Below are 68,802 nucleotides of genomic sequence, written 5' to 3'. Positions count from 1 at the left end.
TGAAAATTGGCTGCGCTGGCTGAGGCTGATGGGAGTCCAGCAGCATAAAAAAGGCACCACTTTGGCTAAGTTGCCTTAGGGGCAAAGAGAAACCAGTTGGAAAGCAGGATTCCACTAGGGCAATATTGGCAAGTTGTCTGAAACTGCTGTTGTTCAGATTGTGATACAGACATTTTAAGCTGACAATGCATTGCATCAGCTCAAATTGCCTGCAGACAGCAAATGCACAAGCAGACGAAGCCTGAAAAAGTTCTGGGTGACCACGCTCTAAGGCTCCGTGTCTGGCTGCACCTTTGAGTAAGTCCCCTGGTTTGCGAGAGCTGCAGCAGTATGTGGGCTTGCTCAGCTGAGGCGTTGGAGGATTCACATCCCCGAGCTGAGCAGTTTAAGGAAATTGTGATGCACCTCTGGCTCGCATGAGCCAGAGAGGTATAGGGGCCTGGACTGGGCGATGTATCTCAGCAATGTTGAAAACCAGGCATCATCCCAGACTAGATTCCAGCCACCACGGCCCACCAAAATGAAACATAAGCCAATCACAATACATGAAGGAACAAGGGCATACAGCAGCACTGTAATTTGATATTCATTTAACATTAACAATTTCAATTACAGTAAGTCAAGTCTTTCTGGCAGACTCATACCCACCAACTGTGTTGTTATTTAGAAGAGAAACACAGGCATGGCAGGACTAGTCTTCCTTTCTACATGATAGGCTGTTGTTAGTAAAACAGCAATACCTGCAGCTTCCATGCCATAGCAGCACACAGCTGGCTAAGCCTATTTCTTAGTGCTAAAATAATCAGGAGCACTTCAACAGCTCTCTTTTGCTACCTCTAAGGAAAAGTTTAATGGTTCAGAAGGAACTCTCAAACTGTTATTCTAATACAGAACACAAAGGATCATGATCTCAACATCATATTTGTAGGTACCACAATCTGCTGCAACCAAGTATCTCTTAGGTGTATGTGCTGGTCTTACCTGCTGCCATAATAGTCTCTAGATCCACCATAGCCACCGCTTCTGTTATCATAACGGCCACCTCCATATCCTCCACCTCCTGCAGCAAAGACACGAATGTTTATCAAGCCTATTTGCTCCCACACCACTAAGCAGTTAGCACGGAAGGGCACATGCCACAGGAAAGCTCACCTCTGGAGAATCCACGTCCACGCCCTCTGCCTCCAGAAGAGCCACGGGAGGATTTTCCAGCCTGGTCCACTCTGATCTGACGCCCATCCACAGACTTGGGGAGAAGCAAGAGAACAAATCAGAGCCAGAGCTTTTAACAAGATGATGCTAATCTTCCAACCTGCTACCAAGGACGCAGGAGTCCAATATAATCAAAGCTTGGATTAAAAATATTTTTTAAAGCTGAATTCAGGAACACCAGTTTTGTGTATCTCACTGGTGCACCCCAACCAAACAGGACTGAACTTTCCACACAACTGACATCACTTATGACATCAGTTGAGAGTAACTTGGGAGTGAAATGGCCTCATGAGCCAAATGTGGATTCTGGGTTGACAAGCCAGAGGTTCCCCACCCCAGTTTAGAAGAGCATCATAATGTCGCTTTTAAAAAGGTGAATTAAGCAACCCTGGAGCTGTAATTCAGGACTAAAAATTATTACTGCTCACTGTGCAGCACACCCACCAAGATAATAGTAGGTAGTTACAACATTTTGCAATACAAGCATAACAGAAGATCACATCTAATAGCCCTCCATATTCTAGGAAGTTACAAAGAAAGTGGATGCAATAGAGAATAAGAAATGGCAAACAATCTCTGCGGGCGACACTTACCTCTCCATTCATGGCCCTCATGGCATCCTTGGCATCTTCAGGACGGCAATAGGTAATAAAACCAAAACCCCTGGACCGCTGAGTCTCCCTGTCTTTCACCACAACCACTGGAGAGAGAAAAAATTGTAACAGATTATTTTCCTGGCTCTTTTTCTACATGTAGATGACAGCCAGTGTCCCTTGCCAGGTCCCTTCTTTAGCCCCACTTCAGACTCAAATACTGCTTAGAAGGACATTATAACCACACAGGGACATCCGGGAAATAAGTTCCAAGAACTGGATGCTGAAGAATAAGAAAAACCCTGCTGTCTAGCTTACTGGGGAAACAAGATGCTGTTATTCATGAGCTCAGTTAATTTATTAACCAATCTCTCAATCACAAGAGCTTGCTTCCAGGAAACCTCAGACCAATACATCAAGGGTCTGTAGTATCAAAGCACAATCCCTCCCAACTAGACGTATTGATACCTTTGTATTTTTGAATACAATTAATCACTTTGAAAAGAAAGAAGATGCAGCCATATATCATTGGCATTCTTCATATGTAACTTATACATGCCCCTCATCCCATTTTGACAGCTATAAATAATAAGGACAACTTTGGATCAAGGTTTTATAAAATTCAGGCTATATTGAAACATTTTGCTAAAACAGGCTACCTCAACCTCGGTCCTCCAGATGTTTTCAGCCTACAACTGCCATGATCCCTAGCTAGCAGAACCAGTAGTCTGGGATGATGGGAAGTGTAGTCTCAAAACATCTGGAGGGGCGAGGTTGAGGAAGCACGTGGTAAAACATAGTAAAGGATGCTTTTATAACCTGCGGGGTAGGGGAAGGAAACAGGCTGACTTCATGGTTTTCTCACACATGTGCAAGAGTGTGCATAGAGTTGAGAAGAAGGGGTGAGGAAACTGAACAGGGCTGGGAAACCATTGTGAATATTTACAGAACTGTTTTAGAGAGGAATGGGGGAAAGGTTGGATGTGTTTGGTAATGACTAAAGCAAGCCATGGGACTGAATGGCAAGCCTGCAATTTCAGTTTAATTAGATTAATGTTGAAACAGATCAAATGAGCAAGCCATAGTATTGATTAATTACAACACAATTTGGAGAAAGCAAGATGCACATCATTATTAACACTATATATTACCAGGAGTATCACTTCAGACTGCAGATATTTATCAAGTGCTCTCTCATGTTAACAAAACCCCATTTATTCAATATGAACATGGTTGGACAGTCTTCATTTTGTACATTCAGAAAAAAGGATTTTACATGAATGAGCAGGCAAACCGCAGCTGTGATCTGAAGCGATACAGCACAGGAATTGCTAAATCAGGGGTAGGCAACCTAAGGCCCGTGGGCCGGATGTGGCCCAATCGCCTTCTAAATCTGGCCCACAGATGGTCCATGAATCAGTCTTTTTACATGAGTAGAATATGTCCTTTTATTTAAAATGCATCTCTGGGTTATTTGTGGGGCATAGGAATTCGTTCATCCCCCCCACCCCCATAATACAGTCTGGTCCACCACACGGTCTGAGGGACGGTGGACCAGCCCACGGCTGAAGGTTGCTCACCCCTGTGCTAAATCATTCTAGGTTGCTGACATTAACACAGGGGTGAGGAACCTATGATCTGCAGGCCAAATGTGGGCATTGAAGGCTCTCTATCAGGCCCCAGGGACTTTTCCAGGCCACACCCCTCATCAGCCCCACTCAACAAACTCTAAGCAGCTTTGTTTTCTGGAATGCATCCTTGAATTACAATGGTGGCTCTTGCTTGCCTCAACAAAGAATGGCGATTTTCTGCCTCAGCCAAAGAGTTATCATGCCTTGAATGAAAGATGTGACAAGTCTTTAACTTATCATAGTATAGTTGCTAGCATTGTGTGAGTGCATGCACTTGCAAACCCCAAAGCCCTACCAATTGGTTTCCTGGTGTGGAAACATTTAACAGATTCAGAACTTCTGTAATTACAGAATAAAATCAGGTGTGACACCCTTCCTCACCTTCTGCAATGTCTCCATAGGGTGAGAACAACTGCTCCAGATTCTGCTCATTGGTGTCAAAACTGAGCCCTCCAATGAAGAGTTTTCCTTCATCCGATGCCATTGTTTAAGTGATCTGTAGGGAAGAAATGTGTTTAGAGTTGGCAAACATAGGTGGGAATAAGGACAAAAGATAACAGGCTACACTAGCAATTTACAAGTAGCTGCTCACTGACAACTAACAGCCCGTTTTTATTTTCCAGGAAAAGATTATCATTATTCTTCATCTGTCAGCAAAACATCCAAGGTTTGTTGCTACTTCTGCTGGACGGGGGCAAATTAATATTCATTAAACCAATGAATAATCTGGTACAAAGCCAGGGTTCTTGTTAATCTGCTGTATGGTCATCACTCATGTATAGGTTGCCCATATTGACCAAGGTCACATCTTCCTTTTGTAGCTTATCTTCATTAGTTGCTTGACTTCCAGTAGCAGTCTCACTTCCAGGCCAGGAGCCTCTTAACTTTGTTTTACTATCTGTTTCCCACTGAACTGAGACCCATAATTATCTATTCCAACTGAGCATTGTAAACTTAACATGTTTACTTTCCCCTGCATGCCCTGAGGCAGAGACATTGAGAACCTGAAAAATTATTCTGTTTTTATTTGCAGCTATTTATCTGGAAGCAACAAACTGAAAAATCAATGTTGCTTATTTCCAGGCAACTATGCATGCTTACTCAGAAGTATTATTTCCAGTAGGTCTTACTCCCAAACAATTGTGCACAGAACTGCAGTCTTAACTGTAATCCTGTGCAAACTTATCTGGGAATAAGCATCACTAAAAACAATGTGACTTACTCTCAAATAAGCATGCAATAAAGCAATTTACAAGTAGGACTGCTAATGTTTTTTTGATGCTTCCTATCTTAATACCAGACAAAGTGTTCTTGTGCCATTACTTTTAATGTTACAAGTTTTTATATCTTGAGCCTTCTTCAGTAAAGGACAGTCTTAAGAGTGCATAAAAGTACATTTTACTGGACACAGAATGAGCGTAGCTGATACAGTTCTTCATTATTCTAGAGGCAATTAGATACAGGTGACTGGGCTTAGGTATAAGCAGGGAGGAGTTAACTAGCTACAAATGAGCAGTTAACTTGTTTTCCCAGTAATATAACTGTGTTAATCCCCAAACAAAGATGGAAGATGCTTATTTCCCCTACTCAAAGTGCCTATCTGAATTGCTCTCTCCAGAGCATCTGATAAACTATCAGTCATTGAGGTTTGGACATACTAAGGCAAAATGCTAATAAACACTTCTCAATTTTCATCAATGCCTGCTTCAGAAAAATGGAAGGTTAATTGAAGGAAGCATGCAGGCTATCTTTCTCAGATGTGAAAAGGAGGTGGCAGTGTTAAGCCACTTCCCTACTAGGGAGCCACCTTTCATACTATTTATGATTAACGTGATTAGGGTGAACACACACTTTGAAATAAGTTGGGGGTTTTTTTGGTATTTTTAATATTTTGTTGCAAGCCACCCAGAGTGGCTGGGGAAACCCAGCCAGATGAGCGGGATATAAATAAAATATTATATTATGGCAACCTCATTGTAACTAGTATTTTATGAGGGCTAATAGTTCAGCACGTTTTCTATTTTACAGGAAAATGAGTGTTTATCTGCTTGGATTAAGTCCTTAGCCGTACAGGTGGATCTTACTTTCAAGCTAAAAATATTTTAAGATCAGGCGTTCTCGAACCATCTTATGAAGCCTGGTATTGGCTCCACCCTGTGCAGCAACTACTAGAATTTTGTGGTCAATAATTTTGGTAACATGAGGCTGACGACCTGAGGCAGATTTCATCCATCAGGTGCGTATGGCAAGATCCTGCAATCTACTCAGCGCATCAATGGCTGGAACAAGTAATCGAAGGAAGGAAGGCAGGCAGGAACTAGTGAATGAGCGTTGCAGCGGCTCCCGACGGCTTATCAAGGCAGACGTGCAGAGAGAATGGGCTCCCATTCTTTGCCCCAACCAATCCACCCCTCCCCCCTGGTAAAATGGCCGCGAACACGTGGTCTGAGCAGAATGCGGGAAGGCGAGATCAGCGCGTCTCACGTTCTACGGACTGAGACCCCAGCAGGCATGCGCAAAGACTACCCCGCTGCTGTCCCGCGCTCCGCGAACAGCCTTCGCGCAGGCGCAGTAAGCCAAGGGCTCCTCCTCTCCCGCCCCCGCGTTAAACCTGCTGCTACAGCGGACTTGACCACGTCTAAGGCTCTCCATCCCCCTGGAACAATTTCGTCCCTTCCTGGTGGTCTTCAGCAACGCACCGCTCCTCACGAAGGAGACTGAGAGAGCGGCGTTTCAAACACAGGAGTGTGCGCAGAGGGGCCCTCTCGTTCTTTATGGGCACCCGCCGCCATTTTGTGGAGCGTCTCTCCCTTCAGCCTCCCCCGCCTCACACGGCGAAGAGGAGCCTTTCTTCCCCGTTACCCTCCCGGCTCCCCTCCCAATGCTCGATGCAGCGCCCCTCCTACGGCTTTCCTGCAGCGGCCTGGGCGCTTCCCCGGCGTCAAAGCACTCACCGAAGCCGGTCTCCGAGCAGGATGCGAAGAGAGCCGTTAGCCACTGAGGCAAGAGGGTATCGCGATGGCGCCGAGAGAGAGAGAGAGAGAGAGAGACGCAAGCGAGGAGAATGAAAGCGAGGCTGCGGTTAGGCCACGCCCGACACGCGGCTCCCGAGCCGGGATTGGCTGGGCGTGCGGAGGGCGGGGCCAAACCACAATGGCGACCACGCCACTCCCCCTCCTTCCCGCTCCCCCCAATTCATCTCCGAGGCCTCGTCGCCTCACGTGCGCCTGCGCGCCTGCCCCTCCCCTCCCCCACCTCCTCCCCTCTTTCAAAAGATAACCGACAAAAGCCGCGGCCTACTCGAGCTCGCCTCGCTTTATCCTGAGGAAGCGCGCCTAAGCAGGCCCGCCTTCGCCAGCAGCTCTTCATTCGGAAGGCGAGAAAAGGCCGCGGCCCAAACGGTGCGGGAAGGATGCCGAACTCTGGCCCTTGGCCCATTAGCTCCACGCTGCCTACCCGGGCCTGGCAGCGGCTCTCCAGGGTTTCAGGCAGGGAGTGTCGGATGAAGGGAGTGATGCTAATACAGCCAAGGTTTCACCCGCCGGACGTGTATGATGGCAGGTGTCTGCCTCGTGAGGCTCTTTCTCGAGGGTTTCGGGCCGCGTTGCTGTCCCAAGCCCACGTGGAGATGCTGCTTGGGGATGGAGGCTGGAGCCTTATCTAGCAAGGCAGACGCGGCGCCACCGAGCCAGGCCCTTCCCATAATGTGAGAGCGCCAAGAAAACAAAGGAAAAATCCGTGTTCCTCTGGTTGCTAGTTGATGGTGGCCAAGGTATAAATTAAGCCATCGCCCAGATTCCTCTCAAGTTTCCTACATTTTGACTTTTCAATAAAGGGTAGTTTGCTTAAGTTATGATTTTATAGGAATCTTGATCACTTAGAAGTAGAAAAATGTCTGTTCCCCTGAAAGGTGGCCCCTACTAAGACTTTCATTGCTCACATACAAGCTCTTTTAAGGAGCAATACGTGGTTTTGCTTTTTTAAGCGTGTAATCTTTGCGAAAACCAGTGTAAAAAAACAAAGGCTCTTAAAAATAACTTGCAAGTTTATGTACAGATATGGAAACAACCCAGATCCCTATTTTATGCGTACCCTTCTTTGTTATGGATACATGCTTGGAAACTAGGCATGTTACAGCACTCTTCAAATGGAATCCAAGACACTAAATCTTCCATGGAAGCATATTACTACACAATATGGAGAACAGGAGTGCATCTATCACAATAGGCAAGAACATGAGTGACATTTTGCTAGTTGTCCTAACTTTGCCATGGGTGGTTTATCAGATGAAGCAACATCCAGCACTCCCAGTGTTAAAAGATATATAAACTGGGTGCCAAATGGCTCCTTCTACCAAGGTTGCAGTTGCCAAAATGAAATGTCCAGTTGGCATTTTTGGACGAGATGTGAGCTAAGTTGAGCTATGAGAACAGGCACTATCCAGGGACAATCCACATACATATTGGCCTTAATGGTGACTGCTCTGGCTTAAAATGCACAGAAAAAGCATTATGGTTCCCAAAATTCATTCCGATTGTGCAAAACAAATGTAACTGAGAATTCCACACGAATAGCCTATTAGTGTGTGAAAACAGTCCACATCCAAGGATTCCCAGACATGCCCCTCCAGATGGTGAAAACATCAGGTACCATCCTTGCGCCCGGACATCTTCACTTGGTCTCAAGTGGTCAAGAGAGGTGCAAAATGCACCTGGTGCCTAGCTGATTTTGCACCCAGAGTGATTTAGACTTGTATTTTTTCCCATTCAACAATTACCTTCCCATGTCAGATTTCACGTGTTGCAATAGGACTCTATAGAGATAAAGCAAATCTGAAGGCAGAACTTGTGCAATGCGGCAAAACAATTTACATTCTGGTGCAAGGTAAACAAGTTCCTAATGGAAGGCAAACATTGCTTCTACTTGCATTATGAAACCTCACACACAGGGATTGCCCATTTCAGACCTTTTATTCCCTTCAAAATGAACCACCTATGCTTGCCCCTTTACAAACCTGCTACAGCACTCTCTGCAGGTTACTAGGACCAGTAATAGATAGAACCTAGCTACCACCCAAAGCGTAAGTACATAGAAATTATAACTCACTAGAAAAGCAGAGGCAACTGTCTTGTATTATCTGAAGCAAAAAACTTGGGAACAGCTACCCCTTTTGATTTGAATTTCTAATGGACAAGAAAGTCTGGAAATAGGATGTTCTAGCCTTAGTAGCTATATGTAGTTTTATGAGGGGAGGTGCTTATTTGCCCAAGTGTACTTTGGTTGACAAGTCCCTCAACATTCCATTTACCTGTGGATCTTAATTTAGGAGTGACTGATGTTATGTATTCTGATCACTAAATAAATTCAGAAATAGAAATCATGCACAAAGCTAGTTAATCCAAGTCATATGAGGGTTCCTGTCTTTTCCACTGAGGCATGTTCTGCATTTCTTATAAAACATTTTTTTGAGGTATGGTAAAATACCTATCAAATATACTCATTAAGTCCACACACTTGTAATCCTTTGCCTACTTGTCTGATGTGCAAGGAGTTGAAAGTCAATGCACCCTTCTTTAATGTTAACCAGCTGCTTACCCTGTAAGGTTCTATACGTGTTAAGATGGTGATGTGCTGAAGAATGCAAGCTGAACACTTAAGTCAGTTACTGTTTCATTTTTATTAGAAGCCATGGTTTAACATATTTGGAATTCAAAGCACATGAATAGTTGTTTTAAGTAGTATTTAAATTTTACATCACTTGGTGTTAAGGTTTCAGACACTCTTCCACTTATATGTCTCATTAAAAGATTTTAGCTCAAGCGCTGCACAAGCCTACCTCAAAACACACTATATATAGCTAGCATTCATATTTTACAAATTAAATTAAACATTTCAGAAAGTGCTGTAATACATGATTGAGCACCCACAATTCTTTAAATTCAGTTCACTTTTGAGCACTTTCCACTTCTTAGCCAGCCGGCCTCCTCATAAACACTCATATTCCAACAGTATTGAATGCACGGCCCGTAGTAATCTACTTGCTCCACTGCTGCCAGCTGATAGGTTCATTCCAGTAATGACACTTAACCTAATACGGAATGCAAGAAGACAAATTAGCACACAGAACTCACCGATTTAATGTGCTAAGTCAGTTAATACTCTTACAGGAGTTTGTGCCAAGGCCTTTTAACATAAATCCCACCTAAACTCAAACCAATTGAGCTTATTGCTCCTGCTCCCTTCAGATAAATCTAATTTAATGGGTTTTTAAAAATAAACAAACAAACCTGTCTGAACGGCTGAACAAGTCTCTGCAAGAGGCATCTTCCTCTTGTCCACTTAATACCCAGTAACTATAGGGACCCTGCAAGAAAAGAATTGGTCAGTCATTATAGAAGGGCACCTAGATATGAAACAGCCATATATGAGCATTGAGGCATGAAGTTCCTGGTTTTGAAGAAAGAAACTAACTGCTTATTAAAGTTAGAAAATTTAAATGGTTACTTCTGTGGCATCCAAATCAGTAAGTTTGTCACAAGTTTATCATGCACAAGGTATGGGCCACGCTACTTTCATCAAGTGCTGCAAGAAAAAAGTGACCATAGCTATTCGCTGCCATCACTTCTTGCACAAGCAGAACACTAAGCAATATAGTTGTACTGTGTGTGACTAATTGTACTGTGTGTGACTAATGAAGTACCAATTCACTAGTAACATGCTTCTGACCCTCTCCAATGGAAGTTTGATCTCCTATTTACTTTTGCATAGCCAAAATCAATTTGTACCATAGCCACAGTTTAATGGCACAGCAACACATAGCCATGCTTAAACTACTGAATATGAAAGCAAAGGTTTTCCTCTAAGAAAAATATATATATTTACTTTGATGTGCGAGAAACTGTTTACTTCGTAGTTCAAGTTCAGGATCCAAAGAGTAGTCCCTGTTCCATTCCATCACTTCTTTCAAGATCGTGTGGCCAACACTTTTTCAGGATAGAATAGCCACCATCATCTCTTCTAACCTGTCAAAAACAAGGCAGTGTCACTCAAAACAAGTTCATTCAAATTCTCATTGTATTCAGATTATACATGTCTAACAGGATATTCCAAGCCTAGGTGATGCTGTTCACCTAGCCCTTGGGAGATTCCCCCAAGTTATTAAGTTCAGATTTTTCTCCCACTTTTAGTTTCTTGTCCAAAAGCCGCCATATGCACTAAGAATTGGAAATGTTTTAAGTGGAAATAGAAGCCTCCCACACCCAAACAATGTTGCAATCGGAAGTCTTCCCAATTAACGAGTCCAAGGTCAGCACAAGGCACAATTACAAGATATTGGACAAAACAGCAAATGCAGCTGGATGAACCCAAGTACTGTTTGGCCAACTACCTTCCCTCTAAGTTTTTGAAAGCAAATCTCAAGTCGCAACAGCCAGATAGGCCCTCCCACCCCAGATAAAAAAAGGAGCAGATTCAGTCCAAGTTCTTGTGGGGTCTGAGGAGACCCCAAACTTGCCCAGTACGTTTGTCAAAGAAATAAGAATCATTGGTTTGCTGTAGCCACAAGAATGGAGCTCTGTGGGAGGGAAGATGCAGACATGAGCAAAAAAGTTACCTCGAAATACAGGACTATTTCCACAAATGAACTAGCCAAGAGCAGCTTTCGTCTCACATGGATCGCACTGAAGGAGGCACAACACACTTCGGGGTCTCCAAGGACACTGGCTTCCACACGCTAGCAGAGAATTCTCACAGTGTAAGAACAGGACAGAGCTAACTACAGGTAGGCCCATCTAGGCCCAATATCAGTTCAGCCTTAACCCTGAACAAAGCCTCAAGGCCCCCCAGTTTCAAAAACTTCCTTCTCCACCAGCTCATCTGACAGCTGAAATTTTCCAGTTGTAGTAGGACACATTATCCTACTTTAGCATTTGTGTAAGGAGGCAGGTCCTTCCCAAGTCTTCCTCTCTAGCAACAGCAATACTGTGTACTACTATTGTAGCAAGGAGAACCAACCCATTCTAAGTTATAACACTGAACTTAAATGTTTAAACATAGGGCACATGTTTCATCACACGTGTTTTGGCTTGGCACCCTGTATTTTGGTCCCTCTGTAGTAGTGACTCCCAAACCAAAAATAATGATTTGCCTTCACTAAAGGCTCAGCTAAATAATTCACTGTTTGAAGACTAAGAAAGAAAGCCCAAGATTTGCAGGTAACACTGTACTGAACTCCACTGGGATCCTTGTTTGAAACACAAGACTCCACAGGTATTTTACCGCCACCAGCCACTACCCAGATTCATTTCCCCAGGATAGCACTGGCACAGTTATAAACATTCTAGGGAATCATGTGTTGGTTTATGCAATTAGGGTAATATATATCATTTAGATACAAAGTTATTCAGATACAACATGACTAACAAGATGCTACAGTTAAAGCTTAAAGTCATGCTAAAATATCCTATAGCCAGTTTAAGAAGCAGACAGATGTTTCCACTTCCCCATGTTGAAGATTTCCTGTTTCCACCATTTCACACCAACCGCTTAAGTATTAGTGTATATCAAATTTATTACTTGGGTACCAACCCCGGGATTTACCTAGGTGAGGCCCAACATGCTTTTGCTTCCTTGTCACTAAGCTATCAAAGTTGTGCGGTGCAATGTGATGTCAAACGTCAAGAGCAGAGAATTGTTTCAGATGGGATTTTAATGGGCTTCGTAAAGCCAAAAACTCAGTACAGGAACTTCCTTATCCACTTCAAATACAATGTCAATTGAATTATGCACGTTTCTTCCAGTAAAAAAAGGACAATATAAACAAACATTTTCAAGAACCTCTCAAAGCGTTCAGTTTTGATTTCTGGATTTACTTTTTACAGTAAAATAGCTTTTTACTAAACCAGCGTGAATCATTTAATTCTTTTACTAATACCAAGGTGGTTTGCATTTGTTGCCCTCCCTTACTATGCTAAGAGTTGAACTCAAGTGCATTGCACTATTTCAAAAAAAAAAAAGGTTTGCTCAGTTTCCAGCTGTTTAAAGTTGTAGGGCCCCATGTGTCACGTTAAAAGAAACCTTGGATTGAGAAAGCAAGACAAATAAAACCGATTTCAAAATTGCTTAAAAACCACTCTTGAAAAAACCAACTCTTGAGCAAAGTCTAAACAGGCCATCTTGTAGAGGAAGCTTTCGGGCTGCATGTGACAAAAGCTATATGGGGGAAGATACAAGTAGGTAACTAAACAAGATTCAGCGAAGCTCCAAAAATCTTTATAAATACGGCCATTGGAAGGACGATCTTGATTCAGGAAGGATTTTTACTCGGTGTGAGCTGAGGACAAGAAGCAGGTACAATCATAAAGGCACAAGCATATGGACATGTTGCAGCAATTCACCACTCCTAGACTTTTTTAGATTAGTGATGCTAGGAATCTCAGGCCCTCCCCCAGTTAGCACTCTGACAACTTTGCAATTTGAATTTAAGAGTTCTTTAAGGTCCAACATGCACTTAAAAGTTATTTACCAGTAATGTGAACTGAAGGCTGCAATGTTTTAGATCTGAGCAAATGGCAGATAAACAAAAAAGAAAAGAAACATCTTTGATACTGACAACTCAGTAGGGAGCTGTAGTTACTGCTGTTACTCAGTGTGAAGTCGGAACACTGATAGTTCACAAGCGTTTTGGCAAGACAGCATTTTCACTCCCTTCCCAAAATGCACTTACCTCAGTTGTCATAGTTGTCTCTGTAAGAGCCTCCTGAAGAGTAGCGATCGTTATAACCTCCCTGACTTCTGAAAACAAAGCATTTGTGTTTTATATCTGCTCACCTAAAACTGAACATTAATGATGCTCTTGCACATCAGCACAATTACCTGCCGTAGTCCCGGGAACCGCTGTAGCCTCCACTTCTGTTGTCGTATCGCCCACCATAGCTTCTGTCTCCACCACCTCCAAGGAAGAAAAAAAAAAATTCAGTGACAGCTAAGCCACCAGCAACCCCACCCACTTCATTACCCCAATGCATGCAAATGTTTGTTTCAATCTCCTTATACTCACCTCTGGAATAACCACGGCCTCGCCCCCTGCCTCCAAAGTAGCCACCTCTAGATCCACGGGAAGACTTCCCTGCGTGATCAACTCTTATCTGGCGCCCATCTACAGACTGATAATGAACAAGTACTTTAATTATGACCATTGCTTGTTTAACTAGCTGATCAAATGAAGCAACTGTTTACATGAATTTTCATATGCACATAACCAATTGTTAATAAAACATGACTCTTCACCAAGTACTATTGCTCTTATTAAGATACTGTAGAGTTCAGTAGATTTATTTCTAAATTGAGTTCTGAAGTTCTCCACCTGTGTAGGTTTGGGTATCTGCCACTTGCATTACAAAAGATCTACAAGCAAAAGCAGCTATTCTGGAACTTGCACTTCACACACACCAAATTGAACCACTTAAAAAATAACTTCCCAAAGATAAGCCAATATTCTGAAAAACCTCTGGTAGCCTTAAGAAATGGAATCACAGAAAGCAGTCCTGCTGAGATTCCTGTTGGGTGCAAACCCTGTAAAGGTGGGTGGTAATCTAATCAAGAGTGGCTGGGGAACCTTAGCCAGATGGCCTGGGTTTAAATAATAAACATTACTACTACTACTACTACTACTACTAGTATCTGAAAGTAAGAAGGGTAGTGGAAATGTGAACTAGCAATGCCACTCAATGAGCTTTCAATACATCTGGAAGAATGCAGGATCCAGCTTCCCAAGAAGAGCCGGATCCCAGGCAGTATGGCCAATAGTCAAATGTTGATAGAAGCAAAATCCAGCAATATCTGGAGGACCACAGGTTCATTGTCTGTGCCTGTTACCAATGTAGCTGTCTCTCACCAGTTTATGACATTAAAAACTGCTCACACTGACACTAAATCAGAAGCATCATCACCACATGTGCTTTTAGGTAACGCGCATACACTGCAACAGCTCCCTACTATTGGGTTGACACTTGCAAGCAAGAAAAGGCCATTTTCTAATATAGTTTAATTAAGGGCATTTCACAAAAATTTAAATCAAAGCAGTATGGTTTCTAGGAAACTTTTTTTGTTTCATTGTATTTTAAACCGTATTTTAAATTGGTTTCCCCATTACATTTTTATTGTAATTTTACTGGTGTTAATTGCCCTGAGCCTGGCTCTGGCTGGGGAATAAAAGCTATTATTATTATTGTTGTTGTTATTATTATTTAATTAAAGCAGCCAGGACACAGTAGAACAGACAACAGATCACACCACAAAGAAGTACTCACCTCTCCATTCATGGCTCTCATGGCATCTGATGCATGTTCAGGATTGGCAAAGGTGATAAAGCCAAAGCCCCTTGATCTCTGGGTCTCTTTATCCTTGATCACAACAACTAGGAACAGAAAACAAAAGTAGCTAAAGTTATCCAATTTTATGTTGATCCCAGGGGAAAACTCCACCCCCAACACCACACTTGCTTACCTTCAGAAATGGGTCCAAAAGAGCTGAAATGCTGCTCCAGGCCTTGCTCATCTGTGTCAAAATTCAGACCCCCAACAAACAGCTTTCCTTCTTCAGAAGACATAATGGTGGTAGGGAGGAGTCTGAAGAAGAGAAACGTGCACAACTGTGGATCAGAGGTCTAATACTGGAATAATTCCATTACGATAATTTGAAGAACCACCAATGCTTATTGCAGAGCAAGTTAGCAAAATCCAGCTGCAAACAACCTGTCGCAGTCCGTGAGGGAGAAGTTAAAACCCCCAACCCTCCAGAAACACTAGACACCGTTAAGCACCAGTCCCAATATTTTCGGTACTCTTGCTCTGTTCACTCAATTCATCCAAGTGTGGCTTAATCCCCCCCCTTAGAAGTCACCCTGCATGTGGTGCCACAACACTAAGAAAACCTGTTGCAGGTTTTATAACGCATGCTGTCCCCATCTCTTCCACCCACCCCAATCCTCGCCTAGCCAAGCTCCATGTGGTTGCGCATTACTTCCAATTAGAAAAGGAAAGCTTCTCAGGGCCGTGCTAATACGTCCCCGCCCTTCGCGTCACAGCAGCAGTTGCTAAATCTGACCCACTTCCAGCGCCTACAAGCTTCGAGTTCAGGGCTGCTGTTCGGCTTTTGTTTTTTGTTTTTTTAATAAATAAATAAATAAATAAATAAAGAGGAGCACGCCTTAAGCCACACCCCCGCCTCAGTTTCTATTTCAACTGCATGTTCCTCCTCAGCGGAAGGCGAGAGGTGGGGGGTGGCGCGAAGGCGAAGGAAACGGCGCTTCCCCCTCCCCGCCTCGAGGCCGCCCTCCATTTCCCCGCCTCGAGCGCCATCTTGTTCACCCCCAGCTTAAAGAGGGGCAATCCGGACGACCAAAGATGGCGGCAGGCGACGAAGGCCGCTGCATGGCCTCGCCAGTGCGCCCCGCGCGCCCGCCGGGACCCCCTCCGCCATTTCCTTGCTCTGCTTCTTCTCATGCCCGCTCCGCCCCCCCCCCCGGTTCCAAAACCAAAGCGCGCACGCGCGCCACGCCAGACCGCTGTTTTCTCTCTTTCGCGGCGCGAGGGGAACCGGGCTCCTCCGCCGCATGCGCACATCATCAGCATTCGGAACGCGGCTTCGAACGCGCGTGCGCTTTGGCGCCGCGGCCCCCACTGCCACCCCCTCACGTCGTCGCTACCGAGGAAGGGCCACCGTTACCTCGCTACTGATGTACTTTTTTGAACGGAAGCGTCGGAAACAACCCGCCCCCGCACCGCGCATTTCACCGACAACAAAGGGAGCCCGAAAGACCGCCCCCCCCCCGACTTACCGAAGAGAAGCTTCCTGGGCTCAAGCAGCTGAAAATGCGGCCGAGGCACCGCCCGCGCTTCGCTTATATAGCGTCCCGCCCACCGCGACCAATCACGTGACGGACGCCGCGCCTTCCTAGGGTTAAGTGCGCAAACTACGCATGCGCTTACTACGCACGACCGTTACGCCTGTGGTACGAGAGAGGTCGCTCCGACATCCGGGGATCCGTTCAACTTTTTCCCTCCAAAAAGAGATGTGCTACAGCATCCGGGGCCTTTGTTCACTAGCGCGAGGCTTCCGCCTCCCTCTCCATTCCACATAATAGAGACCTGCACTTCCGGTTCTGACTGGATTGTAGGGCGGGGGAGCGACTGCTTAATTGAGGCCGTGCTTTGCGAAATAGTCATTCTTGTTCCCTCCATTTCTGAAGGAAGGCTTTTTTTACGGGCAGGGCGGGAGAAGGGCCAGAAGGAAGACGAAGAGCGCCGACCGTTAAGGGCGGGACGTTTGACTCGCCCGGTTTTTTTGAAGCAAGGCGGGTTTTGTGGTGCCTTGAAAGACAAACTGAGGAAATAATGTGGGACCCTAAACAGGTTTCTTGCGGCCCAGGCCTCCGTGGACAATATTACTGTTATCGGGAAATGTTTAATGTTTGACGTTTTACGATGTTTTTATGTCCTGGAAGCCTCCAGAGTGGCTGGGGAAACCCAGCCAGATGAGCGGGGAATAAATGATTAAAAAAATATTATTATTATTATTATTATTATTATTATTATTATTATTCCCAAGTTTGCGGGGGCTGCTTCGCAGGGCTGAGGGGACGCGAAGGGCGAGGCGCACGTTCCGACGTTAGTGAAGCCGAATGACGCGCGTCACGCGCTGGTAGCCCGCCTTCCACCTTCGCAACCCCTTTGCTCCGAGGAGGCTTGAGACGCTTCCCCCGCGGGCTTCTGAATACCTCCGTTCCCAAGGCCAGCAGCACCCTTCTGCATATGTGGACGTAGGCCAGACGGTACCGTCTGTACTTAAAATTAAAAAGCCATGGATAAAGAACGCGATTCCAGAAATTGCAATACTCGGGAGCACCGAATCACCCGCCGTCAACAGCTTGTTCTCTATTCCGTGGACATGTTAGCTGTTCGTTATAAAGATAATTTCTTAACTATTGCTTTCGGGAGCAAATTCCTACATATTTCTAGCTTTTCCCCACGACATTAAATTAAATGGACCACTTACAAATGGGACCCACATAGCTCATAACTACTGAGATTCATAACCTCGTGCATCATAACCTCAAGAAAGCATTACCAACATTTTCATTACTAACGCACGAAACCTGATACTATGTGATTTATGACATTGCCTTTTAAAAGAGGCTGTTGCCATGGTAGTCTTGCAGGGTTCCCGCCACTGCTCCATTTTCTGTCAGTTTGCTTGGAGGACTTTGCATTAGACTGCAGTTTGCTCCCTTGTGCTCAGACCAGTCCTAACCCCGAAACAAGTTCCACTGAATTCAATGTTGCTGTTCCTTTAAAAACTTGCACAAGGAACATACGACTTGCACAACTGAACATAGGACTTGTTCCTGAGTAAATTTGCATGAGAAGACTGTTGCAACAGGCACAGCTAGCTTTCTGGAATTTGTAATAAAATAACTGCCCTGCAACATGTCACAAAATGACAATAAGGATGCTTTTGTGTGCTGTAAATGTATTATGCTTGAGCATCTTGGCCCACACGGTTACACATTACTAGAGGGTCTTCTCAAGCTGTAGCAAATTATATTTATGTGGCAGTAGCCTTTCTTTGCCAACCTAGCAGTTCAAAAGCACGTCAAAGTGCAAGTAGATAAATAGATACCGCTCTGGCGGGAAGGTAAACGGCGTTTCCGTGCGCTGCTCTGGTTCGCCAGAACCAGCTTAGTCATGCTGGCCACATAACCTGGAAGCTGTACGCTGGCTCCCTCAGCCAATAAAGCGAGATGAGCGCCGCAACCCCGAGTCGGTCACAACTGGACCTATTGGTCAGGGGTCCCTTTACCTAGCCTTTTTTGCATCAATTTGGAAAACGTTTCCCTTTTAGAAAAAACACAGTTGCCTGATTATAGCATCTGATTATCAACAGTGGAAAATAAATCTCAATCAACTAAAGTATATGAAGTGGCAGTTTGTACACTCGTGGATCCACTTGGTTTCCAGAGAGCTCTGGGGAGTTTTGTAGTTGGTGTGGCTGGCTTATATTTTGAAGTCCTAATAAAGCTGTGGAATACAGAGATGGTCTGGGCAATTGGCAGGATTTTTACAACACTACGAACGAGACCAATAGTGAATCCGATGGTGAAGAAGGCAGTTTCTGCACATGCTGTAGAGAGAAGTGAGGGGCAAATGGGGCTCATCAACTTGGGATGGTAGTTCATCGGGGGGGGGGGGGGGAGAAAACACTGATTCTAACCCTCCACTGCCTTGCAGGCTATCTTCAGGAAAAGAAGGCTAAAGAGTAAACCCTACACAAATCTGGAGTAGAGTCCCTAAGGTGGTTGGATGGCGCCTTGTGCACCTCCTTCCTGCAACTCCTGTAGCCAAGCTGGTGCCAGACATATTGCTCTGCTTCTGGACCACATCAGCGAGGCTGAGGGAGGGGTCCTGTCGTCTGGGCAGCCCAAGATCTCCATGAACGCTGCCCAGGCTTGTGCCCTGGGGAGGTCACTTTGGTGCTGCAAATGCAGCAGTTTGACTTCACCCCCACAAGCACACTCCATTGTCTCTTGAGACAGACAAATACCAACAACATGGTAACCTTAAGATTGGATTATTGTAATGAACTTTATGTGAGGATGCCTTTGAATATAGTGCAGAAGCTTCAATTAGTGTAGAACATGGCTGCCTAACTTCTCATAGGTTTGAAGCAAGCATACCAGTACTGTTCCTATTACACTGGCTGCATATATATTTGCTTGCAAGCCCAATGCAAAGTACTGTTTTTTACTTTTAAATCTCTTTACGGCTTTTTATGCCTCTCACAGTATAAACCTAGACTGTTATATCTTCACTTGAGGCCCATCTTCTGGTCTCCTCTGAGGGAAACTTGAAGGGTGATGACAAAGGAGAGGGCCTTTTCAGCTTTGGCTTCCCAACAGTGGAATGCTTTCTCCAGAGGTCTGGCTGGTGCTCACTGACATATTTTCAGCACCAGGTAAAAATGTACCTACCCCCCCCCCGACTTTTGATGGTCTGTTATGATGATGATGATGATGATGATGAAAAAGTTTTCTATTGCAGCCGGGAAGGATTGTTTCAAATTATTGTAAAAATTTTAAAAGTTTTGTAATAATAAAATGACTATTTATCTTTTATGGAATAATGTGCTCTTGTTTATGCTTTTAAATATAAGTCTCTTGGAGGCCTTAGATAACAAGGGACAAGTCAAAATAGTAATAATAATAATAATAATAATTTCTTCATGTGTTCCATGTGCAGTTGTTTACATGCATATGCATTTGAGACCAGGTGAGCACATTCCAGCAGTCACTTTGTAAAAGTTACTGGTAGTCCTTATTGTTCTTGTATCATTCTCTTGAAAGCTACCATCCTTGTTATGTCTTTGGGGAACACCTTTGCAAGATTGTATTAATTTACACACACATGCACTAGAATTCTTCACGGTTCAGCTCCTCTAGATTAATTAAAGCTCCCAATAGGTGGGTAGATGCATCTCGACATGCATCTATTTAAGGCACAAGCATGCAAATTATACAGACATAAAATCCCTTGGTGCACCTTTCCTTCCATCTTTTCCCTCCCCAAACAATACTGATAATATAGATGTCACTGTGAATTTTTTCCCCCTGTTTGAGTTGAAACTGTCCTGCAACAAAAACCAGCAGATCCATTTTAGCATTTAGCATTTTATTAAACAAAGTCTTTTGTAAAAAAACAAAACTGAAAACTCTGAAGTTTACTAATATATCCTGCTTCACTCTTTTAGAGGCCAGTGCTAGACTAGACAGGCTATTTCAGAGCAAATGAATGAAATCTGGAGTAGTAGGCCAAAAAGAGCTTTCAGCAGTACATAATGTGTGGTGGCAGAGGAGGGACAAAATCATTCTGAGGCAATGATTTGTCGTGTGCCACTTGAGGCACGTCACACATACACAAGAGCACCGCAATTTTCATCTCTGAAATGTGGGAGGGTGTGAAGGTACATTGAAATACATCCACCACCATCCTTCTCAGATCCTTCAAGGTCTAAAAGCTAAATACAGTGTACCTTGAGTTAAGAACTTAATTCGTTCTGGAGGTCCGTTCTTAACCTGAAACTGTTCTTAACATGAAGCACCACTTTAGCTAATGGGGCCTCCTGCTGCTGCTGCGCCGCCGGAGCACAATTTTTGTTCTCATCCTGAAGCAAAGTTCTTAACCCGAGGTATTATTTCTGGGTTAGTGGAGTCTGTAACCTGAAGCGGATGTACCACTGTACACAAACACTTTGCAAGGGTGTAACCTGGGTGGATTTGATTTAAATCACGATTTAAATCATGAGTCAGTAAGACTTGATTTAAATCATTTTTTTAAAGAAAGACTCATTCTTGTTGGTATAATCTTAATATTTACAACCAGATGAAGGTTTCATTTTTTGAATAATAAATTTTCAGAGTAGTTTTTACAGTTATATCAAAAATTACTGATTTGGTTATACTATTAGAAATACATTGACAGATAATTATGACATTATTGTGAGGCTTAAGAAGTTAACTGTTCATATTTGGACAACTTTTCTGCTGTACTTTATTGGAAGGAGAAAAATGATCATTACCTTAACAATTTAAACAATTTATTTAACTAAAACAATAACATCATAGCATATGTATCCGTGTTTGTTAACAGATGTGGTCAAATGATTTTTTTAAAAAACACACACCTTAGATTGAGATTTAGTACACATGAAAAACTGAAAACAAATCCTTATTTCCTGATGAATAGTCTTTAGACTACAATGTAACTTAAATAGAAAACTATCTTTGGAAAGATTTTCCCTCCAAAAGCATTTTATTTTAAAAATCTGATTTAAATAAAAAAAATCTGATTTAAATAAAAAAACCCAGATTTTTAATTTTTTTAAAAATAATAATTGCTTTTTATTCACCCTGGGTGTAATGAAAGAGAGGCTGAAGCAGAAAAATAGCAGGCCTATTAACTTAAACTGTTTTAAAAGGCATAACAGGTATATGAAAATATACAGGCCTTTTGTGTGAGAGCCGAGGTGGACTATCTAAGCTTTATCTGGCAGCTGCTCTGTTGTAAGATCTTCTGATGTGTGAGCTGAAATTTTCAGATGGGATTAATTGTGGCAGTGGTGTGTTAAAATTTTATGTATCTTTTTAAAATGTGTTTTTTTTCTGGTTTGAATAGCATCCCTGAAATTACACAAAAACAGACAATGGTGCAAATATTTGATGAACTTGTGAGGAATATAGTGGACCATATCTGTCCTCCAAGAGCATAAAGCCATGGTTTTCAGACTGCATTTTTGGGAACAGGGATTTGCAAGATCTCTAACACTCACCAGTTTCCTATTGTCATTCATTTTGTTATTTAAGATCTCATTCATTTTTGATTTTTGTCTGTCTCTTCATCTGTTGCAGTTACATTTGTTTAGGTATTCACACTTGTCTTCATAGTTCTGCTGTCTGAACTGATTCTGGAGTCTGTTCCCGGTGCTATATTAATACAAGTTCATATCTATCCATTTATTTCAGAACAAATTAAAATAGAACAGTTCAATTTTTCTTTCTGCTCAAATATGCATGTCTCTCTCTAATGGAAACCTCCAGTGTTCTTCAGCAGTTTATCAGGACTTTCTCAAAGGTAGTTTGCTCACCATTACTGATCTTCCCCTGCAGCTAGGGTAGCCACATGTCCTTTGAAAAGGACAGTCCTTTAATTGAAGCTGTTTGAGGGTTGTCCTATTCAAATCCAGTTTAAAAATAAGGAGCCACAAGGAGAGCTGGAGGGCCCATCAACATTTAGTAGCACCTGCTGCCTGGCATCTTCTCAACTATGGTGAGTTGTTTTATAATTTTATTTAAATTATAGTAATTATTTCTAGATTTGTGTCTATACATATAAATTAGCATATGCAAATTTTATGCAAACTGGTGCCCTATTTTTTGGTGCTGCAAATCCTCTTTTTTGGCAATGCGTAACGGGTCACCCTACTTTCAAATTGCAGATACTGAGAAGTTTGGGGTTCTAGGTTGCTCCCTAAGTTGTTCATGTGAATGTTTGGCCCAACTGGCCTGGGCAGCACCTTACATGGACCAAGTCCTCTCTCTCCATTCCAGAAGACCTTGAGAAGCACAGGGGTTTTGTAGCAAAGGGGCAGGGGGTCTTCAGCAGATACGTTGACGTAGCTTAAACAGGGTGTTACACTAAGCGAGTTCTTCAGATACCATGCATATCACTGTTTGGCAGTGGTGTGTGTGTGGTTGTTTATCACTGGAACAGTCAAGCTCATGCAGCACAATTGCTTAATGGAAGCCACTACCAGCAGAATAAACAAGACAACGGTTCACATCTTTGGGTATCTTAATGATAATTTCCCCTGCCCTGTGTTCCTGCACCTTGTCAATCTGCTGCAGAGAAGGAGCTCTTAGTTCCAGTGGGTGCTGGGGTCGAGACTCAGAGAGAGCACAGGAGGTGGCGGAGCAGCTGTGGAGCGCAGAGGGCTGTACCAGTCTTCGTGAGCATGGGAGGGTTGAGGGTGGTGGGGGGCAGGACAGGAAAACTGGGCAGAAGTAGCAGGGGGAGGTGGGGGTGGCAGAGTGTAGGTGGAGGGAAAGCGAGGCAGGTGATGATGTGACCCAAGAGTGGGGGGATATTGGTACTGTCGAGGTAGGGGTGTAGGCAGGGGACAGAGGACACCAGAAGTGCCTGGTTTGGGTAGTGCTCGTTCCTGCTTTCGCTGCTTGGCTCGTCGGTTCTGGAACCAAACCTGTCAGCACAAGGAGAGAGAAAATGCATATTGTGAATCGTATTCCCTGGGCAAGGCATCTCGGCAATGATGTTTAGAATAGAATTATTCCTGAAAATCCACAACTTGTCAGTGACAGCCTTTTAAGAAAACCAAGAATGTTCTGGGACATCGGCAGAAGGTAAACATCTGCCAGAAGCAGGAAATTATGAGATAAGCTTGTGTGTTTGGGATGAACTAATTATACTTACAAAACAATAGGCAAAAGGGGAATGATGCACATTTATACATAGGTATGTGTAGGTAGACAGATTGGAATTGTGGGCCCAAGCAGAGATTCTTAGCAGCTTTCTGGACTTTGCACACTCAGCTGGTTCTCTGGTTAATATTTTTGTTTGTTAAAATAAAAAAGTAGTAGGTTTCGGGAGGGGGATGCCTCAGTTTCTCATATAGAATCTATGTTACAACAACGTGTAACCAGTAACATTGGTCTGGCCCTGCGCCTTCTGTTTCAACTTTTAAACGCCTGCTGAAAACTTTTCCATTCCTTCAGGCAATTAAGAATGCACCTTTCCACAATAGTTACCTGGTTTCTGATTTTAACTATTTTCTATGGGTTTTGTTGTACTGTATGTATATTTATGTACAATTGTCGTGAAGCACTCTGATTTTTTTATATTAATTAGTGATCCATAAATATTTTAATAACGAAATACATGTAACACAACTGTTTAAGTTTACATAAACGGAGAGCTTCAAGTCCAAACACCCATTAATGCAGTTAGTAAAATACTGCCTCACTATTAGGAAATCATAGAATGAAAAACACCAAAGGGGAAAATTAATTCTAAATGTGACTTTAAAAAGGACACTTTCTTTGTCCCATAGTTGTAGAAAGGCACAACATGTGAGTGCCTTGGAGACCCAGTTTCCAAAAGGCCCCTTGCAGGCTGCTTTTAACACGTCCAATATGGCAGTGTCCATATGTTCTTGGGGCCATTAAGTACTGAGCAGGTACCTGGATGCGAGCCTCATTGAGTTTGATAGCCCTGGCCAGCTCCTCTCGGCAGTAAATATCAGGGTAATGGTTTTTTGCAAATGTTGCCTCCAGGTGATCTAGCTGGTCCTGGCTGAAGGTAGTCCGGTGACGTCTCCTGGTAGGGGCGGCAGCTGTGTGAAGGGAGGAAGGTGCAGCCGGAGACACCCCAGCCGGTTCTGGTACATTGGGGAACTTCTTACAGAGGGGAACTTCCACATCTGGAAGGCAAGAAGAGGATCCACTGGCATTTCTCTGTCTTGACCTACAAGTCACCTTTATCCAAACCTTTGCCAGTGCCCCTCAGGACTGAGCACTTTCCAACCCCTACTCCTTTAACCCACCCTCACCCCCACTTTCCCCTCTGCATACATCTTGAAGCACTCCTCGTAATGTGACATTGCTACAAGAACTCTGCAGCTGTGAGGTCTGTTTGGTCTTGCTTCTTTGCTCTAGATCATTCCCTCCCAAAGCTGCTTTTCCATTTGGGAAGGCTGTTGGGAGTTCCATTTATGCATGTTTGCCAGCCCCGTGTACCGTATTTTTCGCCCTATAGGACACACTTTTTACCCTCCAAAAATGAAGGGGAAATGTGTGTGCGTCCTATGGGGCGAATGCAGGCTTTCGCTGAAGCCTGGAGAGTGAGTGGCGTCGGTGCGCACCGACCCCTCTCGCTCTCCAGGCTTCAGGAAGCTATCCTCAAGTCTTGCGTGCCCAGCAGGAGGTTCCGCTGGGCGCGCAAAGCTTGGGGCGGTAGCCTGCAGCCAGAAGCACGGGGCATGCTATGGAGCATGCCCCGTGCTTGGGGCAGATGTCCGCAAGCCTCGCGTGCCCAGCGGGAGGTCTCACCAGGCTCGCAATGCTTGCAGGCAGCAGCCTGTTCTGGGGGCTGGGGTCGGGGGAAGCTTGGGCTTCCCCCGCGCCAGCCCCCTGCCTGGGGGGGGGGAATATTTTTTTTCTTTATTCCGCCGCCCCCCCCCAAATCTAGGTGCATCCTATGGGGCGGTGCGTCCTATGGGGCGAAAAATATGGTAGTTTGGACCTTACATACTCCTGCCCAGCTGGTTAGAGTGTGGTGATGATAACATCAAGGTCACTGGTTTGATCCCCATACAGGCCACCTGCATATTCCTGTATTGCAAGGCATTGGACTAGATTACCCTCAGAATCCCTTCCAACTCTACAATTCTATGATTCTATGAAAGGAGCTGGAAATGGAATGACCTTTGAAAGAGAGCCCTCTTCCCCCTGCATATTGCTCCCCACACTTCCCACCCTGTAGAATGATTTTTTTTGGAAATTGGTTTTTTTTTGGCTCAGGACAGCAGAATAGTGTAGCTTGAGCCAACCCTGGTATGTGATCCTGGTGGGTGCCAGCAAGCAGACCTTCTGTTTCTTAGAACCACTTGGATATTGCTTCAGCTAGCTGCAAAAAGCTGTGTTGCAACTGTCTTTTCTTCATAAAGGGTCTCCTGCTTTGTAAGTTCTTTGAGCGTTTCAAATAATTTTTCAGAAGCCGCACCTGGCAGCATCAGGTGTTGTGAACCTTTACCTCTTGTACTGATAATGAAGTGCCGGAACGGTAACAATATTTCCCCGCACCCTTTCCCCAATTCCTTCCTGCAATCCCTAGGATTAACTGTGGGGAACATGATTCTCCAGCCCCCACTCCCTGGGAGAACCTGAGATCGTGAGAGTGAGGGGAGCACAATAGGCTCACCTGAAAAGCTAATTAATTTGGGACCCCAGCATAGAGGAACTTGAGCCCCCAGGGATCTGAGCCCAAACAGCTTTCTCATTAATGTCTTTCCATCCGAGTGTTTCGGGAGAGGCTGCCCCCAAGGGATTACAAGACCCCCCCCCCAGCCTTTTTCAGTCTCCTGCCACTCAGCAATCTCCTCCAGCTCCTTAGAGGCTGTCATGTGGAAAATGAGTTTGCTCTTTCCTTGGGACAAGTTTCCTGCTTTTGTGGAGACTGTGGCAACTCTTCCCCTCCTAAAAGACCTCCTGGCTAAAATCACACTGAACAAGATCTGGAACTAGGACAGATGGTTCCTTGACTATGCATGGAAGGGTTGCCCCTTCCAGGAAACCAAGGGACCGAAACTGCACATGCACCATACATTTAAAGCACATGACTTTCCTCAAAACATCTTGAGAACTGTAGCTTACCTCTCACCGAACTATGATTCCCAGCACCCTTAACAAACTACAGTTCCCAGGATTCCTTTTAAAGGAGTCATGTGCTTTGAAATGTATGGTGTGCATGCAACCACAGTTACATTGCTTTCCGCTTCCATCACAAATTTGGGATTGATTTGGGGTTGCAAAGAGGCCAGGAGGCACCATCTGCTGGTGGTTTCATGGAATTTGGTCTCGGATCAGAATTAAGTTTGTGATTAGTGTTGTGATGAGCACAGAAGATGGTTCTGAAAGCCACAGACAGTATTCAAATAAGCTCTCCTGATATTCTCTCCTACCAAACCCCAACCTCAAAGTGTCTCCAGACTGTCAGTATTCTGTGGAAGGGGTTCAAGTGTATACTGGGAAATTTAGGTTTACAATTAAAAGTGATTAAAGTGCTCCATTCTAGCACAACAACCACTTTAATAAAGCCAATGTAGTGTACCTGTTGGACTAGGACCCAGAATACCAGGGTTCATATCCCTCCTCAGCCACAAACTCACTGGCTGTTCTCAGGCCAGTCACTGTCCCTCAGCCTAACCTACTTTACAGGATTGTTGTGAAGAGAAAACTGGGAATAGGAGAACTCTAAAAACCACACTGAGCTCCTTGGAGGAATAGGGGGCATATAAATATAATAAAGAAAGAGGTGGACTTTCTGTGATTAGGAAAGAGACAGGGAGATTCACTGAGAAGTGTGGAATGTACAAATGATGAATGGGAAGATATATAAAAACTTTGCAAGCAAATCAGGATGAATGCTCATTGCTGTGTAACCTGCTTACAAATAATGAATTCTCAATAGAGACCAGATATAATCTAACACATAAGCTTGGTGCTAGCAAATAAGGATAGATGCTCAATAAATAGGTCATCAGGAGAAGAGCTAGAGACACACCGTCCTGGAATATTCCCATCTCACTGTCCGTCTCTCCTCCAAAGCTCAACAATGGTGTAAGAAGAAGAAATACCACAAAAATATCATTTCCCATTTAATACAGAAACAACGTACAGAAACAAAGATCACCCCAGACCTGCTTGACCCTGGTTTTTGGTTCTAATAAAAAGCTCTAAAAAGGAAGCCTTGCAAATGTTTCCTGAAGGCTTTTGTAGACTTCTTCCCACACAGTTTTCAAGTCCTGCTCAGAGCTGGAAGCGCATCACTGATGTGCTGGCTCCCAAGTCCCCCTCTGCACAACCCCTGGTGTGGTAGTGACACATTCTCACATGCAGCTTTTCCACCGCCCAAATGTTCAGTAGCATCTGGACCCTCTTTGGTCTAGATGGCCTCCCTGTGCCTCATCTCATGTCTGTAGACAGAAGCTTCCCCAAACTCACCAGCTGTGGAGCTGACAGTCTCAGGGTATACGTCAGTGAACCCTTCGCTCTTCCTTTTCCCTGTTCGTCCACCCTCCATCTCCTTTGATCCTTGCTGTGTCCCCCCCCAACCAAACTTTTAAGCCAGTTCTGACGTCACCCCCTCCCTGGTTGTCTGTCTTACGTGTGGAGGGTGTGGCTTTGCTGTGTCACCTCCCACCCCTTGGCCTGTAGCACCCCCTCCCAGTATGGAGATGGCCAGGAGCAGGAGGGGGTGGGGTGGGGAAGGGAAGGGATGTTCACATCAAGGGAACAGGGCCAGGCAAGGCATGTGGAGTGGAAGGATACTGGAACTCTGGGTATATGTGCATTTGTGCAGCGGAGTTACTTTAAAAGTTATTTATGCAGGTTATAGATGTGCTTAGATGCTCTGTGAAAATGCTGCTGAATGGATGCATATGTCTGCATGTGGAGAGTTGTTGCATTGCTTTGTTACAGTTCCCTGTGATGCACTTGTAAGTATGTGTGCATTTTTGTTTATGAGAGTTTTGTAGCTCTCTTGGAGCGGCGTGCACACCTTGACTTCCCGAGGTATGCCAATTGCTCTGTGAGTGTGTTGAATTGATGCCTTCCTTGACAGCACTCCGGAGGCCCTCTGTGGGTGGCAGCCCACCCTGAACCCATCTCCTGGGATAAGGTTCCAGCAATCATGACTTTCTATTGTCAAGGCAAATCCCTTGGAACAGCAGGAGCCAGCCAGTCCACAGACAGGCCCTTGAAAAGCTCTCTGCTTGCCACATCCCCCTTGGAATTGACTTGCAGTGTCTGCAGCCCTTCCAGCCACTGCAAAAGCATCTCCACACTCGGATCCACCGCCGTCCTCCTTGCTGTCCTCACAGGGGTGAGGTGGGGGTCATATCAGGCCACTGCTTATCATTTTGGGTTTTCGTTGCTGAAGCTTTTGTCTTCGTGACACAATTGTGGAGCTTAAAAGCAATTCCAGAGGGACAAAGGTGCCAACTGGTCTGGCAGGTAAGGGGAACCTGCAGCTAGTCCAGCATTCCAGCTCACCATTGCTTGCAGGGTAGTAGTAAAGGACCCAAGTGGTGAATAGTGTGGCTGGGCTCTGCTTGAGGCCACGTCCCACCCCAACACTGGGGAGCCAATCTCTCCCTTTTAAAAACAGACACGGTGTAATGAAAGATAACAGCAATGGCACCAGTGGCTGCTTTGTGGGGTGGTGGCTGGACAGGAAGTCCAGCAGGTCATCAAAGAGTTCTAACCTTCACTGTCTCTAACCTAGGAATCCTGCAGGGATCCAAGAATCCTGCACCTGCTTGGTTGCTATTGCAAAGGAAGAGAGGGACATTTTGCTGCTTTTGTCTGGGAATCACCCAATGAAACTGATGGCTGAGAGGTTCTTCAAGACTGAGAATAATGAAATAAACCTCCACACAATGTGCAGTTCACTTAAGGGCTAGAATAGATAACATGTACAGAGGATAGACTGATCATTAGATATGATAGAACAGAAGCTTTCCACGTTCAGAAACCCTACCGCTGAGAACAGGGGAGTAACAGCAGGGTGTGGCCATTGCACATGTGCCTTAGAAAAATAGAATTAGAGCTGGAAGGGACCCTGAGGGTCATCTAATCCAACCCCAGAAACATCTGGGTGGCCTTTTTGGAAATGTGACGGTGGGCTAGAAGATGGTCTCATCCAGCAATACGATGCTTTGTGCTCTTGTGTATTGTTTCTTTATACCACCTGTGTGGCTCCCCGCAACCCCCCAAAGCTTCTGGGAAGTTAGTAGAAGGATGAGCCCTGAAATTGTGCATCGACTGTTGCTGTTGTGCTGATTGCCCTTCGATTGCGGTTTAATGTGATTAGGCCCTTGTGATTGCTAAGCCTTCCTCTGGGTCCCAGTGGGCAGCCTTCCTCATTATTACTAATTGGCAATCGTATGTGGAGAGGAGAGGCTGTGCCCTCAGGACATGGCACAAGGTATGGGGGGTGGCAGATGGCAGGAAATAATAATCTCCAGCCCTCCCATAGCGCTATATGTCAATAAGCTTTTACAAATCATAGTTAAGTCTTGACCACAGTGTTGATTCTTTGAATCCAATGAATGAGTCTAATTGATGGGCTCCAGCCCACTTCTGCAGCTAGGAGGAGTACTGATTGCACATTTTCTTCTCCTTCACTAGTCAAACTAGTAAGGGTGCAGCTGGGGTGACATTTCAGTTTTCAGTAGGGGGAGATTTTAGTCTGGGTAGTCCTACAGAGGCATTCATTAGAGGTACAATGAACTAGAGGTATGGTAAAAGCTGCAGTAGCATTGTGGTGGCAGTTTCTGCCCCAGAAGGGTGCATGTTCAAGGGAATGCCTCCAGGGAACCTGCACAGGGATGAAGACAATTTTGCCCCATCCTCAAGTGTGTTCACTGTTCCCTAAATATGGCTACATTGTGGTGGGAGGATTCCCAAAATGGAAATCCTAAACTCCCACTCTGGGATATATTCACGATTAAAAGCAGTGTATCTTTAAGAGCACTTGTTATATTTTCATATTTCATAAATAAATGTTATTCATGCAGGTCACACATAAGGTGAGGCAAAGGAGAAGATGGTTATCTCTGGCATTTGAATCTGACTTCAAGCCAACATTAGTGATGGAACAACATCCTCCACCACATCAGACGGCCGCAAACCAGCACAGGGGCTGCAGCAGCTCTCCACCACTCAATGCCTTGCTGCCAAAGGCGGATGCCTCACTCTGCCTAGTGGTAGGCTGGCCTTGCACATAAGAAGAACCCTGCTAGATCAGACCAAGGGACCATGTAGCCCAGCATCCTGTTCTCAGCAGTGACCAACCAGATGCATCTGGGAAGCCTGCAAGCAGGAACTGAACGCAACAGTATTGTCTCCACCAGTGGTTCTGCCTTCAACAGCAAAGATAGAACCTAGCCATCATGAACTCAGCATGAAGAACCAATGAGTTGGCTAGAAATGTAGGTGTTCCTAAGGAACACTCACACAGAGGTCTTCCTTGTATCTCCCTAAAATGTCCATGTTTGCTGCCTCTGTAAGGCAGAAAAGCATCAAATTGCTATTTTCTCCACATGCTTCCCTTGAGCATGCAAAAAATGGGTTAAGAATGCAGAACGCTGCATTATTGCCCCAGTTTGATGCCTTTTCCTAACCAAACTTTTTATTGTTGCTATTATCTCCTTAGGAATTTTATTTCATTTATAGTTCTAGCACAGGGATGGGAGTCCATGCATGCTGTGTGTGCCTTTAAGTGTTAGATGGTCCAGAAAGGATTTAGCAAGCCAGTAGCCCCTGCTACTTCAAAGTGTCCTTTGAATTGTGTGGTTGGGAGTGCAGAAAGTGTGTATTCTCCCCCTTAGATTTACATGCAGACTGAAAACATGAAGGGTGAATAGGATTGTGCCTCGTGGCTGCGTTCTTGACCTCTGCACTTCCACTGGCCTGACTTAGTACATTCACCAGAAGATGAGAACAAGTTCTACATGTGTACAACTGCCCATGCCTACAGCCCATTCCTCACTTCTCCTGCAGGGTTGGAGGTTGGGAGTGAGGCCAGCAGATGCACAGAGGTTAGGGGCAGAGCAAGTGGGTCACAATTCCCCTCCATGCTTTTGCTCTACATCAGGTTTTCACCTTTAGCCTTCCAGAAATTGCTGAACTACAACTCCCATCATCACTGGCCATTGGCCATGTTTTCTGGTGCTGGTAGGTAATTGTACTTCAGGACCTATAGACTGCAGCACCAGTCCTATCATGCAACAAGGCGAAGCAGATGGTGGCATTTAGAAGAATGCAGATGAAAGCAGAAAATAGTCTCTGAATGATGTAGCAAGATCCCAGGGTGGAGTGGAGGCATCATTTGGTGCTCTGCTTTAGGCAGCAAAAACCATCTTAGGCCAGAATCGAGAGACTGGGCCTGACTCTTCAAGGGCAGTGGTAACAGGCTGTGACATCACAGGGCGACCTCAGAGCTGAGGTTCTAGAAGCCAGATGAACTGCCAACACTGGGTGGGGTGCATTGCCTGCTGCAACTTGCTGGGCTGTTTAAGAACTTTGTGGTGGCCCTGGAGAGGTTCAGGCAGGCATTTGGGCAAAGGTAGGCTCCTCATTCTGCTAGTTAGCACTGTATGGCTTCTGGAGCTATAGACTCAGCATCTTGAAGACGAAAAACTGAGGCCTATATCTTGCCTACGTTAGAAGTCCCACTACGCTAATTTGAAATGGATTTGAACTCCACCCTCATCGGGCAAACCATGCTAGGTTAGTAGGGTCAGTCACTCCCAGTCTTTGTGTTGAGATACACCATGTGTATCTTTGTGTTGTGATACACAATTTGCCATGAATAATATGCTGTTAAAATAATTATAGTTTCCCAGGAAGTCTCATTCAACTCACCATCCTTTGAGAGGACAATAAATGCTACACACACACACACACACACACACACACACACACAGTCTCTCTACATCTGGAGCAATGGAATGATCCAAATACACCTGAATTAGAGACCATTAAGTGCCAGAGTACAAGACATACAACCTGCCCATCTCCTTCTGGTCCTTTTGGGTTTGAGAGGGACACATGCTTCCAGTTTTCATTTGGAAATATTGTGTGCCTCAGGTGTCAGAAATATGGGGAAGACTGGGTTAGGCAGACACACTGGGTAAGGCAATATTCAAGAGGGCATGCTGCACAGTTCACACTCTTATGTATGTTTCCTGCTTTCATTCCCCTGGGAGAATAATTGGCATGAGGATAATAAGTTAGGTGAGGATGTTGCCAAGAGGAAAGCTTTTAATTCCTCTGTTAGCCACACCCTTTACCAAAAGCCTGGACCATTTGCCAGGAGGTCTCAAGGCACCTAAATCAATCAAGGCTGGATTCTGAATGGAGCTCCCCAACAATAAGAGTGAATCACCAGCCTCTCAGAACCAGAAGAGACTGCTCAGATCTTTTTGAATTGAAATTATAGCAACCAGTCCCCCAAGGCAGTTTGTTCCCTAAAGGATCCCCAGGGGGAAAGCAGGGGCTGTGCTCTGAGGCAATGTAGTAGCCGAAACACAGTGTGAGGCATCAAGACAGAGCATTGCTCTTAATTTGAGAGGCAGGGCTTCTGCCTCCATGAAGCCCTGTGGGTAATAAAACACTTAGTCAACCAGGTGTTATGTTGTGTGCATATGGATGCAATCTGTGCACATGTATAGGTGGTGCATGTGTACAGGTGGTACATGTGTTTATACCCAAGATGTACATGCAAATAAATCAAGATTGTTTATTTATTTGTAAATTTGTAAATTGCTATATTTTGGTGCCTGCACTAAGCCACCCCAATCTTTCCCATGCATTTACTTTTGCCAAGCAACAGCCTTCAGTGACTGCCAGTGCTGGGTCATGGGACAAGTACTGAGGAGAAAGGGGGCAATAGATTCAAGGAGAAATCCGCAAGTCAGGAGGAAAGACTAACCACAGATGCAGGAACACACCAGAGCTCAGGAATCCCTTGATGCTCAAGCAAGATGTCCGATCTCAGCTAGCGGTCCCAACCAGGGGGAAATAGGGGCATGTACTAAGCACAGATTCAAGGGACTCAAGGTTGCAAAGTCCAAGCTCAGGATCCAGTAAGCAGATCCAGCTCATGCACAGGTCAAGCACCAGTAGGGCAGAAGCAGAGCCAGAGGATGGGTCCAGATAAGTGAAATTAGGCAAAGTAGAGGCCAAGGTAGGTAGCACCCTGGACAGCTCCAGTTGGAAACTAGGCTAGAAGCCGGAGGACACAGACTTTGGTGTTGCTGCAACAGCCAGCAAGCCCAAACTGAGCCTTAAGTGGGGCTACAGGTTCTGCTAGACAGCTAGCCTCAGCCCTCATGAGTGGCACTTCTACTCTTAAAAGGGGCCCGTCTTGCTTTATAAGCTCCTAACTCTAGTAGCACAAGGGTGGCTGGGTCCCACTATGGTCCCACTATGGCAGGGCTGGGGAAACCAGGGTGCTGCAGATGCTGCTGGAATATAATTTCCATCATCCCTAACCATTAGCCCTACTGGCTGGAACTGATGGGAACTGAAGTCCAACAGTAACTGGAGGTCCGCAGGTTTCCAAGTTCTGCACTTCAGCCTCTACGCTTGAGTCCTTGGACGGTAATGTAGCTTTTTCAGGTGCCTGGTGCTGGAATTTCTAAGCAGATGGAAACACTGGAGGCAAGTTCCAAGGGTAAAATTACCTCCCAGTCCATTATGCTCCCATGTATCCATGGTCTCTTCTCCTAAGAGGAGACCAGGCCCTAGATCATGAACCATGATGAAAGGCTCAGCTGGGACAGGAAGACCTCTATATTCCTACCTGCCCAGGAAGATCCAATGGGTGGGTGAGGTCACTCTAGTTTTAGAAGGTTCTTCACTGAGAAGTCCGGCCACCTGCAATTCAGTGGCTCCCATGGGGCAGCTGCACGTCAGTTCCAGCTGCTCCTGGTAGAGATGCCCACACCGCACATCTTGTCTCCTTGCTACATCATGATAACTCTCCACAATAGTAATGCATCCTTCTCCTCCCTGGATGATCTCCAAGTCACTCTCTCTTTTTGTAGATCTGGTCAGCCTGAAAAAGTCCCCTCTTCCTCCTGCTTAGCAACAGGGACAGCAGGACCAGGCCGCTGGGAAGAGATGAAGGTTCTTTTGCTGCTGCCCCTTATGGCCTGCCTTGCGGTGAAAGTCCGTAGCAAGATCTACAGTCGCTGTGAGCTGGCACAGATACTGAAACGCTGGGGAATGGATGGGCATGAGGGCTACAGCTTAGCTAACTGTGAGTAGCCAATGAGCGGTTGTCAGTCTGCTTACTGTGTTTTGTGGGAGGGTGTGAAGACGCGGTGCATCACCAAAACTGGCAGGATCAGCTTGTATGTGGGCAAGGAGAAGTTTGCAGAAAGTCATTGGGCGTGTGGGCAGAAATTAAAGTGGCCCCAAGCAACCAGTTTCCCACCTCGCTCTGGCTGCCATATGCTCGGATTTTCCTGGACATTGCTGGGATTTCAAAGGCGGAATTGACATCCGGGGTGAATTTAGGGTTTCCCTTAAAAAAGCTCAACAATTTTGGTGGTTTCCTGGTTTTTACCATATTTTTTGCTCTATAAGATGCACCAGACCACAAGCCACATCTAGTTTTTGGAGGAGGAAAACAAGAAAAAAATATTCTGAATCTCAGAAGCCAGAACAGCAAGAGGGATCGCTGTGCAGTGAAAGCAGCAATTCCTCTTGCTGTTCTGGCTTCTGGGATTGCTGCGCAGCCTGCATTCGCTCCATAAGACACACACATTTTCCCTTACTTTTTAGGAGGGAAAAAGAGTCTTATAGAGCAGAAAATACAGTACTTTTTGAAGTATGGCAGCTCTAGCCTCCAGTCTCAATATTTTGCAGCTGGGTTTCAAGTGCATGCTGGAATTACAGGTTTCTGCATTAAAAGTAGATTAAAGCACTCTGTTGCTCTAGTACAACAAATCCACTTTGAAGAAAACAGCAATGGGCATTATGCTTTGGAAAGCATTTTCTCAGACTTTCTACCCTAAGGGCCCACTTGAAATGATTGAAAATTACTGAGGCCCACCAGTCACAAAAAGGTGGCACTGGGGTGGAGCCAGACACAAAGTGGTAGAAGATGGAGGCAGAGTTTGCATAATCAACTGGTAACTGAATATTCTATCTTTGGAAATTGCTGAATTGTTTGCCACAGAATTTTTATTGTGGCAAGAAGTTTCACAGCTGTGTTGTTTTCGCCAGCCTGAATACAGACATTTGCTCTGCACATCTTATGAACCAGCCTCCTCATTTTCTGCAGAATTTGCTGGTTCATGGCTTCTGTAGAGGATCCCTTTTCTTTTATATCCCCCACCACCATGCCTCAAATTGTATTTTTACCCATCTCCTGTAGTTTCTTCTCCTTTTCTCCTTTCACATCCAACCTGTACCTTTTCTCTCACACCTTTCATCCCTCCTCTCCTCTTTTTACATTCACTTCCTCCTCCTCTAACAGCATCCTTCCTTTCTAGTCCTAGTTTATTTATATGTTAACAAAATAATAAATATTAACCTTTTATCTCCCTTTCTAATTTTCTTTAACACCTCCTTGCACCCCCCACCCCACCCGAGGAGCAAGGGGAATTCCCTTCTCTCTTCCCCAATTTAATTTTCTGTCTCCTGGGCACTTTTAAAGAGTATGCAATAAGTTGCTGGTGCTGGTAATAGTCCAACCAAAAGGCTATGCCACAAGTGATGGGCACAGCATTAGGGATTTCACAGCATTACATAAATGGTGATGATTATTTTTAATGATGCTATGTTATTATTGTCCATTGCAGAAACGATTCAAATTAGAAGGGATTCCTTCAGTGTCTCCCATGCCAGTAGTATGCCCCATTAGATGTTTCACTACAGTGAAATGTACTAAGCTACTGCAAAATGCAGAACGAGGTTAACTTTAAGCTGTGAGAATGCCAGTGCACTCTGGTAGCACACACTGCAGAATTGGGTTGCAGGTTGTGGGATGGGTGGCGGCTAGCAGAAATTCAAAGTGCCTTGCATCTTCTGGTAATGCCTAGAAGGCAATGGGGAGCTGAGAAGAGCTTTTGTTGGGTACAGGGTAGTAATCTAATGCCCTTTCTTGTTTCCTGTCTCTATAGTAAAGGCTACTATTTTCTATCCATCCACTTAACCGTACTATCTATCCCAATCATCCACAAAGAAATTGGGAGATAACTATTTTTTTATTATTGATTATATTTTTCTCTGCGCTCATGAGGGCTGGAAGCCTAGTATCAGATTCAAGATCATATCAATGTCAAATCCTTTGCCATGAGTGAGATTCCAAGCTTGCATGTTGACACTGTTAGTGTGCAGAACGCATCCCACTAATCCCAAGATCCTTTTCAAAACGCATCTCTTCCGCTAGCATGTTTGCATGCAGAACAGCAAGGGATGAGTGATTCTGTCAATTTCAGTTTCACTCAGCTTTCCACATTTCTGCACCAAAATCTTCATAAAGTTTCATCCCTATTTTAGCTTGAATTTCTCCTAATATACACATTTTTGTATGCAGCTTTGACTAATATGCACATTTTAAAAGCAATTCTCCTCAACATAATGTATTTTATATATCATTTTCACCAATGTATATATTTTTATAGATCCTTTCCCTTAATAAATGCATTTTTTTTAAGACTGGTTGGTTGGTAAACTGCATCTCAAAATTTTGAGGTGTGACTTTTGAAGGATAATTGTCATATAATTATATCCAGTGCTATTTTCCTAGAAAAAGAGGTCCCTCGTTCACTTATAATGACAATGGCGCCCACCTGAGAGGAGCCAGAACTGAGTTCCAGTGAGGGAAAGCCCACTCACATTTTCCTTGAGACAAATTTCATCTCTGATAAAATCTGCTTTCCTAACAACTTCTTCCTGGGGGGAAAAGTGGTTAACCTGTCCACCTATTCATCTTAGGGATCTGTTTGGCGTACTTTGCAAGTGGCTTCAACACGGAAACTGTGATGCATAACTCAGATGGCAGCTCCGAATATGGCATCTTCCAGATCAACAGCCGCTCCTGGTGTGCTGACCGACACACTCTATCAAAGAACCTGTGCAGTTTATCTTGCTTTGGTGAGTGTCATTGCAAGAAGGCAAGGGCGAGTGCCTGGGTTATGGTGCAACCTCCATGCTGGCCACAGCAAGCCCATAGTCTGGCCCGGCAAATCTATTTAACAGAATTTGTATGCCTCTTAATTGTAAATGAAACCTCCAAATTATTTAAAACCAGTGATCCGGCTCAGGGATGCCTTTGTAGAGAACGCTCCTAACTAGCTCTGCTGCAGTCTTCCAATCCCCAGCAGACGTTGTCTCTTGGTCTTCTGAGAAGTTGCTAGAATCCACATAGCCACAGCTGCAACACCAGCCATTGAAAATCAGGGTGATGTAGAGGCTGTCACTCAATTAAGAGACTGCATGGATTTTTAGGGTGGGATTATAGTACAGTGCTGGAGTGACATAGACATTACATGTTGATGGGCCTGTGTAAAGATCCCTGGCATATTAAGTAAGGCTCAGGCTGTAATAGCAGGGTCAAATTTATCAAAAAAGGGGCAAATCCTCATTCATTGCACATGGCTTCCCCCAAAGGATCCTGGGAATATTATTATTATTATTATTATTATTATTATTATTATTATTATACCTCACCCTTCTGACTGGGTTTCCCCAGCCACTATGGGCGGCTTCCAGCATATAGAAAAACATAGTAAAACATTAATCCTTCTAAAGTTTCCCTTTACAGGGCTGCCTTCAGATGTTTCCTAAATATTATACAATTACTCATCTCCTTAACATCTGACCAAAGGGCATTCCACAGGGTGGGCGCCACTACTGAGAAGGCCCTCTGCCTGATTCCCTGTAGCTTCACTTTTCACAGTGTGGGAACCGCCAGAAGGCCCTCGGAATTGCAGTTCCCCCTTCACAGAACTACAGTTCTTGGCAACCATAACAAACTACAGTTCCCATAATTCTTTGGGGGAAGCCATGTACTTTAGATTGGTGTTGAATATGCTTTGAATGTATCGTGTGGAACTGCCTGCTTGGGTGTTGCTCAAAACCACCATAAGAGAAGCTGGGCTATAATGTATATTGCAGATCACTAGGCCCAAGGGGATGCAACGTGGTTAAGGAGCAGAGTCAAGGAGAGTATTAGAGTCAAGAAGGAAGAAAAGGGAAGTATTGTCCAATTGAAAAGAACAAAAGGAGTACAAACCTTGGCAAGATAAGTGCAAGCAGATACCAAGGGATACCCAAACAGAATGGGATAAGCCCATTGCTAGAAACATAAACCTAAGTTGAACTTTTGGACAACAAGGAAATCAGAGGTGTGCTAAAGGAGGATATAGAGATTTCAGGGAAGCAGAATGTATTCTTTGCATCTGTTTTCACAGCAGAAGATGTAGGACAGATCCCTGTCCCTCACGGAGTTGGAAGGGACCTCCAAAGGTCCTCTAGTCCAACCCCCTGCAATGCAGGAATCTAAGCTAGATCATACATGACAGATGGTCCTCCAACCTCTGCTTAAGAACCTCCAAGGAAGGAGAGTCCACCAGCTCTTGAGAGAATCTGTTTCACTGTTGAAAAATGCATGGAGTGTAAGTCTGTCAAAGGTTACTAGCTGTGATGACCACGTTCTACATCCATTGTTATAGACAGTATGTTTCTAAACACCAGTTGGTGATAATCACAAGTGGGGAGAATGCTGTTGCAGTCAAATCCAGCTTGGAGGCTTCCCAAACGCATCTGGTTGGCCACTGTAAGAACAGGATGCTGGACAAGACAGGCCTCTGGCCTGATCCAGCAATGCCCTTCTCATGCTTCTGTGATGGGAAAGAGTCTCTGTCAAAGTTCCTGGGAAACCTCTGCCAATCAGAGTAGACAATATTGTACTTGTCAGAAAATAAAATAAAATAAAATTATAGTCTGACCCAGGCTGGATCTATACACACTGCAGAAAAAAATGTGTTATGATCACTTTTAATGGAAAATCCCATTGGCGACGAATCTACAGCTCTACAGCACCATCCAGTGTCACATGTTTATAAAACAGTTATAACAATATAATTGATGAGCGTAGCCGAGTCCTATGTATAAGGGCACCTATGTTTAACTGAGTAAATGAAATCTGTTTTAAATAATTGTTGTAATGATTACTGAGCTAATGTATTTAAAGTGCTTTGTACTCTTTGGAAACCTGCCACAGGAACACTGTTATATTATTAATAGGGGCCTGTAACTAGAGATCTGGGCTTTGCTTTCAGATCCATATGAGAACTTCCCCCTTCCTCCTCTCTTTAACAACTCTTCCCCTGCAACCCTTTGCTTTCCCCGTTTGCCTTCTTCCCCGACTTCTTCCTCTGGCCATCTCTTCCTCTGGACCACAGGCTGTTGGTCCTCTCTTGTTTTAGCCACCCAACTACCAACCACTCATTTCCCTTTTTCCGCTTGCCCTTTCATTAGGCCAGGGTCACCGACCTTTGGGGACACAGGGACATGTTTGGAAATCAAAAGAAATTGTCGCTGGCATCAAAGTAGACCCCCACAAGCCCTAAACACTCCTCAATCTTCTCAAAAAGAAGGCAAAATGCCACCATGTAGTCCCTCCCTTGCTGGGCATTTGCCTCTTGAAGCCACTGCATCACTCTGCCTAATGATAGGACCAACCTGCAAACAATCTGTTTCAATCTGGCCTTTTGCACTCTGCTGAAACTGCTGCACACAGATAGCTCAGTATAAATAATTATTTAACAATATTTATCTCAGTATGTATTAATGAGACCATTAGAGGGTCCAACGGTCAAGAAGGAAGTTTTTGCATGTGCTGTAGAGGGAATTGAGGGGTAGATGAGGCTTGTCAGCCTGGGAAGGTAGCTCATCTAGGAGAAGGAAAACTCTGATCCTAAATCTCTGCTGCCTTGTGGGATACCTTCAGGAGAGGAATAGGCAAGGGAGTAAACCCTACATGAATCCAGAGTGGAGTCCCTAAGGCAGTTGGATGGCTCCTTGTGCACCTCCTTCTGGCAACTCCTGTAGCCAAGCTGGTGCCAAACATATTTCTCTACTTTCCTTTGGACCACATCAGCAAGGACTTGTCATCTGGGCAACTCAGGACCGCCATACAATCTGCCTGTCATGCACCCCCCGGGGGGTCACTTTGGTACTGCTAACATAGCAATTTGACTTCACCCCCAGAGGCACACTCCGTTGTCTCTCAAGACAGACAGATGCCAACAGTATATTATTGTGCAGTACATAATATTGCCATTTCCTCCTCACACCCTAGATCTACTTACTGAAGAAATTATTGATGACATAATCTGTCTCAAGCGAGCTACAGCTGAACCAGAAGGCTTGGCAGACTGGTAAGGGGATGAGTTTGTCTTTCAGTAGCCTTGTCTACCTGCTCCACCCATCTCTCCATTCTGTATTATCTCCTCTTTCTGTCCATCTAGCCTTAAAATCCCATTGGCAGTAAGCACCTGTGCCAATTCCATTTTCCAGTTCTTATTGGAGGGTGGGCAAGGAAGGAATGGTTACTTGAGATTTCTGGTTTGAAACCTTGAATTAATAATAGTAATAAATAATAATAATTTTTTGCCATCCTGATCAGTGTTTGAGTGGGAGAAATATTTCAAATAACAGAATTGCAGATGTAGTCACACACACAGTTGTATTCCCCAATAGCCTGGGTCCTGAAATCTGGCATTGGGACTAAACCTCAGGTTTGGGTACTCATGAACACATAGTCATCTAGACATATGAAACTAACTTGTTGCAAGTCAATACTGTCTAGTACTGTACTGAGATTAATCTGTTTGGCAGTAGTTCTCCAGGTTCTCAGGTAGAAATGTGTCTTTCCCATCACCTTCCCCCTGATCCTTTTAAACTGAAGATGCTGAAGAGTTCTGGTCCATTCCCTGCACTCACTTTGCCCAAAGCCAGGAGGACTGTCACTCCAGCACAGATCACTTCTGCCGTTTGGACCAGACTGACACACAAAGAGAGGCATTGCAGTAAATTATCTACAGAGCAGAGAGATTCAGATTTTTTAGGCACACGAGACAAGGCAAGGATACCTTAAAAAAATAATTTAAGTGCAGATAGTTCTTTCTGAGGTTGTAAACCTGAGTCTGTGCTGCATCACTCAGATTGCACTCAAAGACTTGGATGCTTCTTCATATGAAACACAGCACAACACAACACAAACACCCTACATAGACATGCTATCTGACATTGAGTTTTGTTATGTTCAGGGATGTTTTGTATGTATGCAATCTTGTGATTCCCCATTGTCAATCTAAATTGTTATGACCCAGATCTAAGTTTCAGACCCCAAAGACAAGTGGGCCAAAGAGAGACCCCAAAAGTAGTGGAGATGTCCAGATATCACACAGGCAAGTGAGACAAGTCATAGGCACACGAGAAGAATAACCACACTGTTGAGAGCACAGAATCTGATTTCTCCTCTCAGCAGTTTCAGGGAGATACTATAAATAAGCATTCTCCGCGTCCTTTGACACTGACACAGTTGTGGGAAACCTGTGCTCCCCTACCCAGGACATTGTTGGACTCCCAACTTCCATTAGCTTCAACCATAATGGCCAATGGGGTGGGATGATTGGAGTTGTGGTGTGGCAACATCTGGAGGGCCACAGGTTCTCCAATCCTGGCCAGATTGCTGTTCTCAACAAGGGCATGCACTCAGGACACACCGTTGTACAACTAGGACCTTCAAACTTTGCTGGCCCCTTAGTTAAGAAGAAGAACCCTGCTGGTTCCAGCATTTGGTTTCCACCAACGTTCCCATCCTAGCAGGGACCACGGAGACTGACAGCTACCCTGGGCCCCCATACCAGATGGCTGGTTCTGTGAGCCACTATTCAAATTCCCCACAGTCCTCCAGCAACACGAGGCAGATGTGGAGAAATACACAGTCTGATACTGTCATGTTACACTTTTGCATTTCATTACAATGCAAGTACATAAGAAGCTGCCATCTACACATTAAGGCCATGGTTCCATCTTGCTCATGATTGGCTTTGCATGCTGTCTGCATTTCTTTCTCTCCCTGCTCCCCCTTTCTCCTTAGGTATGGCTGGAGAGATCATTGCCGTGGCAGAGATCTGAGTTACTGGGTTGCTGCCTGCAATCTGTGAATTAATAGCACCATCCATGGAACTCATGTCCTGCAAGTCACCCTGCCTACGTCTTGTCTTCAGATGTAATTCCATAATGTAATCTGATTGAAGCCATAACACTATTTTGATAAATAAACTCCATTCCCAGACAAGGCCTTGCCATGTACTTTGTCATGTCCCTGGTGTGGATACTGGGGGTGGGCATCATGGCAGGGCAGGGTTGTGGGGAGCATGGCAAGAGGAACTGCTTGTCCAGAAAGAACAAACCAGAGCTGGCTGGATATGCTGAGCTCTGGAGTGGAGTGGGTCACGCTTGTTCACATACATGCACAAACATTTCTTGGGGGTTTTTTTGTGTGCCTTGTTGCCCCGCAGAGGACCTTAAGGTCCACAAATGACAACACTTTGGAGGTCCCAAGTCACAAGGTGGTTAAGATTGGTCTCAACTAGGGCCAGGGCCTTTTGAGTACTGGCCCCAACTTGGTGGAACGCTCTGTCACAAGAGACTAGGGCCCTGCGGGTCTTGACATCTTTCCACAGGGCCTGCAAGACAGAGCTGTTCTGCCTGGCCTTTGGTTTGGACTCAGTCTGACCCTTCTGTTTCCTTCCCCTTGCAGTTTTGATTTATGGGCTACTTATAAAATGAGGCTGCATTTTAAATTGCATTTTAACCTGTATTTTAAATTGGTTTGTTTTTCCCCCCTATTATGCTTTTAATGTAATTTTACTGGTGTTAGCTGCCCTGAGTCTGGCTTTGGCCGGGGAGGGCGGGGTATAAATTATTATTATTATTATTATTATTATTATTATTATTATTAACATATATGACTGGCAGCTAGCTTTGTGGTCTAATAGCCAAAACACCTTCAGACTCTTTTTAACGGCATGCTTAATTTTAAAGACAAAGCAGCTAGATCTGGATTGGGGCCCACAATATTTTCCTGTGGAGCAGCCCCAATCCCCCGCCACTCCTGTCCTGTCTGCTGTTTGCACCTGAAGGTGCTGTTTGTGGTGAACAGTGCCTTTGGGTTGACCTCTTGTGTCCTCAGATGAAATGATCTCATAGACAGTTTTCAGGAAGTTCTGGAATTCCTCGAAAGTTCTAAATGGAAGAGGAAGAGGCGTCAGAACCTGATGGCAGCAGCTTCCATGCAAAAGCCACGGTGGCTTCCCTGGCCTCTCCCACTCTGCTTTTCCCCTTGTGAAGAAGGACATCCTTGCTTCCCTGGCCAGCTTGGCAGGATCTCATCCCTCTTCTTGCAAACCGTGAGCTGAACAGGGTGATGGGGATACCTAGGTGGGACTTGGGAACAGTAACTGGTTTTTGCTTTCTGGAAGCTGCCCTGCAGCCCCATCTGCTGGGAAGTTTGAGGGGAAGCATGTCGTTTAGAGAGGGCAACCACATCTCTGATATTTGTCTTCATTTTACAATGCATAAGAAAAGAGAGCAATTCCAACAAATGCTCTTAAAATTCATTGTATTCTAATCAATTGTTTTTATATTTGGTGTTAGCCGCCTGAGCCCGGTCTTGGCTGGGGAGGGCGGGGTATAAATAATAATAATAATAATAATAATAATAATAATAATAATAATTATTATTATTATTATTATTATTATTATTATTATTATTATTATTGTTATTTTAAATCTTGTTGGGAATATTGCTGCCACTTATATCTATCCCTCTCCCAGGATTTAAGGGGTGTGTGTCTTCCAGAAAGGTACCTTCAGTGGACCCGCTTAAGCTGCACAGAACAGGAATTCCCATACACTACCACCAGTATTTTGGGTGCTCATAATGTAAATGGGGGCAATGGGCCCCTTGCTGGTCTTGGGTTCCCAGCAGATGCCCAGCCTTGCTACCCTCTGGAGCTAGCCATGTCTGTCCTCTGGTGGAAGTCACTTGAGCAAGGTCTGGACACAGAAACTGGGAACTGGATGGGGCATAAGGATTCCAGACTGGTTCAGAATCACAGACCTTTGGGGCATTCCATCCCAGAGTTCGTATTTGTTTTCATTTATTATGTATGTAGCTATTTAAAATATCCCCCGTCTTTTTCCGTAAAATAAATGTTCAAACCAAAAATAAAAAATAGAGATCAATAGAGTTACCTGCTAGGCTTAGCCATTTTGTTAGCTTCTTTTCCCCGTGGAAGATCTAAGGAAGAAAAGTTCAGGTAGTATCCTGCCTGATTAATCTGGGCCTTGCAACATGTGGCTGGCAGTAGGGCTGGGTGTGGGAACCTGGCTTGTCATCTACAAGCTGAAAAGCAGCAAGGGAGGTTGGGACTCACAGATGTGGTGGGCAGGTGCTGCCTAACCCTGTCTCTACGATCTGATTTCCCCTGGTTACTTCCTCTGCCAGATGCTTTTACCCTGGGGGGGGGGTGTTCCAAAGGTATATTTGTTTCATGGCACAGGGAGAGTTGCAAGGGAAAAGCAGGGGCAGAAGGTTCAGCATCTCCTTTCCACCTGCTACATCCACTGATCTGGCACCATTTGGGTTCCTAGGCCAATGAATCCAAATGCCCTGAAATGAACAGCAAAGCCTGGATGCTTTGTATTTCTTTCCTTAAAATGGTCTTAAATTACTTGGCAACTTATTGCCAAATGTACATATTGCACTGCTTATCTTTTAGTTTTTGGCAGCTTTGTATTGACTCATAGCATCCACTTGCTAGAAAGGCTGTGATCTTAGGCCTGGTCTCCTGCCTTTTTCATGGTGTCACATGAGCTATTGGTGTATGAGATAGTAATGGGTGCCTTGAAGACAGTTGTCACAGCCAGTTCTCCCCCTGTGGTTCAGCCTAGTCTCAGATCTTGCCTTATTGTCAGATGACTCCTCACTGTTGACTTTCACTGCTGCGTGGGTTCTGAAACCATCCCACTATCACCAAGCATCACATTATCTCATTCTAGGAATACACATTATATTGGCAAAGCCGGGCTCTGTCCTAACCAACAGAGGAAGCATCTGAAAGGGGAGAAGAGGTAGGTGGGAGGGGTGATATCTAATCCTACCTACCACTTTCTCCCTCAGACTCTTCTTCCAGCTGTGCTTTTTTTTTTGGCCTTTGATGAAGCTGGGAAAAGAAAGGAGTAGGAGTAAGGAGTAGGAGTAAAGTAGTGCCTAGGGGAAGGGTGAATCAGGCCTCCTCCCACCTGCTGCTTTTCCTCTGCAAAAAGCAACCTCATCTCCACATTCATACTATACAAATAACATGAGATTCCTAAGATCATAGCCAGGCCATTTGTGAATGCAGCTCCTCAACGGAGGGTATTGTTTGTGTTCAAATAATGTGGATGAGTGGAAGATGGACAGTTAGATACTGATGTATTTCCAACTCAAAATCAGTAATAAGGGTGCCCCTTTAACAGTTCTGCTGTCAGGCGAACACACGTGTCTTGGCAGGGATACTGGAGTGGCTTGCCGGTTCCTGCTCCAGGTGGATCACGTTTGGTCAAAACTCTCCACTATGACCTGTCCATCTTGGGTGGCCCTGCACGGCATAGCTCATAGCTTCTCTGAGTTATTCATGCCCCTTCGCCACAGCAAGGCAGTGATCCATGAAGGGGATGTACTGATGTATTTCCAACTCAAAATCACAAGGTGGCTAAGCACATTGCACACTTGGTAAAGCTGACAGCTTCTCTGTGCCTTGCCTTACCTTTGACATAACATGCAGCTCTCTCCCTACTACCTCAAAGGAAGAGACTGAGAGCCAGACTCATTTGAAGAGTCAGGGAAATATAGATGAAAAGCCTTGTACTTCAGCCCAACCATCTCCTTTTGTTTAAAGTAGGGATGGGGAATGTGTGCCCTTATATTTTTAATCTTTGTTGGAAGCTGCCCAGAGTGGCTGGGGAGGCCCAGCCAGATGAGTGGGGTACAAATAATAAATTATTATTATTATTATTATTATTATTATTATTATTATTGCAGATGTTGTTAGACTCCAGCTCCCATCAGTCTCAGCCAGCATGACCAATGCTAAGGGATTATTGGTGTTGGAGTCCAAGAAGAGTTTTGCCATCCCTGTTGATTTAGAGCTTCAAATGGGCATTTATACATACATTATATAAGTTCATCCCTCATAAATATCCCAAGGAATGGGTTGGGGGGGGTGATTGGTACTAGCCAAAAAGTGTTCATTCCAGCTGGCATTTTCCTGGTACAAACTGAACAATGCTGAAAAACCTACCCAGAGATTGCCCAGGACAGAAAAAATGTATTATTTTGAGAGGGCAGGGGTGTTTCCAACCTTTGTCACTCTTAAAACATTATGTCTCTTGTCCCCTGTTTGAGCCAACCTTCCTGTTTTTCTGCTTCTCCCTAAAGGAGTTAACTTCAGAGGTTTTGTCAACTCCCTCCCATCCCATTTAAGCAGCTAAGACGATGATCCACTTATTACAGACCCTCCTCCTCATCTGCTTTGCAGTCACTGTGCAAGCCAAGATCTTTGGTCGCTGCGAGTTGTACCACGTGCTGAAAGTTAGCGGACTGGATGGATATGAGGGGTACAGCCTGGCCAACTGTGAGTGTAGCTTCTCAACGCAGAGCCTACTTCAAATGTTGGGGGGAGGAAGGAGTGAGATAACAACCATGGTCTTTCCAGACATCATTTCCTTGTCTCTACGTCCACAAGAGGGTGGCAATTTACTTGCTTTGGCCTAAAACCTGTCCCAGCTTCCTTCTTAGGAATGCTCCCGCAAAGCACTCCATTATCTGAAGACCTAATGAATGAATGAATGAATGAATGCCTCTCTGAATGAATGCCTCTCTACTTCCCATTCTTGCTCTGAGCCAGCATTGCCATAAGGCAACATGAGATGATCCTCTCTGGAAGCAGATTTCTATTACACAAATGGAAGGTACACAGATCTGACACAGGGCTCATCCACACTCACCTTTTGCCCTGCTCTTTCTAGGCACATGTAATGGTTCTAGGGGTTGCTCATGCATAAGTTGCCGCCACTCTTGGCTAGGTTGCCTGGTTAAACCTTTTCTGTCTGGACAGCCCTTCACTTTGTGGCTGTTTCAGTCACTAGCAGAATCCGTCAGTGGGCGTTTCTTGAACTTCTTTCAGCAAATAAGTTCTTTGACGCCAAGTCTACGCCTACTTTCCCTGCGCGGAAGTCTTCTGCGCAGGGTGGGTGTGGGTAGCGGAGGACCCGTGCTCTCCCTGCTGGTCTCTGGCGGGGAGTCCTGGAGCCCCCTCGCCGATTCCCCCATCTGCCCCCCTTTATCCCTGGTGTTACGCTGATTTCCTTCCCCAGCCGATGAGCTCCCTCTCTCCCTGCTGGGCCCTTCTCCAGCATCGCTTGGGAGCCTTGCCTCCACCTCTGGCTCCGATGTCAGTTCCCTGACAGTACAGTTCCAAGCTTTCCTAGTCTGTGTCTGAGCACTCCCCATGCCATTGCCACATTCAGAATGTTAGTGCTGACCTTTAACGCCCTAAACGGCCTTAGCCCAGTATCCCCAAAAGAGCGTCTCCATCCCCATTGTTCAGCCCAGACACTGAGGTCCAGCACCAAGGGCCTTCTGGCAGTTCCCTCACTGTGAGAACAAGGCACAGGGCCTTCTCGGTAGTGGCACCTGCCCTGTGGAACACCCTCCCATCAGATGTCAAGGAAATAAACAACTATCTGACTTTTAGAAGACATCTGAAGGCAGCCCTGTTTAGGGAAGATTTTAATGTTTGGATTTTTATTCTGTTTTTAATGTTCTGTTGGAAGCCTCCCAGAGTGGCTGGGGAAACCCAGCCAGATGGGTGGGGTATAAATATCATCATCATCATCATCATCATGGAAAATCTTCTATTTAACACTGAATTAGAACATATAGCAATTTGGGTTTTCTGCAGATTCTGAGTCTATCAGTTCTGTTGTAGATCTGCACAGCTTCATCCTATGTTAGACTGGGTTTTTCCCATAGAGTCACTTGACAGTACATAAAAGCAGTGCTTTTTTCTGGTGGTACTCAAAGGTCCACAGCACCTGCACCTTTTTTCCCCTTAAAGAAAAGCACTGTACAAAAGCAATCTGAGAGCTACCTTTGTTTCCAATTTTCTAGATGGAACTTTCTTCACCTCTTAAGTTGCAATCGGTGCTTCACCAGTTCCCACAGATATCCTCTCAGGCTTCCTCTGTGTCTTTCACTGCTTTTTCCAGGAATAAAACATGCCCCTGAGGTCTGAGCTACAGGTCAGAGCCCAAATTACATTGCAGCAGGGCTGGAGAACCTGTTGTCCTCAAGATTATGTTGCACTCCAGACTCCTCAGCTTCAGCCAGCCAAAGACCAATGAGCAGGGATGATAGCAGTTGATGTGCAACAACATCTGGGGGATTGCAAGTTTTCCACCTGTACAATACAGGACCTTTTTCAGGGAAAATTCCTGGCAGATGGTGCCTCAGGTTACTTGCTGCCTCAGTCACCAAATTTATCTTGGGACATGCCAGTCTTCACACACACACACACACACACACACACACACCACACCCCCAGCTCTCCTAGCCACAGCTGACCTGCTTTTCACCTGAGGAGGGGGGAAGCTCCTACTGGGCCCTGACCTGACAGGACAACCAACATGAGGGAAACCTGGAGGCTTGGTAAAGCCTTGTCTTCCCCCAGATTTGGAGGATTCTTGTATGATTTGTAAAATGTGCTGTAGTGAAAGAAAAAATAGCAAATGTCTCCTTCCCTACATGTATTTGAGGAACTAAGACTTCATATCCACCAAGTGCCTCAGAAAAAAATGGGATATCCTGTTTTTTCACACGAGATCATGGCGGCCATTTTGGGAGCTGCGCTCTTGCACCCTGAAAAAAGTGTTTTTTGGGGGGTGAGATTACAGCACACATCAATTGATTCACCCGGCATCACATCCCAGAAGATGTGCATCCCGGTTTTTGAGCTGAAAGGGCAGACTTTGACTAAGGGCTTGTGCACCCATCTGTTTGGGCGGTTTTCCGCTTGTCTCATGCTTTCTAGGCTGTTTTGCTTTGCCTCACCACTTTCCCCAAAAAACTCTCTCCAAATTTAGTGCTAAATCAGAGCAAACAACAATCCAATGAAAATCTGATTAAAGTTTGTGATGATTTGGTGGTCTTTTGGAATGTGGTTTATATTTTAGTAATCTGCAGCAGCTATGCCCCTGGATTGCAGCTCCTCCTTTTCCAACTGCTCCCATCCCCAGCCTTTCTGGAACAATAAATTGGCCGCTACTACAAAGTGTAACTTCTATTCTTCTCCCTGAAGGGATCTGCATGTCGTTTTTTGAGACTGGCTTTGACACAGAGGCTGTTGACAGGCGCAAGGATGGCACTAAAGACTACGGCATCTTCCATATCAACAATGGCTGGTGGTGCAAAGACGAAGGTACCCTTTCAGAGAACCTTTGCTCCATGTCTTGTGCAGGTGAGTTCCTTCCTGCCTCCCTCCCTCTGCCACAGGTGGCACTGTGCCAGAGGGGACAGGCAAAATGGTGGGGTGCTGGAGAAAATGGAACAGCTTGCTAAATGCTATGTTAGAGGTGCAGAACCTGGTGCTATCCAGATGATGTTCAAGCTACCACCAGCCCCAACCCAACATGGCCAATGGTGAGGGATGATTGAAGCAAAAACTTGGAGGGTCACGGCCTCCCAGTCCTTGGAATATATACTACTGGCCTTTCCTGACATTTTTGTTTTATATTTTCAAATTAAAACAGAGCTTGATTTAATAGCATAATACCTCTTAGGTTAGTAAGCACATTTTTAGTCTTGTCAGTAATAACACATTGCTGAATTCATATTTTTATGTTAAAATGTTGATCCCTCCAAACACAACAATGCAGCTCAAAAATATAAATTAATTTTGTTGTATTTAAAATGCCAATACATCGAAACATAATCATCCAGCTCAAAAACGCAGGCAGAATATGGTCTCTTTTTTTTAAAGGATATCTTAATCTTGTTCAGAATGTTAGTAAGCCATTTCATAAGAGTTCATAGGCTGCAAAAGACTGGCAGCTGGTTCAAGGATAATCCAGGAGCAAAAGCTGAGCTTTTCCCATTCCAAAACCCCCGACTATTTGTTTTGTAGTCAAGTGTTTTTACATTGGAACTAGTCAAACTGTCCTGTCCCTAATTTTTACATGCAGACTGTGAGGTTTGTCATTTCAGCAATTACATCCATCAACAATTGCCTTGTTCAGGTAAGGAAGGTATGTGACAACAGCACCACCTGCTGGCTGCTAATACCTTAGCAGCTGATCAAGTGCCTAATATTTTGTAATGTGCTTTCAAGTGCTCATTACAAGTGCTTCATAATCTAGTTGCAATATCTAACAACAACCCTTAAAGCACTAAAATGCTGGCAGATTTTCACAAGGGTGTTGGTGGTGATTGCATAGTGTTGTGGAAATGTGGAGAACTGAATTTAAGCTTGGAAAAATGAGACGCTTAGAAAACTGACAGATTTGTCCATCTTTAGTAACAAAGCGTTTTAGCCATTGTGATGGAACTGGGCAAAGTGTCCTGTCCCTGATTTTTACATCCACACAGTCAGCTTTGCTGTTTCAGCAATTTTATCTAAAAGCAGCTCCCCCATTCAGATAGAGTAAAGGTAAAGGGACCCCTGACCATTAAGTCCAGTCATGGACGACTCTGGGGTTGCGGCCCTCATCTCACTTTATTGGCCGAGGGAGCCAACATTTGTCTGCAGACAGTTTTTCTGGGTCATGTGCTCAGCATGACTAAGCCGCTTCTGGTGAACCAAAGCAGCGCACGGAAATGCCGTTTACCTTCCCGCTGGAGCGGTACTTATTTATCTACTTGCACTGGGTATTGCCATTCAAATGGTGTGCATGTGTCGCATCATGTGGTCGGTTATGCAGGGCGGAGTTACCAAAGCCCCCCAATATTTTATTCAAGTTGGCACCCCTGACCCCCACCCTTGTTGATGAGAGGAATGGGGAGAGAGTAAGTGGGCTGCTTCCATTCCTGCTACATGGGGGTTGCTAAAGGATGTCGTTAGAGGTGGCAGTCCTCGGGAGATTTGATTCTGCAATTAGCCTTAAGTTTGTCTTTTAGTTTATTCTAACCCTGTGATAATAATCACCGACTTCCCCTTCCATTCATACATTTTCATTCTCTTTTCTAGATTTATTAAATACGAATATTCACGATGATATCTTATGTGTCAAGAGGATTGTGAAAGATCCCCAAGGCATGGGGACCTGGTATGAGAGCATCTTCTGTCCGTCCGTCCGTCCGTCCGTCCCCCAGCTGAATGCCCTCTAGGGGCTAACTCTGCAAACACCTCTCTCGCATGGTTGTTCCAGTGTTACCAAAACCGACCTGCTCTCTCTGTAGCTGTATTTCTCTTTCCTGCCGAAATAGTCTTGACAGACACCCCCCACTGCTTTTTATAACAGCCTTACATGCTGGTCTCAAGCAGGTGGCATTTCTCCTATCAGTTTATGACAGGAACATCTTCTCCCTGGCCTTAATTTATGTGTGCCAGGCTGCTGTTAAAGGCACAGAAGCCAGGCCTGCTTTGATTTATTTATCACTAAAAAATCCAAGTCAGACATGGGGGTCCTGTGTGCCTCTAGAAGCTGCTGGGACACTGACTCCCATAATCCTGGCCATTGGTCTTTCTGGCTGCGGTTGATGGGATCTGGAGTCCAACAGCATTGGTTCCCCTGCTTGATCTAACAAATTGTCATTTTTCAGTGCTGGATCAATCATTTGGCTTCAAACAAGCTGGATCTCTAATGGAGGAGAGACGCTCACTTTATGTTTTCCTGCTTGTGGGCACACGCGCTAAACCCTGTCTGTGGTGCCTACCCCATTATCCCAAATGATGAGACCAGAGACCAGAGTATGGGTTCAAATTGGCCACAACTTTATTGAACTTCAGAAGTGGGAAACTTGGCACAGGCCTTGGCAGGTAACCCTCTCAGCCCGCCTGGCTGAGGATATGCAGGCAGTTGAAGCCCAGTGAGAGGGGACTGCAAAGCGCAAACTTACACAGCATGACCTCGTCCGGGGAGTTTGACCTACATGCTGCCACTCTAGGGCCAGGGACTCCCGGTTTTTGCCCTTTAACGGGCCCTGCAAGCGCCGCCGCATGTGGAGGGAGCATGAATGCATCCCCCCCAACTTGATGTTAGACTAAAGGCTACCTTGCCAAGGCCTAAAAACCGCCAAAGTTGTGACAAAATTGCTACAGGAAGGCGAAACCTGCCAATGCAGGGAAAATTCCTTCCCGGTTCTGAATACAACAACCATCTTACGACTGCAGCAGCGCCCGCTAACCTGGAATGCAAAATATTAGCCTGTAAAGAAAGAATCATTAAATAGAAGGTCGCTGACCTAGGCTGAAATTAATAAGCAAGAAATTATTAGGAAGAACAGCAAAAGAGGCTTGAGCCCAGGAGCCAGCCTCTTTTCTTTTGGCCTTAGGCCCACCCCCGGCCGGCCATCCATCGTCCTCCCTGGCCGAGGGCGGGTCAAAGGCCAGCTCAAGCAGGTGGGTGGCACCCGCCCAGGTGAGCCCCGCTTGGTGCCGCAAACTCCGCCCACCTGTGGGGAAGGGAGGCCAGATATTGCTGCCTAAGTCAGAGGCATCCAAGGAAACCAGTTAGTAGAGTAGCCAAGTCTTATCACCCCCCCCCCCCCCGTGAGTGCCTTTCACAACCTGGAAACAGGCAGGAATCCATAGCTGAAGCTTTCTCTATCACTGAATTGCCGTCCCACAGCTGCTGATTTCTAACTTACTACGCAGAAGCTAAAGGCACAGGGTCCCTGGCAGAAAAAAGTTGGTAACCGTGTCATAGAGATGCAGATGGTTAACCAAAGATGGGGCTCCTTAACACATGCAGGAATTCTTGTGTACTTGAGTGGTTTGGTTGCATTTATTTGTGCAATATTTTCAACACATAGAGAACAAAACGTAAGACAAATAGCGCAGATCGCTGTCCTGAGGAATTACAAGCTAAAATGCCACTGGTGTGAGGATGTCATGTTAACACAAACCCAACTTACGGTAATAGGAGAAGCCTTCTTACTTGGATGTTAAGGAGAACAGGGCAAACCACAGACCATTTCTGAATAGCTGTGCAGGTGAAATTTGGCAGGTATTGTTATGCAGTGACAAAAGAAGCTTCACTTGCCAAAGTTATCACCTGTTCATAACTGTTAAATGTCCTCTAATTTGCACCTGATAATTCCAGTGTATCCTGCACTGAGCAGTAGGTGGAAGCCAGGAGCCTTCAGTGTAAATGGCACATTATGAATTAATGGTGCAGTCCAAGATCCATTATGAAAATCACCAAAAGGCCTTGCGGGGTGTGTGTGTGTGTGTGTGTGTGTGCGCGTACCAGCCACCAGTTCCTATGAATGTTTACTCAGAAAGTAATGTTTACCCAGTCAGTCCAACACTACTTACCCCTTAGTAAGTGTGCTTTGCTGGAATTGCATCTAGAATTCTCTTGAATTTAGTGGCTTGAACCATGCTATGATGGATTATGGTTTAATCCTTTTGGTCTGCAACTGCATTGTAGTTTGAGAAAATGCTATGATCCCTATGCATGAAAAATTGTCCTTAGGAATAGCCATTGTGGTAACAGACTTCCTCTTTCTCCAATTTGCCTTCTGCAGGAAGGAGTGGAAAAAGCACTGTGAAAAGCAAGACCTGCGTGAGTGGGTGAAGGGGTGTAATCCCTGAAAACCTGTCTACCTTCTGTTTGCCATCTCTCATGTCATCAATACAGAGCTGTTTGGGTTTTTTTCTTGTAAAATGCTTCTTATATCTGTTGTTTCCCTAGATGGTAAAAAAAATTCCAAATATGAAACAAAGAAGTAATTTATGCACCCCCCCCCCCAGTCCTAGGAACTGTAATTAAAGGAACTGGGAGTCATAGCTCTCAGAGGCCTAAACCACAGTTCCCAGGATTCTTGGTGGGAAGTTATGTGCCTTAAATGTATGAAATACACACATCTTTAATTACTTTGCATCCATGGCATCTACACTTGTCCCCTACCCATCTCTGATGCAGACTAGGGCAATTGGAATCTCCCTATTTGTGGAATACTCTCCCAGGAAGGTTTGGCTGTCACCTTCATTATATACCTTTAGGTGCCAGGCAAAAAAATGTTCCTCTTTAACCAGGCCTTCAGCAGATTGGCATTTATGCCCTTTTAAAATGTGTTGGGGAGGGTGGGGATTATTGAGTTCTTGTTTTTATTTGTATTACATATTTTGTGTTTATATATTGTGGTTTTTTTGTTGTGAGCTGCCCTGAGACCTGTGAGTATAGGGCAATATACTAATACTAATAATAGGGGAGGCACAAACTATACACATTCAGGAGACATATGGGTGCAGGATTCTTCCTAGTGTTGCCAACTGAAGGTGGAGGTGGTGAGGGCAGCCCTCAAGACAGCTTGGCTTACACATGTTCTCAAAAACAGTTCCCTGCAGGTTTGACCCAAGGTATTTTTCTCCCTCAGATGGACAAGATGGCACCATCCCTGCAGTGTGGATAAAGGATGGGGTCTCCTGCACATCCCTCGGCCTCCGCTTGTCCCACAGGACAACAGCCAAATAGTTGCCTCTACACAGTAAAAAATGTGCCCAATCGGCTGGACATTTCTCACCAAAGAAGCTTCAGATATTGACTTGAGTCATGTCTTGGTTTGAGAACCATTTTGGTATGTTGGGGTCCAGCTCTGGAACCTGTGGAATAATAATAAAGGAGAGTGCCTCTGAGCACATGCTGAGAGCCTCTTCCTCACCTCTGCATGAGCACAACCAGCCCAGCTTCCAGGCTCAAGACAACATGATTTCCAGGCAGGCCAAAGCTCCAGCATTGTCCCACCTGGGAACTGGCCTCTGAAATAAGCAGAACTTGGTGCGGTTCTGTACACAGCAGCGGAAATGATTGTGTGGGTGAGTGGATTGTGCCCATTCAAGGTTCAACCAATAATTGAGGTTAGATATACACAGTAGGAATGTGAAGGTGACTTTATTGGGAACCACAAAAGGAGGAGTGGAGCTGCCCCTCTGGCTGTGAGGGATGAAGGAGGAGATGGCAGGGGTGCTGCTGATCTCGGCAGGCCTTTACTTTTCCTGGCACTGCTCCAGGCTCCGCTCCGCTCTGGTTCCGGAGGCGATGTGGTATGTGGAGCACTTGACGGAGATATCAGAGGTCAGGCGGCTGTGAGGGATGCTCAGGATGCTGCTGGCGCTGTAGGAACCATCCTCGTTCAAGACCACCGGCCCAGCAGTCACCCCCTCTGATATGTTGACTCCAGCCTCACTCCACTTGATCTCTAGGAACCCTGGGTAGAATTTCTCGGCGATGCACAAGGCGTGGATGGTGGGTGAGTCAGCTGTCTGGTAAGCATCAGACAAGAGGGTGACTGAAGCCGGTTCCTTTGCTGATTTGCCTGGGAAAGAGAAACCATGAGTGGGTCACAGAATCCAAGTGACCTGATTATTTTTGGGTGGTGGTGCTGAACGGGGGCTTTCCAAGCAAAGTTAATTGAGAATCCCCAGCAGTACTTAACAGAGCCCACACACAAAAATGCCACCCTGGATAACTTAATGCGTCGTTTGGGCCCCAGAGGCATGGGTTGGAGTTGATGATTTTCTTGTGGAGGTTGCGCAAGCATTTCTGTGGTTGAGCTCCTCTTCCACTCTGAGGGCTTATCCATACTTGCCTTTCCATACTTTTCAGGTATTTCCCAGCACTTTTTTTTTTTTTTGGTCTGGAGTTTTCCACACCAAAACCCGCTCTTTAAAGCAGAATTGGAGCAAATGCAATTGCCATTGGCTGTGCTTCAGCTTTAAAGAGCAGGTTTTCATGGGGAATGCTCCAGGGCATAAAAAAGCCAAACAAACAAACAAATGCTCAGATGTAGAGCTTTAAAGCCCAGACCTGTGCTTAGAAAGAGTGGGACAAAAGGTAAATATGCCTAAGCTCTTATTCTATTTTCTGACACCTTCCCTCCACCCACTGCCCAAAATGTGTTTTTCAGGTGAACACGCAAGGCATCGTTGCAGACTGTTGTGTACATGGAGTCTGCTGCTGTAGAGAAAGGGCATTAGAGGACAAAAAGAATATGGCAGAGCTGGGGAGCTTGCAGCTCTCCAAATGTTGTTGGACTTGCTTCTCCTGTTATTCCAGCCAGTGTAACCATTGACCAGGGATGATGGGAGCTGGAGTCTGCCTATATGCAGCAAAGTGCTAAGTAAGTTTCCTGTCGACGCAAAGATTTCAGCTTGTGCAACAGGACTCCCCCTCATGCCCCTGCTTAAATCTGCTCTGGGTTCCCCCACAACTCTCCAGAGCAGATTCGGGGAGCGCAGGCGGGCGAGAAGAGGCAGGGGGGGAGTTCTGCTGTACAAGTGGAAATCCTTGCAATATTGGAATGCATAAGTTGGATCCCACTTTTCTGATATCACTTTTCTGAGTGTTCATATTAAGCAGTTCACCTTACAATAACCCTATAAGGTTGCTAGTGCTATTATTTCTACACTGCAAGCATGAATTTGAGGTGTAGCAGCTTGGCTAAGGCTACTTTGTGAATTCATGCCCAAAGCAAGACCTGAGCTGGGAATTTCCTAGGGCACACTTCATAACTTCTATGCTACACAAGCCCCCCTGCATGCTTCCCGTAGTACATTGGGCTCCCTGTGCCCAAGTGCTCCACTCTTAAACCATGGTATTCTCGCTCACCTCCTGTAACACTGAGCTGTGTTCCACTCCCTGAGACAGCAGTGTTGAAATAATTTGCCTCTGCCAGGCAGTAATAGGTGGCGCTGTCCTCCGTGCTCGCCTTCCGGATCTGCAACGTGTAAGTATTGGCATCCCGGATGGCCACAAAACGTTCATCAAATGCAGGAGCACGCTCTACCTTGCCATCAATGTGATGCTTCAGTATAAAGACCGGGCCTTTTCCTGGCTTTTGCTGGAACCAGAAGGCATGGTACTCCTGGATATTGCCCCTCTCCAGAGGGCACGGCAGGATAGCAGTGGACCCCTCAGCAAAGGAGGCCTGCGATGGCTGGGTGGGCAGAGGCTGCAGCGCTCCACCTGCGAGGAAGGAAGTAGGTGGCTGTTGTGAAGCTAAAATTTCAGCCTGATAATGGGAGTGAACTGTCTGACACATGCTAAATACACATATGCATATGTGTGTCCTATACATATAGTAAATGGGGTAGAAAATAAATAAAATATAGGGGGGGCTTCTTATTTCGAGAAAATGTTAACAGTAACAAAAAACAAAACCTTGGTTGTAAATCACAGGATATTTCCCTCTTGAGAAGTGTCCTGCCCCACCTTTTTCTTGAGATCAAGAAAGAGAGCCCTGCTCCTGCAAGTGAAAGGGAGGCACAATGGGCTGTGGGCTCAAGCAGAGCCTTTTGGGTAGCTGCCCCAAAGTTGTGGAGTGAACTCCGGCAAGGTGTGTGCTAGCATATCTGTATTTTAGTTGCAAGAGAGCCATGTCGAGTCCACCTTTAAAGATGTTCTTTAAGGACTAGTGATCCAGTGACTTACTCGTGTCTTTTGCTGTATCACATTGATTTTTATATGTGAGGCTTTTTTTTTTTAAAAAAGTATTAATGTGAAGTTTTCTGCTATTAAAAGATATTTTATGGTTTTGTAAACTGTCTTCAGTATATAATAGGTCGATAACAATATCAAAAAAGCAATCGAGACATTCTTTTATTGCAAGCCTGCAGGAGGGCTTTGCCGTTTTTAACCTAATAATTTCTAGCACCTAAGTAGTTTAGGAAGGGGTTAATTAATAATCATCATCATAATCCAACATTGAAACACATCTCAAAAGAGCTGAGAGTTGGGTCAATTGCACATTTTGGCAGCATACAGGTTGGTTCACCGAAACAGGTTGAATTCAGAAATCTCAACTATATAAAAAAAGAAAAATTATAATGGGGCAGTAACTCTGTGAATATAACGGGACAAATTAAATTTCATGCTATATTGATTGTTCTGTCAGTGCAAGCCAATTTCAGGGGCATAGGGCAGAGGTAGATTTAGGGGAGCACAACCTGTTTGTCCACACTGGGCGGTGAACCAAGAGCGTTCTGCAGGGGATGCCGCAAAAATGACTAAAAATGGAAGGCGAGAGATGGTGAGGGGCACTGAATTTTGGTGTCGCACAGAGCGCCACTGAAATGAGAAAGCTCGGTCCACCAATTCACAGAGGGCGGAGAGGGGTGGAACCCACAAAAAGAGGTCCTTGTGAAGGGTTCTACTAATGTGAGTAGAATCCTGCCCAGTGCACCCATCCTGCCATTTTCAACTCTCCTTGAAAACAGTTGCCTTTCCCCATAAAATAGCCTTTAAAGCTTTTAGGCAGATCGTAACTAATGTGGCACTTAGTTCCATCTCAGTGTTTCAAGCTGAAGCATAGCTGTCACTAATATTTTAGTTGGAAGCATCTCCGCTTGGGAGTTTCACATATCCCCATTTCAGCACTTTAGCAGGAGCATGGAGAGCAGAACCTGAAATCTGCAGTCGTATGTTGTTTCTGCCTTTGCACATCATTCACCACTGAGACCTTTGCAGAGTCCACGGTTCCCCATCTCCACCACATCCACTTTACGGTTTGCAAAATCAGCAGAGCACAAATACAAGGCTTGGAAAGAATGATTTCATACAATTACATTAAGGACTAGTCCCTTTATGTGTCTTATATTCAGAATGTTAATTACCTAAATGCTGAAATGTGCCAAATTAAACAGCGTGTGGGTGGGGCTCTGATGGCACACCTGCTGAAGAATTTTTAGCTTGAAAGTCTGCACCCCCTTGTATTTAATATATTTCGCTTATGGAGTCAGCATTTCAAAAATGGGCCAGTTTGTCCATTTCAGTTCTGCTGAGTTTTTAACTTTTCTAGTCTTAAGTTCAGTTTTCCACATTTCCACATCATTTTGTTATTTTTTTTAAAAAAAACCTCACCTGCATTTTATTGTGAATTTCTCCTAGTATACACATATTTTTATACCAGTTTTGCCAACGCACACATTTTGCAGAGCAAATTCCTATACATTATAGAATATAATATATTTGTGCATGTCATTGTCACTGATAGATGCATTTCTTATGCACACTCCGCCCTAGAGTGTTCATTTCTATATACATCACTTGGCTGCACAACTACACTGCGCGAATTGGAGAAGTGTGCATTCTGATGGGTGACTATACTTCAGCATTAATATATTGGTTAGAAAGTGGGGACTAGATAGGATTGCCTTTAAATCTGATTTGAGTCGAATTTTCCCACCATCGCTATTCGTAAGTACCTAGTGGGTAGATGGAGGGATGATTGAATGAGTAGGTCTGGGTTTTCTCCTCCAGCCTTTTAGGCGTACACCGACCTTTGAAGTCCTTTACATCTACCTGCCATTCCTAGACCATAGCCGTGGCCCTTGACTGACCTCCAACGAAAGACACAAGAGGTGTGTAGATTTCTCTAGCCCATCATGCTCATTCTCTCTATTCTAGCACAAGGCCCAAATTCCTCATTTCCCCGTCTTTCCCACTGGCTATTGCAAGTTCTTGGCCTCTCTAGCTTGGCAACCAGCTATGTGTGTACTCACCGTGGATGGAGAGAACCAAAGAGAGACACAGTAGGATATGAGAGCCCATCCTTCTCCGCTTGGAGGTGGTTTGATGATGAAACTGCTTGTCTTTCTAGCGCATATGCACCATGCACATTGCTTTATGGCGACCATGCTCATTTGCAAGCATTTGCCTAGAGGCTGCTTGTTTTCCTGAGGTTCGCGCAACACAGCTCTGTCATTGGCTGGAGGCAGACATTGGAAAGAGTCTGGCAAATTCATACTATGGTACCTCAGGGTAAGTACTTACGGTAATTCGTTTCGGAGGTCCGTTCTTAACCTGAAATTGTTCTTAACCTGAAGCACCACTTTAGCTAATGGGGCCTTCTGCTGCTGCCGCGCCACCGGAGCCCGATTTCTGTTCTTATGCTGAAGCAAAGTTCTTAACCTGAAGCACTATTTCTGGGTTAGCGGAGTATGTAATCTAAAGCGTATGTAACCTGAAGCGTATGTAACCCGAGGTATCACTGTATTGCATTGAGGAGCCACACAGAAAAGAGCTGTGGATTTCATCCCAGTGTTTCATTGTGCTTCTGGGTTAGCGGAGTATGTAATCTAAAGCGTATGTAACCTGAAGCGTATGTAACCCGAGGTATCACTGTATTGCATTGAGGAGCCACACAGAAAAGAGCTGTGGATTTCATCCCAGTGTTTCATTGTGAATTTGTGCCTGTTTTCTGTTCCTTCACAAGCAGAGCTAGACTCCGTGTGATTGGAAAATGTGGCATTTTATTCACTTGTAAATTCGAAGTGGGTTTTTTTATCATTGGAATTCTTCAGGTCTAGCATAAATGAGAAAGGGGAAAATATCTAAAGCAGCGGAGAATATGTTGTTTCTCTGTAGCATGTGCACTATTGCATGCATTCTCTAGGAATTAAAACCAACTGAGCTAACTAGCAAGGCTAGCTGATTAACAGAGTTGTACAAGTGAAACCTGCAACAAAACTTACATGCCACCTGTACGGTACATTTAAAGGTGCTTTAAATGGTCATGTATTCCCCCTAAAAATTATAGAAACTCTAGTTTGTGTTGCAATCCCTTACTCCCCTCCAAAAGCTACCATTCGCTTATGAGGGGAATAGGGGGTCTGCTTACAATGCTCAGCACCCTTAACAAACAACAATTACAGAATTTTAGAGTTGGAAGGGACCCTGAGGATCATCTAGTCCAACCCCCTGAAATGCAGGAATATGCAGCTGTCCCTTTTGGGGACCGAACCTGCAACCCTGGCATTATCAGCACCGCGTCCAACCAACTGAGCTATCCAAACTGTGCAGTTTGGATAGCTCAGTTCCCCAGGGTTCTTTGGTGGAAGCCATGCTTTTTAACATGGTATAAAAGTACTTTAAAATTAAGTTGTAGATATGACCCAGTTTTTCTCATCAGTCAGGCAGCATCCTATGGTTAGTATCCTCAGCCCTTATTGGGTGGTTTTTGAGGGTTTCCCATTTCCTCCACAGGCTGTTTCACCTTTTAGAAACTTATGTAAATCTTTGGTTCTGGGGCCCCCAAATCTGCTGCTACCTCCCTCTTTGGGTATATGTGTTGTGCCATTTGGACTTCTGATCAGACTGGAGCCCTGCAACAAAATGGTGTGTGGCCACAGACATTATTCAGTCATGTGGCAGCCTAGAATAAATGAGCAAATCAGTCTCTTAAGCTTAAGCCAAGAAATAGTATTCTTTATGAAATTGAATATCAATATACATATCAGGGCTTTGAGATTAGACCACTGAAGAAGCCCGGAAAACTACCTTGGGAGTGTGCTATCTGCAAGCCCCAGTAAAAGCGCATCATCAGGGGCAAACAGCTGTCTACAACTTCATTAACATCCATCTACAACTTCAGTAGCATCTCTCAGCAATGTGAACAACACCGAACTTACCCTTTGTTGGTCTCTTCATGAACTTACCTAAAAAGATAAAGAAACCAAAAGACTGAGTTAAGCATTTGAAAAATCCATTGAAACCAGACATTGTAAGTTTAGGTTGGGTAGTTCGTATGTCTTTGTGGCTTTGCGCAAGGTTTTGTATAGTTCTCTCAGAAGATTGATAAAGAATGTATAATTATTTTGGTAGTTATTGTGTGTATATTAGTCGCCAACGTGTTGCATGAGTCGTACTACTAGAATAAATGATAGGCAGCTGCCATCTGGCAAGAGAGCAAGTGAACAGGCGGGATGGGGTCTGGGCAGTGGCTGGCAAAAGAGAGAGGGAAGGGGTGTGTGTTTCCTTCTCGATAGTCGTTTCGCAGTCTCTTTATTTCATTTCCCCTCCAACCTGGATTTCTGTAACTCGTTCTGCTTTTCTCTCTCTCTCTCTGGTTTAATTATATATTTTATCGATCATTTAGAAAAATACAACATGAACAAATCCAGTCAAACAATACATAAGAACAACGAAGTACACAGTAGAAGTAGAATCGTGGCAAAATAAAGTCACATCTCACAGAGCAAGTGTATTACAGTTTTTCCTCTCAACTATCAGGCCACATTCCACAAATCCTTAATGGGCTTTTGGGCAGATCCCCTCCCTTTCTTTAGTTTTTTTTTAAAGCAACAACAACAACAACAACAATAATGAAGTTTAGGTTTTACAAGCAAGTTTGCCAATACTCCCTTCTAGTGTGTGGCTGTTTTGGATATCTAGGCTACTGCACTCAGAGAATAGAATGGGAATTAGGATACACAATGATTTCACATCCCATCCTGCAACAATAGTTTTCAAGCGCATTTACAAATTTACAATTAAAAGAATAAAACAAAACATACATGCATATTCAAGGGATTAATGCAGATTTTATAAAGGCAACAACAATGGCCTGCTTCACACATAATGCTGTATCATGACTTAGTGTTATGTGTGAACCCTGCCCAGTAGCTTAACTGCTGTTTGTTTTTACCGCCAACAAACCATGATTTGAAGCAATGCTTTGTTGCTGCCTTATCTCGCAGTTTGTTAAACAAGCCATGGCTTAGCGTTATATGTGAACCAGGATGTTGGAAACACAGAAGAGACAGAGAAAGCTTCCCCTCCACTTTTTCTGTCACATCCCCATTCTCAAGGAATGTGCTACACTGGCCTCCCAGAGTCCTCTTGCTCAGACTGTTCTGTATGTGGACTGTAGATTTCAATTCATTTCCCATTTAGCCATATTACATTTCTTATTGAAAGGCCTGTGTGTCCTTATACGTGTTTGGTGGACCTGTGAAAAAATCAAAAGCTTCTGGAACACAGTATATGACGAGCTTAAAAAAAATGTTTAAGTATAACTTTATTAAAAATACAGAAGCTTTTCTACTAGGGATAATGGACACAGGTATTGTAGCCCTTTTAATGTTTGGGTAGGAATAATTGTTGCACCCGAGCAGAGACAAAAGGAGCCAAATGACACCAAGGGGTTAATCCAAAGAAAGAGCATTTTATTCTGCGGGGGGGGGGGGGGCAGAGGCACCTGTGTGATTCAGTTCACAAAAGACAGGCCGCACCAAAAACATTTTACAAGCAGTTTTTATCCTTTTTTCAAACCCCTTTTTTCCTCTCCTCCTTCACATATTCTTACATAGAAATGTTGCTTTTCGTTCTCTGGCTCTGTTCCCGGAAGTATGTTGCAAATCAATGTATCAGGACAAGGTTATCTTGGATCTGGGAAGCGAAAAGCTTTTCTGTTCTCAGCTATGGGTTTGTTACAGCGTTTTTGTTACAGAGAGGACTGCTTAGCTCGTGCTTTTTGTCTTAGAGGAAAATGCAATTTTTAAATTGCGTACGCCGAGGCCTGGCTGGGGGGAGAATTCACAAACAGTTTTTTTAGGGCTTTCTGGGGTAACCCTAACTGTACCCCTTCATTATAGCAAGAGATCAGAAAATATTCCTCTATGCCACAGGAGCGGCAAGGATCCTAATTGCTAAAAACTGGAAAAAATGAAACTGTGCCAACAAAAAAGGAATGCCAAGACAAACTGTTAGAGTATATTGAGCTGGTTAGATTAAGAGAGGCAATTAGAGATCCCACTAGACAAGAGTTTCAAAAAGCATGGGGAAAATGCAGGGAATACTTCACAAAACAGTGCCCTGAAATTACATACCTGGACTTGTTTCGATTAATGTCTGCAGGAGACTTTGTGGATATTTAAATTATAATTAGAAAAATCTTAATAATTCTTCATAAAGGAAACAGTTTATAAGAAGTAAATAAGGAGGCCAGATACAGGATAAAGGAAGTCTTTTATTTTGTTGTTTGTATTGTTGTATGTTATGCTCACTGTATGTTATGTTCACATTTAATGAGGGTGGATTGTGTATTGGGGGGTGGGGGGTTTATGTTATGTTGTAAATAAAATTCCAATAAAAAATATTTTTAAGAAAAAGAAAAGAAAGGCCTGTGTGTCTTCAGTATGATGCCCTATGCAAGCCTTTTAAAGTCTTGCTTATTGGAAGGCATCCAGGAGGCTGAGAGTTTCTGTTGAGCACGTGAAGTCTGTTATTTGTTATAATCCAAGTTTGCTTTAAGTTGGAGACATGATTTATTTATATTTCATTTCATTTCTATACTACCCTATACCCTAAGGTCTCAGGTTAAAGGCTTCCAGGAACACTGTTGTCCTGCTGAGATGTGTTGATAGCATTGGTTGTTTCTTGGAAACTAAGGAGTTTCAAAGCTGCTCCTGACAGGATTAATTCAGACTGCTAGGAATAATGCTTCTCAGCTTCTGTTCTAATGTACTTAGTCAACACAGATTGGTCAAAGGTTGCTTGGTCGACACATGGTGTCTACACTTATTGCTCAAGACTCTCCACTAATCACTGCTCTCTTGAGTCAATTGTTTGCTGCAGGCTCACTTTGGTAATTTTAATATGTAACCTGAAAGATGTGATTTTGCAATATCATGAGACCTTATATCTCAGTAAGAAATGGCTGGTTGTTGTTGCCATCACTTTTTTGAGGAAAAGCCTTCTGAACGAAGTAACCAAGTTCATTATTTGAAGTTTCTGTGTAAATCCAGATTTAGGGGCAGGCAAGTCAAGTGACCACTTGAGATATCAGGCTCAGAGATTTACCCAATTAACTAGATAGGTGAGCCAACCCCAAGTCTGGTGACGATGGCTTGAAGATTGAGCGATGTTTCCTGAAAATGAGGACCTTCTTGAGCTCATAGCACAATGGAGCTGAGGTGGGGCCTCTGAAGACCTAAGTATCAATTGACACGTCGCCTTCTGTCTTGAAACCCCCCAAGTGGTGAGGCTACAGACAACTCGAGCGGCCAAACAGATGGACAAGAGGCCTTCTTTTGGAACCTCAGCTGCTTTTCGGTTCCTCTAACCAAATGAATCGAGATTAGTCTGGAACACATCTGAGCTAATTATAGGCTGGGGTGGCTGATTCTTACGCACCTGGTCCACTGTTTATCTTAACTTGTTTTGTTAAAGGGCTTAAAAATACCTAACCGCAAACCACTTGTGACCATGTCTCTGTCTTCCGGGAACAGCGGAGTGGAGCTAACAAAGGACCTAAATAAATGGCTTCTGATCCTTAAACATGATGTTGGGCGATCTTCACCCAGTATGAATGGTCTTTATTCCAGTAGAGCTGATGAAGCTGGTTTCTCAGTTAGGGTAGGGTTACCAGGCATCCCTGTTTCCCGGGGACAGTCCCGGATTTGTGAATAAGACCCCAGACAAATTCCATCCCTGGAACGTCCCTGGATTTCATCTCATGTCCCTGGGAAATGCAGCAGCAGAAGTCTCAGTAGCCCGGAGCAGTTGGCTCTGGCTGGCTACAGGAGCTGCTCAGAAGTCCCCATATGATGGTGGTGCAGGGGCTCTAAGATGCCGCTTCCGGGCTGCCTCCACTTTCCCTGACCCCAGCAACTAAGCTGTGAAGGGAGGCTTCCTACTGCCTATCGGAGCAGCCTCCCAGCTCCTACTTGTGTGCAAGCAGGAGCGGAGCAGGGATCTCTCAGCTGTGAAGGGAGGCTTCACACTTTCTATCAGAGCTTGTGTTCAAGCAGGAGGGGGCAGGGATCTCTCAGTTAGGCAACGGGAAGCCTCCCTTCCCAGCTGAGGGATCCCCGCCCCCTCCTGCTTGCACACAAGTAGGAATGGGATTGGGGCTGCTCCGATGGGAAGGGAGGCATTGCGCTGCCTGAGAGATCCCTGCCCCCTCTCGCTTGCACACAAGTAGGAGTTGGGATGGGGCTGCTCCGAAAGGCAGTGTGAAGCCTCCCTTCCCAGCTGAGGGATTCCCTCCCCCTCCTTCTTCCACGCAAGTAGGAATGGGATTGGGGCTGCTCTGATGGGAAGGGAGGTATCATGCTGCCTGAGCCTTGCCACCACCGCTCTTGGTCCTTCTTCTCTGCCTTCCATGCCTGATCCACCGCACACTGCTTCCCCACCACCACCGAAGAACCAGCAACTCGGGCTGCCCAGGCTCATGGAGAAAAGAGATAGAAGTCTCAGAGGAAGGGGAAACATGGCAGTTGAGGTCATGGTGGCGGCTGCCCTTCTGCCACCGCCATCGCTGCAGCATCAACGTCGCGAATGTGTAGTATGTATGTATGTATGTATTTAAAGCGTCTCCGGATTAATTGAAAAAAATCTGGTAACCTTAGGTTAGGGTTGCATGTAATAACTCTCTTCTGTATCTTTAATTCAGATGTGGCCCTCCAGGTGTAGCTGACCTGCAGCTCGTGTCAATCCTGGCCATTGGCCATGCTTGTTGGGGCTGATGAGACTCATAGTTCAACATCAACTGGAGGACCTTGGAAGACACAAGATCTACCCACCCTGGAAGAATGGCAGATGAAAGTTATGGACTATATGGAATTGGCGGAAATGACCGGCAGAATCCGAGACCAGGGAGAAGAGTTGGTGGAAGAAGATTGGAAGAAATTTAAAGACTATCTACATAAACATTGCAAAATTAATGAATGTTAGAATGATGTTGGCATGAAGTGAAGTGGTTCTAGCAGCAATGTTATAAAGGAGTATGTAAAAATGGATTGTTATCAGGTGAGAATGTAAAGATATAATACATCAAGGTAGAGGAATAAGATAAAAACAAGGAGGGAAAGGATTTGCTGAATTAACTAACTGATCTGGAATACAAAAAAGGGAGGTGTGAGGAGGTCAGGGAAACAAGTAAACGAAAGATAAGATACGAAAAGATTGATTTGATTTTAATTGTTTTTTTGCTTTTCTGTATTTTGTATTTTTTTCTTTTTTTCCTCTTCTTTTCTTATTTTGCAACTTTTTTGTAATCTTTCTTGAAACTTTAATAAATATCTTTTTTTTAAAAAAAATCATCAACTGGAGGACCAAAGGCTCCCTGCAGAGTAGTTTAACTTTGAATTCCTCTTCCAGGGAAGTCTGGGAACTGTAGCTCTGTGAGGGGGAAAGAGTCTCCTAACAATTCTTGGCACCTTTAGCAAACCACAGTTCTGTGGACTCTTTGACGGAAGCTATGACAGTTTAAGGGACGCAGGTGGCGCTGTGGGTTAAAGCCTCAGCGCCTAGGACTTGCCGATCGAAAGGTCGGCGGTTCAAATCCCTGCGGCGGGGTGCGCTCCCGCTGCTCGGTCCCAGCGCCTGCCAACCTAGCAGTTCGAAAGCACCTCCGGGTGCAAGTAGATAAATAGGGACCGCTTACCAGCGGGAAGGTAAACGGCGTTTCCGTGTGCGGCTCTGGCTCGCCAGAGCAGCGATGTCACGCTGGCCACGTGACCCGGAAGTGTCTCCGGACAGCGCTGGCCCCTGGCCTCTTAAGTGAGATGGGCGCACAACCCCAGAGTCTGTCAAGACTGGCCCGTACGGGCAGGGGTACCTTTACCTTTTACCTTTATGACAGTTTAAAGTGCCATGGTACTGCTTTAAATGTATAATGCCAATAGAGCCTATATTTCCTTCTCTCATACTTCAATAGACTAGCACATTTTTCAGTTACAGCCCTAATTCTATCTAGGTGAACTTAGAGAAGAAGTCCCATCTTGCTCCTCATCTGCTAGTCTTGTAGGAAGCAATGGAACAATGTGTACCATTTGTTCCCTTCAGGATCCCTCAGATGTTAAACAAGGGAACAGCATAGCCATAAGGGCATCTTCTTGCTAAGCAGGGACAAAACAGGGCAGGTATCAGAATGGAGGTACTGACTGGTCAACAGAGAGAGGAGGAGGAGCATATGGTAGAGCTGGCAGAGAAAAGATAAATTACTCCAGTTGTTGACAAAGCTTTTCAAATGAATAAAAACAAAAGTTCACATATTAGTCATATTATTTCCCCACAACAAGTGGACTGCCTCACCTTAAAATTTAAATGTCAACTGAAGGCATCATGGTTCGCTAGTCAGGGGGCCATCACTTCCCTGAAGCACAATTTCCCTCAACCAGTGGAGAGTGGAGATAAACAAGATTCTGGCACAGCCTCCTTGGCCCACCCAAGGGTGTCCATGTTAGCATTCTGTTAATTACCTTGACCTTCCGAAAGAGCAAGTTCCGTTTACTGATGCTCACTCATATGCCTACTGGTTTCCCCAGCCAAGCTGAGGGAAACATAAGCGAATGTAGCATGACCAAGAAAGTCAGCCACTTCTTGTGTTCTTATGTGATCCTCCTGTGATCCTCTGATGAAGGACAGTATAGAACAG

The 68,802-nt window shown here is 44.8% G+C and overlaps 6 protein-coding genes across 20 annotated transcripts in view; 2 read left to right on the top strand and 4 right to left on the bottom strand.

Annotated features, from left to right (window-relative positions):
* Positions 1–6,678, bottom strand: part of LOC310835191 (cold-inducible RNA-binding protein-like) — a 13,880-nt gene extending 7,202 nt beyond the window's left edge. For 7 of the 8 annotated variants that reach the window (XR_014559412.1, XR_014559413.1, XR_014559414.1 and 4 more), the window contains exons 1-5: positions 6,391–6,557; positions 3,818–3,932; positions 1,806–1,912; positions 1,153–1,246; positions 982–1,060 (exon numbers count right to left, since the gene is read on the bottom strand). Coding sequence is in view for 2 of the 8 variants with exons in the window: in XM_083720000.1 (XP_083576126.1) it covers positions 982–1,060; positions 1,153–1,246; positions 1,806–1,912; positions 3,818–3,920 (383 nt within the window). In the remaining 6 variants the exon portion in view is untranslated. Of the gene's footprint in view, positions 1–981; positions 1,061–1,152; positions 1,247–1,805; positions 1,913–3,817; positions 3,933–6,390 lie in introns of all 8 variants that reach the window. The other variant, XM_083719999.1, reaches the window with a different exon arrangement.
* A 2,416-nt stretch (positions 6,679–9,094) lies between these two features.
* On the bottom strand, positions 9,095–16,519 carry LOC310835162 (RNA-binding protein 3-like). 5 transcript variants are annotated; one of them, XR_014559404.1, is made up of 9 exons: positions 16,275–16,510; positions 14,942–15,063; positions 14,746–14,852; positions 13,494–13,599; positions 13,310–13,385; positions 13,161–13,228; positions 10,319–10,458; positions 9,724–9,800; positions 9,095–9,524 (listed from the first exon to the last, which is right to left on the bottom strand). XR_014559404.1 is itself a non-coding variant. In XM_083719959.1 (7 exons), exons 2-6 carry the CDS (start codon positions 15,042–15,044, stop codon positions 13,162–13,164), a joined length of 459 nt encoding a protein of 152 aa, XP_083576085.1. In that variant the 5' UTR covers positions 15,045–15,063; positions 16,275–16,519; the 3' UTR covers positions 12,126–12,767; position 13,161. The 5 variants fall into 5 exon arrangements, 3 of the variants coding, with proteins under 3 accessions (XP_083576085.1, XP_083576086.1, XP_083576084.1); XR_014559405.1 differs by having other exon boundaries at positions 13,161–13,225; XM_083719959.1 differs by lacking the exons at positions 9,095–9,524; positions 9,724–9,800; positions 10,319–10,458 and adding an exon at positions 12,126–12,767 and having other exon boundaries at positions 16,275–16,519.
* Positions 16,520–22,460: 5,941 nt separating this feature from the next.
* LOC310834508 (homeobox protein prophet of Pit-1-like) lies at positions 22,461–28,990 on the bottom strand. The gene is made up of 3 exons (XM_083717981.1): positions 27,783–28,990; positions 24,243–24,481; positions 22,461–23,245 (listed from the first exon to the last, which is right to left on the bottom strand). Exons 1-3 carry the CDS (start codon positions 27,859–27,861, stop codon positions 22,904–22,906), a joined length of 660 nt encoding a protein of 219 aa, XP_083574107.1. The 5' UTR covers positions 27,862–28,990; the 3' UTR covers positions 22,461–22,903.
* Positions 28,991–31,097: 2,107 nt separating this feature from the next.
* On the top strand, positions 31,098–42,672 carry LOC310834507 (sperm acrosome membrane-associated protein 3-like). Of its 2 annotated transcripts, none has more exons than XM_083717979.1 (5): positions 31,098–32,072; positions 34,394–34,608; positions 37,296–37,454; positions 40,666–40,744; positions 42,472–42,672. In XM_083717979.1, the coding sequence occupies exons 2-5, from the start codon at positions 34,470–34,472 to the stop codon at positions 42,536–42,538; spliced, it is 444 nt and encodes a 147-aa protein (XP_083574105.1). In that variant the 5' UTR covers positions 31,098–32,072; positions 34,394–34,469; the 3' UTR covers positions 42,539–42,672. The 2 variants fall into 2 exon arrangements, with proteins under 2 accessions (XP_083574105.1, XP_083574106.1); XM_083717980.1 differs by having other exon boundaries at positions 31,099–31,908.
* Positions 42,673–43,621: 949 nt separating this feature from the next.
* LOC310834533 (lysozyme C, milk isozyme-like) lies at positions 43,622–54,297 on the top strand. 2 transcript variants are annotated; one of them, XM_083718014.1, is made up of 5 exons: positions 43,622–43,817; positions 46,861–47,056; positions 49,781–49,939; positions 51,665–51,743; positions 54,169–54,297. In XM_083718014.1, the coding sequence occupies exons 2-5, from the start codon at positions 46,918–46,920 to the stop codon at positions 54,233–54,235; spliced, it is 444 nt and encodes a 147-aa protein (XP_083574140.1). In that variant the 5' UTR covers positions 43,622–43,817; positions 46,861–46,917; the 3' UTR covers positions 54,236–54,297. The 2 variants fall into 2 exon arrangements, with proteins under 2 accessions (XP_083574140.1, XP_083574139.1); XM_083718013.1 differs by having other exon boundaries at positions 43,625–43,786.
* A 1,222-nt stretch (positions 54,298–55,519) lies between these two features.
* On the bottom strand, positions 55,520–62,081 carry LOC310834472 (immunoglobulin gamma-1 heavy chain-like). Of its 2 annotated transcripts, none has more exons than XM_083717960.1 (3): positions 62,051–62,081; positions 57,252–57,608; positions 55,520–55,959 (listed from the first exon to the last, which is right to left on the bottom strand). In XM_083717960.1, the coding sequence occupies exons 1-3, from the start codon at positions 62,067–62,069 to the stop codon at positions 55,631–55,633; spliced, it is 705 nt and encodes a 234-aa protein (XP_083574086.1). In that variant the 5' UTR covers positions 62,070–62,081; the 3' UTR covers positions 55,520–55,630. The 2 variants fall into 2 exon arrangements, with proteins under 2 accessions (XP_083574086.1, XP_083574085.1); XM_083717959.1 differs by lacking the exon at positions 62,051–62,081 and adding an exon at positions 60,143–60,358.
* Positions 62,082–68,802: the final 6,721 nt, after the last annotated feature.

Source organism: Podarcis gaigeae (assembly GCF_964106915.1).
Source record: "Podarcis gaigeae genome assembly, chromosome: 17".
NCBI lineage: Eukaryota > Metazoa > Chordata > Lepidosauria > Squamata > Lacertidae > Podarcis > Podarcis gaigeae.
Note: the sequence above shows the minus strand (reverse complement) of the source record. Positions and strands in the feature narration are given on the sequence as shown.

Coding starts and splice junctions, on each gene's coding strand:
- LOC310835162 (XM_083719958.1), bottom strand. CDS start 15,869: ATGCAGCGGCCTTCGTCGCCTGCCGCCATCTTTGGTCGTCCGGATTGC. Junction 13,386..13,493: donor AGGCCGTGGTTATTCCAGAG/GTGAGTATAAGG, acceptor TCTTCCTTGGAG/GTGGTGGAGACAGAAGCTAT. Junction 13,226..13,309: donor GGTTCCCGGGACTACGGCAG/GTAATTGTGCTG, acceptor TGTTTTCAGAAG/TCAGGGAGGTTATAACGATC.
- LOC310834508 (XM_083717981.1), bottom strand. CDS start 27,861: ATGGAGGGTGGACGAACAGGGAAAAGGAAGAGCGAAGGGTTCACTGAC. Junction 24,482..27,782: donor GACTGTCAGCTCCACAGCTG/GTGAGTTTGGGG, acceptor CTTGCCTTCCAG/ATGTGGAAGTTCCCCTCTGT. Junction 23,246..24,242: donor TCAATGAGGCTCGCATCCAG/GTACCTGCTCAG, acceptor TTGTGCTGACAG/GTTTGGTTCCAGAACCGACG.
- LOC310834507 (XM_083717979.1), top strand. CDS start 34,470: ATGAAGGTTCTTTTGCTGCTGCCCCTTATGGCCTGCCTTGCGGTGAAA. Junction 34,609..37,295: donor GGGCTACAGCTTAGCTAACT/GTGAGTAGCCAA, acceptor TATTCATCTTAG/GGATCTGTTTGGCGTACTTT. Junction 37,455..40,665: donor GTGCAGTTTATCTTGCTTTG/GTGAGTGTCATT, acceptor CTCACACCCTAG/ATCTACTTACTGAAGAAATT.
- LOC310834533 (XM_083718014.1), top strand. CDS start 46,918: ATGATCCACTTATTACAGACCCTCCTCCTCATCTGCTTTGCAGTCACT. Junction 47,057..49,780: donor GGGGTACAGCCTGGCCAACT/GTGAGTGTAGCT, acceptor TTCTCCCTGAAG/GGATCTGCATGTCGTTTTTT. Junction 49,940..51,664: donor TTGCTCCATGTCTTGTGCAG/GTGAGTTCCTTC, acceptor TCTCTTTTCTAG/ATTTATTAAATACGAATATT.
- LOC310834472 (XM_083717959.1), bottom strand. CDS start 60,191: ATGGGCTCTCATATCCTACTGTGTCTCTCTTTGGTTCTCTCCATCCAC. Junction 57,609..60,142: donor TTTGGTTCTCTCCATCCACG/GTGAGTACACAC, acceptor CCTTCCTCGCAG/GTGGAGCGCTGCAGCCTCTG. Junction 55,960..57,251: donor ACAGCTCAGTGTTACAGGAG/GTGAGCGAGAAT, acceptor TCTCTTTCCCAG/GCAAATCAGCAAAGGAACCG.